The sequence below is a fragment of the Cibotium barometz genome, chromosome 7, assembly GCF_041138505.1.
Source record: "Cibotium barometz isolate CiBa-2024 chromosome 7, ASM4113850v1, whole genome shotgun sequence".
Lineage (NCBI taxonomy): Eukaryota > Viridiplantae > Streptophyta > Polypodiopsida > Cyatheales > Cibotiaceae > Cibotium > Cibotium barometz.
Window position 1 is genome coordinate 46,030,279 of NC_141052.1, and position 70,427 is coordinate 46,100,705.

General features: G+C 39.4%; 1 protein-coding gene across 4 annotated transcripts; it reads left to right on the forward strand.

Annotated features, from left to right (window-relative positions):
* Window positions 1-55,120: 55,120 nt before the first annotated feature.
* Window positions 55,121-60,680, forward strand: LOC147637082 (uncharacterized). 4 transcript variants are annotated; one of them, XM_086800700.1, is made up of 9 exons: window positions 55,121-56,064; window positions 56,364-56,733; window positions 57,466-57,894; window positions 58,018-58,073; window positions 58,359-58,442; window positions 58,574-58,667; window positions 58,847-58,918; window positions 59,043-59,153; window positions 59,501-60,680. In XM_086800700.1, exons 2-9 carry the CDS (start codon window positions 56,380-56,382, stop codon window positions 60,335-60,337), a joined length of 2,037 nt encoding a protein of 678 aa, XP_086656826.1. In that variant the 5' UTR covers window positions 55,121-56,064; window positions 56,364-56,379; the 3' UTR covers window positions 60,338-60,680. The 4 variants fall into 4 exon arrangements, with proteins under 4 accessions (XP_086656826.1, XP_086656828.1, XP_086656827.1 ...); XM_086800702.1 differs by having other exon boundaries at window positions 55,128-56,064; window positions 57,469-57,894; XM_086800701.1 differs by having other exon boundaries at window positions 55,317-56,098.
* The last annotated feature ends 9,747 nt before the right edge of the window (window positions 60,681-70,427 follow it).

Sequence of the window (70,427 nt, forward strand, 5' to 3'; positions counted from 1 at the left end):
ATGTAAAAGATTAGATGTGAAGGTATATGGGGTTATATAAATGGGAATGTGAAAATGGATGTATGTATGTGGATGTGTGGATATGGAGATGGGAGTGTGGATGTATGAACATGAAAATGGATATATGCATGAAGATGTATATGCATAGATGTAAATGTGGATGTAGATGTGGATGTATAGATGTGAATGGAAATGTGGATGTGGATGTATGTGAATGTGGATGTATAGATGTGGATGTATAGATGTGAATGTGGAATGTGGATGTGGATGTATGTATGTATGTGGATGTAGATGTGGACGTATAGATGTGAATGGGAATGGGGATGTGGATGTATGTGAATGTGAATGTAGATGTGGATGTATGTGAATGTGAATGTAGATGTGAATGTGGAATGTGGATGTATAGATGTGGATGTATGGGAATGTGGATGTGGATGTATGTGAATGTGAATGTAGATGTGGATGTATAGATGTGAATGTGGAATGTGGATGTGGATGTATGTATGTATGTGGATGTAGATGTGGATATATGGATGTGTATGTATGAATGTGGATATGGGATGTGGATGTATAAATGAGGATGTGAAAATGGAGATAAGCATGTAGATGTGGATGTATGGATGTGAATGTGGATGTGGATGTGGATGTATGGATGTGGATATGGATGTGAATATATGATATGTGATGTGAAGGAATCTGAAGTGAAGAGATGGAAAAGGAGGTGATTGGATGAGTACACATATACATGGAATGTGGAATAAGTAATGTGGATTAATGAGGGATAATGTGGAAAAATGAGAGTTAATATAGAAACTGTATTTGTAAACTGTTTGTAAATGCTGTTTGTAAATGGCTGTTTTATGTCAAGAATGCTGGGGAAGCATTTTGACCGTCTTGTGATTAAGGTCGTGGAGACCTAACTGATAAAGTTGCAACTGCTGACGGAGAGTCAATGGAGGACGTCTCGCGTAGCAAGGTCGACCGAGGTCTTGACCAGCCTCGGTTCGATTAAAATGGTGAGCTTCCGGTACGGTGGATGAGGGACCAAGGAAGCGGCCTATGAGTGAAGCGCTAGGTCACCTGCGAAGGATCCTAGAGGGTGCTGACCATACGGTGCTCGGGCTCTGGGTCGCCTAGGATACCCACGCGTGCGTCGAGGAAGATATTGGAACAAGGAGTAAGAGTTGTTTTGTGAAACCGGGCATGGATCTGGTTGACTGACCTTGCTGGTCCTCAACGGATGAGTCCATGGCTCTTTTATGGATCTGTTGGTTGATCTTGCTGATCTTCAACGAGAGTCCATCTTGATAAGTGATTATATTGCCGAGTATTATGGGCTAGGAACTATGGAAACGGCCTCTGTGTGGTGGACAGGTGGTGAGCGTTCTAGTTGCCAATGATGCCATAGATACTCTGATGAAGGAATGATGGGAAATTATGAATCAACTGGATAAATTGGGAGATTGTGATCAGTGGTACTATGGTTTCATTAAAGGATTGTTTTAAAGTTAGCTGATGCTAAGAAAAAGGCAATTTTCATATTGGGTGTGTAAGTGGTGTGGCTAGTTTTATGTTTGCATGAAATTCCGGCTAGGGGGCCTTGGAACTCTTTTCCTTGGTACCCGGGACAAAACCTAACCAAATTCCAAATTGGATCCCATCACTACAGTGGTTGGGCGGTTGGCTAACCCATGGGATCGGATGGGGTTAGGCTGGACTGATGGATCCATAAATCGAGACTCAACTTTGTTTTTACGATAGATAAAGTAAATCCCGGATAGAAATTGTTCTATGGATAGGAATCAACGGCTGTGCCTCTTGATGGGGAAAAAAGCGTTGATCCCAATGATTCAAGTGCAAGTTTCTACCTTGATTTGACCAAGTACCGTTAAAGGTGCAGTCAGATCAGTTGATCCGTAATGATCTTGACTACGTTAGAGTAAAGAGTTATCCTGGTGGAATCGCCCATGCTTTTCGAGTAAAGGAAGTTTTTCCAGTTTCGGTTTTGGACAAACCGACGGATTAGTCTCTTGTCCGGATATCCGTGGGCGAGGCCCCGAGTGTGAGACCCCTACCCACGCATGATGTGCTACTTCCGCTGCTAGTACCCCGAATCCGTTGATCGGTGGGGAACAGGGATCTTATAGTTGGTATCAGAGCCGCTTTTGAAAGCTAATAAAGATAATTAAATTCTTATCTGAAATTGGTAATAAGAATTCAGAAACAGCATTTTCATAATGTATTTTCATCCCGTAAGCTTCTTTAATAAAGAAATTTTAATCAAAGAAATTGTTTTTATAGATGGAAGTTCCACATTTATCTGGTATTCCCGACCTCACCCAGTCTCAAGATATGATTGCATTTGCCTTCGAGCATCTCATCTCTTCCGCTTCAACTCAAACAAGCCGAGTAAGACTTGCACGCCATTTCAAGGATTTATATTTTCCTACCCCAGTGGAGAGAATACAACATAAGTGGGTTGCAGGGCAATATGTCCACGCTCATTGCAACCGCTGTACAATGCTGTGGCAGAATCTCTCATTGACTATGATCCTGTTAAAGCTGAAAATGGTGCGTGGTGTCATTCTATATCATTCGACACCTCGAAATTTCAGACTTTCATGTCAAATTTATAGACTCCTTAGTCGATTTATCCCTAAGGAGAAAATAATAACTTCCTTCGCAGTTAGAGAACTTATGTAACAGGGCATGACTATGGCCCAGTACCGTCGTCTTATACGTCTCTCGAAGAGATTTTGAATTTTGGAGCCGAACCACTCTATGTAATTATTGCAACTTGTATATAAATATACAAATGTTTTTTTTTACGGACGATCGGATAAAGAAAAATCTATTTATCAGACTTAAGTCATAGATCTCCAATAAGATCAACTGAGGAGCAAATTATGTCAAAAGTTTATCAAGACGCACAAAAAGGTTGTAATTGTTTGATATAATTCATACAAATTGTTAATTCAAATTGAAATTCGTAAATTAGTAATTGGGTCTTCAATTGGAAGTACCGCAATTGTATGGAACCCTGACTTGCTTGTTTTGCTACAATTTTCCATTTTGCATGTCAACCTACTTCTTATAACAATCTGCTTGCACATGTCCAGGCAGGGTATAACTGCAGCTCTTTACCGATAGTATATACGAGTAAATCTAAGACTTGAAATTATAAGCGTTAATGCTATCCAGATGATGATTTCGAATGTGGTTGATATGATTTTTAATTCTGTTTGAGAATTGATGAATTGAATTGGATTCTGATTGAAAAATGACGATTTTCGAAATTTAGTTGAAATGTAATAAGCTGAGCGAAACCACAATGAGGATGAATGGGACGAGTCCCAGTGATGATATTCATAACTGGAATGATAATAATGATTTCAGCAAATCACTATGAGATTAGTGGATTGTGCTGTCAGATTGCTACTGTTAACACTTGAGACGGTAGATTAAGTTAAGGGATGACAAATTGAGAACTTGCTTAACTAAAATTCCTGTGGAGGAATGTTCAGAAGGAAAATTTTCAGACTAATGGACCATTATCGTGTTAAAGATATGAATGATATGATCTAAATGAATTGTTATTTAATGATGAGTTCTATATAAGGGATAATTATCCCCGTATTCTGTTGGGTTGACCAGAATATAAGGAACCCCAGAATAAATTGGATCTTAAGAAAAAGAGTTGTCCTCTACCTTGCGAGATGAGGACATCTCACACTTTTCAAGTGGGGTAGAATGTAAGATTCTCCCCCAGCCTTAGAGGTATACAGGAGTAAGAATCTCCCTTTCTGATCTTATAATTATTCTCTCTCTAAAATAAAAGAAAGATTCTGTTTAAAAAAGGAAGAACCTTTTTCCTGAATACTTCTCAAGAGTCCCACCTGTTTTAAGATTCAGAACAATGAGTTCAGAAGTGAGAATCGATGTTTTGGATATCAAGGTTTTGGTCTTCATTCGAGTACAGCCCAAAAGAAGTTCTTTATCTCTTGGGAAGAAGTTATCTCCCAGATATTGTGGACCAAAGAAAGTAGGTGATTTAGCTTACGAACTTCTTTTATCTCCTCAGCTCAAAGTTAGAATGCCTTCTATAGAAAAATGTGCCAAACCCAAATCATGGAAAGACGGTAAAACTTCAGTGGCAAGTTACCGTTGGCTTCTAAGTTACGCTAGCTCCTTCCTTTATATAAGTCGTAACTTTTACTTGTCGTTCACAGTAATCTTACTTCCATCGATCTCCTTTCTTTCTTAATCTCCTTCATGGCTTGGCAACAAGAATTAGTTTTATCCATGATGATTTCTCACCTTCAAGACGCAAGGGAGTCTGTGAAGAAAGATTTTATAGAGCAGTATGAGCGCTCACTTTTCCCTCACTTGGGAACTTCTGTAGCGCAGACAAAATGGCGGACCTATCAAGACATAACTAGGGTAACACCCTGGGGTCAGCAGCACTTTCGTAACAATGTCCGCTTGGCCATGGTTATTGAAGCTTTGGGTTTGGGTCCCCGATACTACTGCGTCATGAGATCAAGGCATCCTGGGTTTTCTGAGCGGGTCTTCTTACTGGCGTGTTTTCTTCCTCATGAGAAGATATGCCTTTACCCCGTTTTTGGCTTGCCTCTCAGAGGTCCTTTTCTTAGAACACCTCATACCACTGAGATAGGCGCAGCAATAACCCACAGAATCATTCCCATAGATGAGTTGCCTTATACTTGTGCAGCTTGTGAGGACTGCTTTTGTGACCATATGATGGACGGGCTTATGGAAGTGTAAAGAGTTCCTCTATCTTTACTATATAAGTTTCGAGAATGAATAAAGTTTAAATCTTGTTCGTATTTTGAATCTTGCTCTCTTTAAGACTTATCTTGGTGGTTAATCTTGATTAAAATTTTTCTCTAAGTCTCATATTCGTGCATCTTGCGAAATTATCCCAGTTTGCGAGATGAGGACATCTCGCATTTTTTTAAGTGGGGTAGAATGTAAGATTCCTCCCCCACCCCCTTTTTGATGTCTAGTATCTTTCCCTGTAATCAATCCCTCTTCAGAAATATAAAGACCTTGTTTCTATCTGTTTTAGCCTAGAGAGAGAAAAATATTCTAGAGAGAGAATATTCAGATTTTGAATATTTTTGGATAGAAAAATATCTCTTCTAATTCAGATGAGTTCCCCTGAAACAGAAATTCAAAAAGAATTTTCCAATGTGCAATTGGAATTAATTGAAAATAGCTATAAAGAACCTTAGCCTAAGGGTCTAGATTTTCAGAAATCTTTAGACTATGGTCCAATTAAGGTTCCTATGGACCAATAGCATCAATCCATGTGTAGGGAGGAGATAAATCCAACTTGTAAAAAGAAAATACCCAAAAATGAGTAAATGCTCACATGAGGTGAAGAGTTGAAAATGTACAAGGTTTATTAGTAAAAAAACTATGAGCAATATTAAAAGTATGACATATGTAAGGAAGAGGAGTTCTTTAAAGGAGGTGCATATTTCACATAAGATGAAGAGTTGAAAATGTACAAGGTTTATTAGTAAAAAATTATGAGCAATATTAAAAGTATGACATATGTAAGGAAGAGGAGTTCTTTAAAGGAGGTGCATATTTCACATAAGATGAAGAGTTGAAAATGTACAAGGTTTATTAATAAAAAAATTATGAGCAATATTAAAAGTATGACATATGTAAGGAAGGGGAGTTCTTGAACGGAGGTGCATATTTCACATAAGATGAAGAGTTGAAAATATACAAGGTTTATTAGTAAAAAACTATGAGCAATATTAAAAATATGACATATGTAAGGAAAGGGAGTTCTTTAAAGGAGGTGCATATTTCACATGCTTGAATGAGTTTTAAACTCATAAAAATTGAGATATTTCATCTCTCCTCTCTCCTCATTCAAGTCTAGTTCCAAAAAGTTAGCTTAACTGACCTAAAAATGGTCAAATATTGACCAAACTGATTTAGAAAATTCTAGAATCAGTTTGTTTGGTTAGGAGCTCAATTTTTCCTATAAATAGAAGCCTCACCCTTGTTGAAAAAGATATAGTGTTTATGCATCGTTACTCTACTCCACCTAAGCCAAGAACTGTGAATTCATTTAATAATTCACTAGTTTTTGGAGCTTCCCTCTTTCTTCAATCCCCATTAGTGGCTCCATCAACATACTTAACCAATTGATTGGTTGGGGGCCTCTACCGTGAACAAAGAATCAAGCAAGTTGTAAGGTAATTAGTGAATATTCATCTTTCTATAATTTCTCAATGTTTCTCTCTTCTCAACCCCTCTCAAGCTTGAGAAGTTTAATTGGTATGGTTTTTTTTAAATGCTATTGAAGTTTGAATAGTAGTGAAGAGTTACATAATTTAATAAATGCTATTGAAGTTAATTTTCATTTATGTTTAAATTCCAATGATTCTTATGTAAATTCTCTCTCTCACTCAAGAAATGGTCATACTCATGACCCATTCTCAATCCAAATCAAGCTTTTCATAAAGCTTTTCCTTAACCCAAGATAAAGCTATGCTTGAGGCCAAATTAATGGCTTTTTCTTATGCTTTTAGTTTATGTATATTGATGATTCAATCCATTATGGATTAAGGATCCAATTAGAGAATCATTTTAATTATTTCCTTAATGATAAGCTTTATCCCTTAGAAAAATTGAGATTTATCAGTCATAGCAGCGGAGCTATGGCAAAATTTTTATAAAAATTATGCATAAAAAATTTTCATTCAAAGCATAAAAAGAGGACTTCCTACCATATTCTAGGAATCATCATCCTAGATTAATTGAAAGAATTTCATTATAATCATGGAGAAATTGAATTTTAATATTATGCATAAAAAAAAAATTTATATCAAAAGTGTTACTTTTATCATTTTTAATTTTCATGCATAGAAGTATGCATAAAGGAAAATTTTTATATCAAAAGTGTTACTTTTATCATTTTTAATTTTCATGCATAGAAGTATGCATAAAGGAAAAATTTTTATATCAAAAGTGTTACTTTTATCATATTGGATTTCATGCATATAGGTATGCATAAAAGATATTCTTTTTATACTAAAAGTATGATTTTCCTCATAAATGGATTTTATGCTTAACTTAGATGCATAAGAGAAATTCTTTTATTCTAAAAGTATAATTCCCTACCAAATTGAAATCATGCATAAGAAGATGCATAAAAGATTGATTTTAATTTCGAAAGTGTTAGTCTCCTTAAATGGAATTTATGTATAAATAAATGTGTAGAGAAATCTTATATCAAATAAAAGAATTCTCTTTTTTTTTTAAAAAAAAAGATATGAAATGTGATAAGAGGTGATAAGAGGTGTATGAGATGTGATAAGAATTGATAAGATGCGTATGGAAAGTGATAGGATGTGATAAGAGGTGTGTTAAGAGGTGATAAGATGCTTATGAAATAAGTTAGGATGTGATAAGATGAATTAAGATGTGTATGGGGGGATGAGGTAAGAAGTGTATGTGATAGGATAAGATGTATATGGGTTGTGATAGGGCGAGAATGGATGTGATGTAAAAGATTAGATGTGAAGGTATATGGGGTTATATAAATGGGAATGTGAAAATGGATGTATGTATGTGGATGTGTGGATATGGAGATGGGAGTGTGGATGTCTGAACATGAAAATGGATATATGCATGAAGATGTATATGCATAGATGTAAATGTGGATGTAGATATGGATGTATAGATGTGAATGGATGTGGATGTATAGATGTGAATGGAAATGTGGATGTGGATGTATGTGAATGTGGATGTAGATGTGGATGTATAGATGTGAATGTGGAATGTGGATGTGGATGTATGTATGTATGTGGATGTAGATGTGGACGTATAGATGTGAATGGGAATGGGGATGTGGATGTATGTGAATGTGAATGTAGATGTGGATGTATGTGAATGTGAATGTAGATGTGAATGTGGAATGTGGATGTATAGATGTGGATGTATGGGAATGTGGATGTGGATGTATGTGAATGTGAATGTAGATGTGGATGTATAGATGTGAATGTGGAATGTGGATGTGGATGTATGTATGTATGTGGATGTAGATGTGGATATATGGATGTGTATGTATGAATGTGGATATGGGATGTGGATGTATAAATGAGGATGTGAAAATGGAGATAAGCATGTAGATGTGGATGTATGGATGTGAATGTGGATGTGGATGTGGATGTATGGATGTGGATATGGATGTGAATATATGATATGTGATGTGAAGGAATCTGAAGTGAAGAGATGGAAAAGGAGGTGATTGGATGAGTACACATATACATGGAATGTGGAATAAGTAATGTGGATTAATGAGGGATAATGTGGAAAAATGAGAGTTAATATAGAAACTGTATTTGTAAACTGTTTGTAAATGCTGTTTGTAAATGGCTGTTTTATGTCAAGAATGCTGGGGAAGCATTTTGACTGTCTTGTGATTAAGGTCGTGGAGACCTAACTGATAAAGTTGCAACTGCTGACGGAGAGTCAATGGAGGACGTCTCGCGTAGCAAGGTCGACCGAGGTCTTGACCAGCCTCGGTTCGATTAAAATGGTGAGCTTCCGGTACGGTGGATGAGGGACCAAGGAAGCGGCCTATGAGTGAAGCGCTAGGTCACCTGCGAAGGATCCTAGAGGGTGCTGACCATACGGTGCTCGGGCTCTGGGTCGCCTAGGATACCCACGCGTGCGTCGAGGAAGATATTGGAACAAGGAGTAAGAGTTGTTTTGTGAAACCGGGCATGGATCTGGTTGACTGACCTTGCTGGTCCTCAACGGATGAGTCCATGGCTCTTTTATATGGATCTGTTGGTTGATCTTGCTGATCTTCAACGAGAGTCCATCTTGATAAGTGATTATATTGCCGAGTATTATGGGCTAGGAACTATGGAAACGGCCTCTGTGTGGTGGACAGGTGGTGAGCGTTCTAGTTGCCAATGATGCCATAGATACTCTGATGAAGGAATGATGGGAAATTATGAATCAACTGGATAAATTGGGAGATTGTGATCAGTGGTACTATGGTTTCATTAAAGGATTGTTTTAAAGTTAGCTGATGCTAAGAAAAAGGCAATTTTCATATTGGGTGTGTAAGTGGTGTGGCTAGTTTTATGTTTGCATGAAATTCCGGCTAGGGGGCCTTGGAACTCTTTTCCTTGGTACCCGGGACAAAACCTAACCAAATTCCAAATTGGATCCCATCACTACAGTGGTTGGGCGGTTGGCTAACCCATGGGATCGGATGGGGTTAGGCTGGACTGATGGATCCATAAATCGAGACTCAACTTTGTTTTTACGATAGATAAAGTAAATCCCGGATAGAAATTGTTCTATGGATAGGAATCAACGGCTGTGCCTCTTGATGGGGAAAAAAGCGTTGATCCCAATGATTCAAGTGCAAGTTTCTACCTTGATTTGACCAAGTACCGTTAAAGGTGCAGTCAGATCAGTTGATCCGTAATGATCTTGACTACGTTAGAGTAAAGAGTTATCCTGGTGGAATCGCCCATGCTTTCCGAGTAAAGGAAGTTTTTCCAGTTTCGGTTTTGGACAAACTGACGGATTAGTCTCTTGTCCGGATATCCGTGGGCGAGGCCCCGAGTGTGAGACCCCTACCCACGCATGATGTGCTACTTCCGCTGCTAGTACCCCGAATCCGTTGATCGGTGGGGAACAGGGATCTTATAGTTGGTATCAGAGCCGCTTTTGAAAGCTAATAAAGATAATTAAATTCTTATCTGAAATTGGTAATAAGAATTCAGAAACAGCATTTTCATAATGTATTTTCATCCCGTAAGCTTCTTTAATAAAGAAATTTTAATCAAAGAAATTGTTTTTATAGATGGAAGTTCCACATTTATCTGGTATTCCCGACCTCACCCAGTCTCAAGATATGATTGCATTTGCCTTCGAGCATCTCATCTCTTCCGCTTCAACTCAAACAAGCCGAGTAAGACTTGCATGCCATTTCAAGGATTTATATTTTCCTACCCCAGTGGAGAGAATACAACATAAGTGGGTTGCAGGGCAATATGTCCACGCTCATTGCAACCGCTGTACAATGCTGTGGTAGAATCTCTCATTGACTATGATCCTGTTAAAGCTGAAAATGGTGCGTGGTGTCATTCTATATCATTCGACACCTCGAAATTTCAGACTTTCATGTCAAATTTATAGACTCCTTAGTCGATTTATCCCTAAGGAGAAAATAATAACTTCCTTCGCAGTTAGAGAACTTATGTAACAGGGCATGACTATGGCCCAGTACCGTCGTCTTATACGTCTCTCGAAGAGATTTTGAATTTTGGAGCCGAACCACTCTATGTAATTATTGCAACTTGTATATAAATATACAAATGTTTTTTTTAACGGACGATCGGATAAAGAAAAATCTATTTATCAGACTTAAGTCATAGATCTCCAATAAGATCAACTGAGGAGCAAATTATGTCAAAAGTTTATCAAGACGCACAAAAAGGTTGTAATTGTTTGATATAATTCATACAAATTGTTAATTCAAATTGAAATTCGTAAATTAGTAATTGGGTCTTCAATTGGAAGTACCGCAATTGTATGGAACCCTGACTTGCTTGAGACCTAGACATGATGGTATTTACCTTATAGTTTCGAGTATCATGACTATCCGTATATACCGAGGGTATAACTGCAGCTCTTTACCGATAGTATATACGAGTAAATCTAAGACTTGAAATTATAAGCGTTAATGCTATCCAGATGATGATTTCGAATGTGGTTGATATGATTTTTAATTCTGTTTGAGAATTGATGAATTGAATTGGATTCTGATTGAAAAATGACGATTTTCGAAATTTAGTTGAAATGTAATAAGCTGAGCGAAACCACAATGAGGATGAATGGGACGAGTCCCAGTGATGATATTCATAACTGGAATGATAATAATGATTTCAACAAATCACTATGAGATTAGTGGATTGTGCTGTCAGATTGCTACTGTTAACACTTGAGACGGTAGATTAAGTTAAGGGATGACAAATTGAGAACTTGCTTAACTAAAATTCCTGTGGAGGAATGTTCAGAAGGAAAATTTTCAGACTAATGGACCATTATCGTGTTAAAGATATGAATGATATGATCTGAATGAATTGTTATTTAATGATGAGTTCTATATAAGGGATAATTATCCCCGTATTCTGTTGGGTTGACCAGAATATAAGGAACCCCAGAATAAATTGGATCTTAAGAAAAAGAGTTGTCCTCTACCTTGCGAGATGAGGACATCTCGCACTTTTCAAGTGGGGTAGAATGTAAGATTCTCCCCCAGCCTTAGAGGTATACAGGAGTAAGAATCTCCCTTTCTGATCTTATAATTATTCTCTCTCTAAAATAAAAGAAAGATTCTGTTTAAAAAAGGAAGAACCTTTTTCCTGAATACTTCTCAAGAGTCCCACCTGTTTTAAGATTCAGAACAATGAGTTCAGAAGTGAGAATCGATGTTTTGGATATCAAGGTTTTGGTCTTCATTCGAGTATGGCCCAGAAGAAGTTCTTTATCTCTTGGGAAGAAGTTATCTCCCAGATATTGTGGACCAAAGAAAGTAGGTGATTTAGCTTACGAACTTCTTTTATCTCCTCATCTCAAAGTTAGAATGCCTTCTATAGAAAAATGTGCCAAACCCAAATCATGGAAAGACGGTAAAACTTCAGTGGCAAGTTACCGTTGGCTTCTAAGTTACGCTAGCTCCTTCCTTTATATAAGTCGTAACTTTTACTTGTCGTTCACAGTAATCTTACTTCCATCGATCTCCTTTCTTTCTTAATCTCCTTCATGGCTTGGCAACAAGAATTAGTTTTATCCATGATGATTTCTCACCTTCAAGACGCAAGGGAGTCTGTGAAGAAAGATTTTATAGAGCAGTATGAGCGCTCACTTTTCCCTCACTTGGGAACTTCTGTAGCGCAGACAAAATGGCGGACCTATCAAGACATAACTAGGGTAACACCCTGGGGTCAGTAGCACTTTCGTAACAATGTCCGCTTGGCCATGGTTATTGAAGCTTTGGGTTTGGGTCCCCGATACTACTGCGTCATGAGATCAAGGCATCCTGGGTTTTCTGAGCGGGTCTTCTTACTAGCGTGTTTTCTTCCTCATGAGAAGATATGCCTTTACCCCGTTTTTGGCTTGCCTCTCAGAGGTCCTTTTCTTAGAACACCTCATACCACTGAGATAGGCGCAGCAATAACCCACAGAATCATTCCCATAGATGAGTTACCTTATACTTGTGCAGCTTGTGAGGACTGCTTTTGTGACCATATGATGGACGGGCTTATGGAAGTGTAAAGAGTTCCTCTATCTTTACTGTATAAGTTCCGAGAATGAATAAAGTTTAAATCTTGTTCGTATTTTGAATCTTGCTCTCTTTAAGACTTATCTTGGTGGTTAATCTTGATTAAAATTTTTCTCTAAGTCTCATATTCGTGCATCTTGCGAAATTATCCCAGTTTGCGAGATGAGGACATCTCGCATTTTTTTAAGTGGGGTAGAATGTAAGATTCCTCCCCCACCCCCTTTTTGATGTCTAGTATCTTTCCCTGTAATCAATCCCTCTTCAGAAATATAAAGACCTTGTTTCTATCTGTTTTAGCCTAGAGAGAGAAAAATATTCTAGAGAGAGAATATTCAGATTTTGAATATTTTTGGATAGAAAAATATCTCTTCTAATTCATATGAGTTCCCCTGAAACAGAAATTCAAAAAAAAATTTCCAATGTGTAATTGGAATTAATTGAAAATAGCTATAAAGAACCTTAGCCTAAGGGTCTAGATTTTCAGAAATCTTTAGACTATGGTCCAATTAAGGTTCCTATGGACCAATAGCATCAATCCATGTGTAGGGAGGAGATAAATCCAACTTGTAAAAAGAAAATACCCAAAAATGAGTAAATGCTCACATGAGGTGAAGAGTTGAAAATGTACAAGGTTTATTAGTAAAAAAACTATGAGCAATATTAAAAGTATGACATATGTAAGGAAGAGGAGTTCTTTAAAGGAGGTGCATATTTCACATAAGATGAAGAGTTGAAAATGTACAAGGTTTATTAGTAAAAAATTATGAGCAATATTAAAAGTATGACATATGTAAGGAAGAGGAGTTCTTTAAAGGAGGTGCATATTTCACATAAGATGAAGAGTTGAAAATGTACAAGGTTTATTAATAAAAAAATTATGAGCAATATTAAAAGTATGACATATGTAAGGAAGGGGAGTTCTTTAAAGGAGGTGCATATTTCACATAAGATGAAGAGTTGAAAATGTACAAGGTTTATTAGTAAAAAACTATGAGCAATATTAAAAATATGACATATGTAAGGAAGGGGAGTTCTTTAAAGGAGGTGCATATTTCACATGCTTGAATGAGTTTTAAACTCATAAAAATTGAGATATTTCATCTCTCCTCTCTCCTCATTCAAGTCTAGTTCCAAAAAGTTAGCTTAACTGACCTAAAAATGGTCAAATATTGACCAAACTGATTTAGAAAATTCTAGAATCAGTTTGTTTGGTTAGGAGCTCAATTTTTCCTATAAATAGAAGCCTCACCCTTGTTGAAAAAGATATAGTGTTTATGCATCGTTACTCTACTCCACCTAAGCCAAGAACTGTGAATTCATTTAATAATTCACTAGTTTTTGGAGCTTCCCTCTTTCTTCAATCCCCATTAGTGGCTCCATCAACATACTTAACCAATTGATTGGTTGGGGGCCTCTACCGTGAACAAAGAATCAAGCAAGTTGTAAGGTAATTAGTGAATATTCATCTTTCTATAATTTCTCAATGTTTCTCTCTTCTCAACCCCTCTCAAGCTTGAGAAGTTTAATTGGTATGGTTTTTTTTAAATGCTATTGAAGTTTGAATAGTAGTGAAGAGTTACATAATTTAATAAATGCTATTGAAGTTAATTTTCATTTATGTTTAAATTCTAATGATTCTTATGTAAATTCTCTCTCTCACTCAAGAAATGGTCATACTCATGACCCATTCTCAATCCAAATCAAGCTTTTCATAAAGCTTTTCCTTAACCCAAGATAAAGCTATGCTTGAGGCCAAATTAATGGCTTTTTCTTATGCTTTTAGTTTATGTATATTGATGATTCAATCCATTATGGATTAAGGATCCAATTAGAGAATCATTTTAATTATTTCCTTAATGATAAGCTTTATTCCTTAGAAAAATTGAGATTTATCAGTCATAGCAGCGGAGCTATGGCAAAATTTTTATAAAAATTATGCATAAAAAATTTTCATTCAAAGCATAAAAAGAGGACTTCCTACCATATTCTAGGAATCATCATCCTAGATTAATTGAAAGAATTTCATTATAATCATGGAGAAATTGAATTTTAATATTATGCATAAAAAAAAAATTTATATCAAAAGTGTTACTTTTATCATTTTTAATTTTCATGCATAGAAGTATGCATAAAGGAAAATTTTTATATCAAAAGTGTTACTTTTATCATTTTTAATTTTCATGCATAGAAGTATGCATAAAGGAAAAATTTTTATATCAAAAGTGTTACTTTTATCATATTGGATTTCATGCATATAGGTATGCATAAAAGATATTCTTTTTATACTAAAAGTATGATTTTCCTCATAAATGGATTTTATGCTTAACTTAGATGCATAAGAGAAATTCTTTTATTCTAAAAGTATAATTCCCTACCAAATTGAAATCATGCATAAGAAGATGCATAAAAGATTGATTTTAATTTTGAAAGTGTTAGTCTCCTTAAATGGAATTTATGTATAAATAAATGTGTAGAGAAATCTTATATCAAATAAAAGAATTCTCTTTTTTTTTTTTAAAGATATGAAATGTGATAAGATGTGATAAGAGGTGTATGAGATGTGATAAGAATTGATAAGATGCGTATGGAAAGTGATAGGATGTGATAAGAGGTGTGTTAAGAGGTGATAAGATGCTTATGAAATAAGTTAGGATGTGATAAGATGAATTAAGATGTGTATGGGGGGATGAGGTAAGAAGTGTATGTGATAGGATAAGATGTATATGGGTTGTGATAGGGCGAGAATGGATGTGATGTAAAAGATTAGATGTGAAGGTATATGGGGTTATATAAATGGGAATGTGAAAATGGATGTATGTATGTGGATGTGTGGATATGGAGATGGGAGTGTGGATGTATGAACATGAAAATGGATATATGCATGAAGATGTATATGCATAGATGTAAATGTGGATGTAGATGTGGATGTATAGATGTGAATGGATGTGGATGTATAGATGTGAATGGAAATGTGGATGTGGATGTATGTGAATGTGGATGTAGATGTGGATGTATAGATGTGAATGTGGAATGTGGATGTGGATGTATGTATGTATGTGGATGTAGATGTGGACGTATAGATGTGAATGGGAATGGGGATGTGGATGTATGTGAATGTGAATGTAGATGTGGATGTATGTGAATGTGAATGTAGATGTGAATGTGGAATGTGGATGTATAGATGTGGATGTATGGGAATGTGGATGTGGATGTATGTGAATGTGAATGTAGATGTGGATGTATAGATGTGAATGTGGAATGTGGATGTGGATGTATGTATGTATGTGGATGTAGATGTGGATATATGGATGTGTATGTATGAATGTGGATATGGGATGTGGATGTATAAATGAGGATGTGAAAATGGAGATAAGCATGTAGATGTGGATGTATGGATGTGAATGTGGATGTGGATGTGGATGTATGGATGTGGATATGGATGTGAATATATGATATGTGATGTGAAGGAATCTGAAGTGAAGAGATGGAAAAGGAGGTGATTGGATGAGTACACATATACATGGAATGTGGAATAAGTAATGTGGATTAATGAGGGATAATGTGGAAAAATGAGAGTTAATATAGAAACTGTATTTGTAAACTGTTTGTAAATGCTGTTTGTAAATGGCTGTTTTATGTCAAGAATGCTGGGGAAGCATTTTGACCGTCTTGTGATTAAGGTTGTGGAGACCTAACTGATAAAGTTGCAACTGCTGACGAAGAGTCAATGGAGGACGTCTCGCGTAGCAAGGTCGACCGAGGTCTTGACCAGCCTCGGTTCGATTAAAATGGTGAGCTTCCGGTACGGTGGATGAGGGACCAAGGAAGCAGCCTATGAGTGAAGCGCTAGGTCACCTGCGAAGGATCCTAGAGGGTGCTGACCATACGGTGCTCGGGCTCTGGGTCGCCTAGGATACCCACGCGTGCGTCGAGGAAGATATTGGAACAAGGAGTAAGAGTTGTTTTGTGAAACCGGGCATGGATCTGGTTGACTGACCTTGCTGGTCCTCAACGGATGAGTCCATGGCTCTTTTATATGGATCTGTTGGTTGATCTTGCTGATCTTCAACGAGAGTCCATCTTGATAAGTGATTATATTGCCGAGTATTATGGGCTAGGAACTATGGAAACGGCCTCTGTGTGGTGGACAGGTGGTGAGCGTTCTAGTTGCCAATGATGCCATAGATACTCTGATGAAGGAATGATGGGAAATTATGAATCAACTGGATAAATTGGGAGATTGTGATCAGTGGTACTATGGTTTCATTAAAGGATTGTTTTAAAGTTAGCTGATGCTAAGAAAAAGGCAATTTTCATATTGGGTGTGTAAGTGGTGTGGCTAGTTTTATGTTTGCATGAAATTCCGGCTAGGGGGCCTTGGAACTCTTTTCCTTGGTACCCGGGACAAAACCTAACCAAATTCCAAATTGGATCCCATCACTACAGTGGTTGGGCGGTTGGCTAACCCATGGGATCGGATGGGGTTAGGCTGGACTGATGGATCCATAAATCGAGACTCAACTTTGTTTTTACGATAGATAAAGTAAATCCCGGATAGAAATTGTTCTATGGATAGGAATCAACGGCTGTGCCTCTTGATGGGGAAAAAAGCGTTGATCCCAATGATCCAAGTGCAAGTTTCTACCTTGATTTGACCAAGTACCGTTAAAGGTGCAGTCAGATCAGTTGATCCGTAATGATCTTGACTACGTTAGAGTAAAGAGTTATCCTGGTGGAATCGCCCATGCTTTCCGAGTAAAGGAAGTTTTTCCAGTTTCGGTTTTGGACAAACCGACGGATTAGTCTCTTGTCCGGATATCCGTGGGCGAGGCCCCGAGTGTGAGACCCCTACCCACGCATGATGTGCTACTTCCGCTGCTAGTACCCCGAATCCGTTGATCGGTGGGGAACAGGGATCTTACAGACTGTAGACATTTATATGGTAGTGATGTGTGGACGTATGCTAATAATGGGCCGAGACACTTTTTCCCTCCTTAGGAGGTTTTCCCCCACAAAGCATGTGTATACACTCTTATGAGTGTGTATAAGTGACCTTAGCATGTCACTTCACTTGTACTTCGCTCATTCTCATCAATCTACTTTGAGTGGTGTGCTTCTCTCCTTGCTTATTGCATCTATGTGTGTGTGTGTGTGTGTGTGTGTGTGTGTGTGTTGCTGCCTTCCAACAATTAGTATCATAGTAATCCCCTTATTGTCTTCTCCTCGAGATGCTTTTCTAAATATCTCATATTGAGCTTTTCTCTAAGGTGGAGAAGATATAGCCTATAATGTGGGGTTATGTAAGTTAACAAAAGTTTGTGTTTTGGGGTGTTTCAGGTGCATTTCGGGGCTACTGTAAGGTTTCTACAAACATCCCAAGGGAGTGTCAATTCAAACTGTCTTTGTTTGATATTAGGTTTTTTGCACTGCATCATCATACATTTAGTGTACAAACAAGGTCGTCGTCATCATTAACATCGCATCTTCGAGCTCATCATCAAGAGCTTCGATCGTTGTCATTTTTTGCATTCTTGCTAGTAACATGTATACTCTACACTATGAATTCTTGCTAGTAACATTTATACACTCTACACTATGCATTCCTGCTGCTAACATGTATACACTCTACACTCTACTATTTTTCATACACTTTACAAGTTTCTTGTCGGTTACATTCAATGGGCATTGACAATACCTATCGATAGTTGGGACATTTGGATTTCATGTCAAAGACTTAAGCTGAAATGGCAGGCAGTAGTGATGTATTTGGGATGCTTTCCACTGGTTGATGAGACACCCATTGTGGTCCTATATATGATGTGTCATGTATTGGTCGCCAAAAGGGCTATGGAATATTGTTATTAATGTCAGTCTATCTCACCACAAGATAGTATAGGTACTTTGAATGGTGATACTAGTTCAGATATAACTGTGGTATCCACCTTCGCACCTCCTACAATGGAATAAGCTAGGTGGAATGGCAGGGCATAGGTGCATGCATTATGGCATTTTACATGAAAAAGAGCATTATTCCTCATATTTACTCATGTAAAACTACCAAGCAAGCTTGGAATACGCTTGTTGCACTTTACTAGGCATAACAGCCTACTTGCGTACAAGCAATTAGAGTCCAAGCATATGAATGACGAAGGCTTAATGGATGAGTTTCTCGCAAGGATTAAAGATCTCAAACATCTTGCATGTATTAATGAGGTCTATCCACAAAGTTCATTGGTGTCTATTTTTCTCACAACTTTACCCAATTCGTACCAAGGTTTTGCGTCCACACTTTGGCTTGAAGGATAAGCATAATTCCCTTACATTTTATGCAGTTCTCTTGTAATTATGACAAAACCATACTAGTATATGTGTGGAAGATCTGGCATTCATTGCCAGTCAAAAAGGTAAAGGTAAAGCCCCAAAGGCAAGAATCAGCCCAGTCTTCTAGAAAGGATGCCAAAAAGGGAGGGTGATAATGCTAAGAAGAAAGGCACTATCAGAAGCAAGGTCATTATATTAACAAATACAGAGGCCAAGGTGGAGGCTTATTTGGAAACATAAATCATGGGCAGTAATAACAACAAGAATCAAATGTACAGACAGGTGGAAGAGGCCACTCGAGATGCAGGGGGAGCCAGAGAAGCTGTGGTGGTTGTGGTAAAGAAATCATAGTACAAATAGCATAGAGTGCTATTACTATGCAAACCAGGGCACATGACAAAGGACTACTATAAAAAGCATAATGATGTCAAAAGTGAAAAGTTACAACAAGGTAACTGTGCATCATCAAGTAGATAGGGTGATGACATAAGTGAGCAATTGTTTGTGATTCAATATATGCTTAGTTCCACGACGATAGGAGATGTATCAAGATCTGGAGATATTGGTATGTGGATTCTGGTGCTTCTAACCACATGACCAGTCATGGGGTGAGTGGTTTAGAGATGCAAAAAATGGAAAAACAAGGTTATGTAGAAAGAGGTAATGATAATGCGCATCCCGTTACGCATGTTGGTAAAGTGCCATTTGTCTATGCAGGATGGAAAAATGGCAGATGTACTTCATATTCCAAATATTACAAAGAGCCTGGTTTATGTTGGTGACTAGGTTCTACAAAAGTGAGGTTCAATCCTCAAATGGTGTCTTGAGGAAGACTTAAAAAATTATTGCCACTTGGTTGCAAAGGGTAATAGAAATGGCAAGATGTTTACTTTGGTGGATGTGAACATGCCTAAGGTGAAGGCAGCCATGTTTGCACATGAGACAGGTGTCATTGGAGATATTGACATATGGCACAAGCGCATTGGTCGTGTGAATATACAAGCAAGCTGAAGTCTATGCAGACCCAAAATATTATTGCAGGTTTGCCTAAGTTCAAGGTTGATGGTTTTTAAAGTATGTGAAGCATGCCAACTTGGTAAGCACGCCAAACATTCTTTCCCACATAAAAAGCGTGTCATTTTGGATGTTATACATTCTGATGTATAGAATCAACCAAGACTGCAATAATTCCAGGTTAAAGGTATTATGTTACATTCATTGATGATCACACTAGGAAAGTGTGAGTTTATTTCTTAAAGGAGAAAAGTGAGGTGTTTGCTGACTTTAAAGTTTTAAAGCCTTGGTTGAGAAGGAAAAAGGAATGCAAATAAAATGCTTGAGATCAGATGGTGGGGGAGAGTATTTTTCCAATGAGTTCAATGATTTTTTGAGAAACCAAGGAATCAAGGGACAATTTACATGTAGGTACACTCCGCAATAACAGAATGGTGTTGTAGAAAGAAAAACTTGGCACATTGTAAAAGTGGCACATGCCTTAATGTCTGAAAAGAATATGCCACATTATTTTTGGACAGAAGCAGTAACAAAATGGTTGTATACATTATGAACAAGACCCTCACTATAGCTTTTCATAGTGTGATGCCTGAACAAAAGTTTATACTCATTAATAGAAGATGTACATCTAAAAAGTAATGATATTGCCCAGCAACAATCACAGGTGCTTATTGGACCTAGAGAGTCCTCAGTACTAGATCCAATGCCAATCCATGGGCAGGCAAGTTGAGGACAGATGTAGGTACATATGTATCATGCAAAGGGAAGAAAAAGGTAGATCAACCTTTTGTGCTTGATCTATCAGCAGGTTACTCATATGTGGATGGTGACTCTAGTGGCTCCGAGAATAGCCTTAATGAGGAGCTTAGGATTGAATCAGTTTCCTAGTACAATAAGAGCCAAGGCTTTTTTGAGGACATGTGGTAGTGATTCAGGTGTACGCAAGGTTACAAGGATTAGATACCCTATTGATGACAAGTTGAGATATAATGGATATGCATTCCATCATTATGCTTACATATGGTGAAAGAAATACAGGAATTGGAGCCCACTTGTTTTGAACAGGCACTTAGAAATAAAAAATTGGAAGATCCCATGAATGAGGAGATAGCAACATTAGACACAAATGCATGGGAGTTAGTGCCTTTGCTTAAGAAAAAGAAGGCAACTGGATGTAAGTGGGTGTATAAGGTCAAGCATAACTTAGATGGATAAGTGAGCACATATAAGGCAAGTTTGCCCCACCATGGGTTATGTGCAAAACTATGGCATTTACTATGAGAGGAGACATTCAGCTTGGTTACGAGACTGGCACCATAGTAAGAGCTATCATTATTATGGCTGCAGCAAAGGGTTTGTCTTTACATGAGATGGAAATATAGAATACTTTCTTACATGGTGATTTGCAAGAAGAAGTATACATGATATATCCATTGGGTTATGTAAGTGATGCACACCCAAACTTTGTATATAGGTTATGTAGAGCCTTGAAGCAGGCACATAGAGCATGGTCAAATAAGATCGGGGAGTATCTTATTACAATTAGATTTTAGATATCCAATGCAAAATTTTCACTTTATGTGAAAAAGATAGATAGAGGGACCATGCTATTAGTCATTTATGTGGATGACTTGATTATCACTGGTGATAGTGATGCTGGCATACATGATGTCAGGATGCTTTTGAAGTAAAAGTTTAAGATGAATGATTTGGGTTAGCTATGGTATTTCTTAGGTATAGAGGTGGTGAGATCACCTCATGGAATTTTGTTGTTATAAAGCAATATAGCTTGGACATGTCATCCAAGTATGGTATGATAGGTTGTAGGTCTATTTCAGTGCCATTGGAGCATAATATAAGGCTTTTTACATATACATGCGAGCTTTTGCAAGATCCCACTATGAACATGCGTATAGTGGGTAGCTTGATCTACATAACCATTACTAAGCCAGATTTGCGCTATGTTGTTGGAATTGTGAGTTAGTTTATGTAGGCCCCTAGAAAGCCACACTTGGATGTGGCTAGACGGATTCTTAGGCACATAAAGCACACACTTGGCTATGGACTTTTCTAGGAGATTGGCATAGAGATACAACTACATGGGTACATTAATGATGATTAAGCTGGTATTATCACAAATAGGACCTCTACTAGTATCTTTATGTTTTCTTTTGGGAGTGTTGATGGGAGTTGAAACAACACAAGAAACAATCGACAATTGCCTAGTAAAGTATAGCGGCAGAGTACAAGGGTGCTGCTATGACAGCTTGTCAAGTAGCTTGGTTTCAAAAGCTACTTAGTGATATGGGTGAGTCCATGATATGGCAGTTATCATTTATTGTGACAACATGAGTAGCATATAGTTAAACAGTAACCCACTATATCATGCTAGAAAGAAGTGCATTAGGGTACATTATCACTTTGTTAAAGAGAAAGTTCTAGCAGGTGATGTAGATTTGGTATATGTCAGCACAGAGGAATAAGTGGCTGACATCTTCACAAAGGCACTTGTATAGAGAAGCTCCACAAGTTTAGGAGCTTCTTGGAGTACAATGTTTGGAGTTGTGCTCGAGGGGGAGTATTCAGATATTAAGATCAACTAGTGCTACAGACATTGATAACTTGCTTGGGTGATAGTTTTTGTACTTATGTCACTGGCATGGTTGGAGTGTTTAGAGTTGAGCTCAAGGGGGAGTATTTAGATATCGAGCTCAACTAGTGTTGCAAACATTAATAGCCCGCCTGGGTGATAGCTTTGTACTTATCAATGGCACGGTTAGTGAGATTATGGTTGACATATTGCCAAGGATGACAGGTTGTATGACATCCACTTTAGAGTACTAGAGTTATGACATAGTTATAGTGCCAGCTCATATAGATGGGTTCACACTATGTACCGCCCTTTGTAAGCTATGGTAGGAGAGTACTTTCCCCCCTTATAGTATGTACTCTTGTCTCTTTATGGTAGGAGAGTACTTTTCCTTATAGTATGTGCCCTTATCTCTATAGTTTATGGTTATAGAGAAGAGAAGAAGATAGAAGAAAATTCAACCATCCCTTTCTCTGTTTGTGTCTTGCTCTCTCCTCTTATGTGTGTGTTTTGTTTGTAAGGAACTCAAGCTCTCTCTCTCTCTCTCTCTCTCTCTCTCTCTCTCTCTCTCTCTATGTGTGTGTGTGTGTGTGTGTGTGTTTTGCTTGCAAGGAACTCAAGCTCTCTCTCTCTCTCTCTCTCTCTCTCTCTCTATGTGTGTGTGTGTGTGTGTGTGTGTGTGTTTTGCTTGCAAGGAACTCAAGATCTCTCTCTCCCCCTTACATTCTCTTTACAATCCCCCACCTCCATCTTCATTGACATTAAACAAAGTGCATTAGCCTTTGTCTATAGGCCAATCGTTTCCTTGAAGAGACCATGGAAGGACCGACAGGCTACTACATCACCAAATTCAAGAAACAGAAGGCTCAGCCTCCACAAGTGAGGAAGTATGGTCCCAAGAACAATGGGTATAGCATTGTGACTTGCTCACTGCTCATATGTTGCATGATAGAACTGTAGAGCTCGCTCTGGAAATAGGTCCAAGATACCATTGAACGGGTGCAGGCTCTTAAGGAATACATGGTAGCACAGCCGATGCCATGCGCACAGAGAGGTAATCTGGGTTTAAAGGTAGCCGAAGAACAGGAGGCAAGCCTTCAAACCTTGGAGGGCAATAATAGGCTGATTAGCAAGATGATAGTCTGCGCACCACCAAAGAGAATGAGGAGATCAAGGCCAAATTAGAACAAGCAAAAGAACAACTTTAGTAGGAAGTGGCGACCAACAGAGAAAAGGAGTTGTAGCACACATAACAGGTGAGAGATGCATATGCTACCTTTCAAGCTACCGAAGAGGGGTTCATAGGACAAATCGATGAGCTTAAAGAAACAATTGTGGTCTTAGAACAAAAGGTGGTAAGCCTCCAGATAGAGCGTGAATAGTTGAAGACAAAGGAGATAGATCAAATGCTAGACAGTCGATTAACAAGTACTTGAACATGTACACCAGCAACCAGTAGCAAAATCTTGGCAGAGGAGTGGCTAATGTAGGTTGGTGAGGCGAATGCTCAAGCCACCACTTCCAGGATGGCACAAGAGGAAACTGCATGAACATATGAAGAGCTGGCTACTTCTCGAGAGGTGCGTGAGATAGCCGTCTTCAAACTCCTTACAAACAAAGATTCTAGGATTCAAGAAATGGAATAACAACTCGCCCTCTAGCAACTCTCTTAAAGGACTAATCAACCTGATGATTTATGGCAACTCATTGAACACCCTTCGGAGAGAGAGGTTCGTTGCTAGTAACTCCTCAGGCCCCTCCTCAGACTCTAACCTTGTTTTTATCTACACTAACCCTCACTCTTCTTCAATACAAAATTAACCTCACTGATGACCTCAATTTAGGAGACCTCACACTAATTCATCAAAACATGGATGACCTCAATTTAGGAGACCTCACACTAATTCATCAAAACATGGAAAGGGATACAGACCCAACCTTGGTAATGGGAATCCTTCGAGGGGATATAATCCTTACTAACCCAACTGATATTTTCTTCTTCCTCTTACATCCCATAGTGCTAAACCTTCATAGTTGGTGTCGGGTGCTGCAACAAATAGACATCCTGGATGGTAGTGTCGATAAACTCAACTTGTTTCTCCCAAATGACATACCATTAACACCGGCCAACTATGAAGTTGTTGCATGTAGCTACCAATGGGTGATTAGCAAACGGCCAGATTGAAGTTTATAATACCCATAAACATCTAAATATCTATGAATCCACACCATATCATCCGTTTGTTATTATAAAACGCTATAGAAATATCCATAAGCATTTGGAGGCTATGCTCACTAACGTGGTTTATAATTTTGATAAGCAACGTATTGAATATCCTAATATAACCACAATAGATATACTTGACCTCCAAGAATTTATGAAAACTAACAAGCCCACCCAACTGTCCCCAAGTTCAAGAGAGGGTCAAGAAGAAACACCAAGATTCTCCACTTCTTTTACTTATCTAGTGCTTACTTCCATTGCCAGTAAATTACTAAATCCCTTTCCTAGTGTAGCTTCTACAAACAAAACTGAGGTCGATTGTACTTTCTCTCGCTTCTCTTCTATCCTTATTGATTATCCCACTAACCCTCCTGCCCCCGAGGAGATGCCAGCACCAACTCTATCTCCACCAAGGCCGCTCGATGAGGTACGTGATCTTCACCCTCAGGATGAAATACAAGCTTTTACTGATATAAATGTCATGGAGTCTTTGTCAAACTGTAGAGTATGAGGGCTTCATCCGAGTAGGCAATCCCTTTTTGAAACCAAAACTCATGTTCAAAGTACTAATGCAAACCACACCATTTGAGCCTACCAGAAGAATGCTGCCAGATGCATACTCTAAGATGGAGTCACGAAGGCAGTCCTATATACCATACCCTCTCTGAGCCCCAATGCCAGAGTTAGAAGAGCTACTACCAATGGGAGGAGAGGGGACCTTGTGGGAGAATGTGGCTCATCACACCAAGCTAGCTAATCCACACTTGGTCGATCTTCTAGAGATTCAAATTATAACATTCATGATTAACTATTGTTTTTGCAGATGGCACAAACAACACCCAGTACATACAAGAGGAGGTTATATAGCAATCGAAACATATGATACCAACCCTTGACTCGAGAATTTTGGCATGCCTGATTGGCGCAAGGAGTTCTCGACAGTGTCGGAATATAGTTTTCAGTACCAGTGCTCCCTGCCAACACAATGAGTGGAGCCATTATACATGCCAATCAAAGACGGCTCACTCCACTCCAATTCCACAAAGCAAAGCAAAGAAACTCTCATGTCTGTTACACCTTCGCTCACTTCTTGCCATCCATATTCCAAGATATCATAAGTCAACGATAGCAATTGCTCACATGGATATGAGCATGGCGTAGAATTCTAGATCTAGATATAGTAGTCGCTATAAGATTTATGAAATTGATCGTATTTCTTATTAACAAAAAGAAAGGTATGATGGATTCAAAGCAGAGCAGCTTTGCTTCGACATGAATAGAGGCCCAATTGAATAAGGCATGATGCTTTATTATCATCGCCTCAGATGTCTTCCAGGTTACATGCATGTCACGTTCGAAGATATGGTAAACACACGTCCCATTAGCATTCACAGAAGAACCCTTAAAAAGCTTCAATCTTACCATAACTTTTATAGACATGAGTTCGACGACCAAGTCTTTTGACCTTGGTAAGAGATTCTGAGGATAGAACCTACATCAAGTAGGGGGGATGTTAATCCCATTTTAGATTAATAAAGATGCTCTTCTAATTGAGGACATTAATAAGTGTTATGTAAAGGCACTATAAAAGTTATACATTTTACCCAAGGACTTAATTAAGTAAGTTTTGGGTGTCCAAGTGTGAATAAGGACCAGAAGTATAAAAGGAAATTTCTCATAATGAAAGAACACAATCCCCCATTGTGATATGAGAGATCTTGCTTTGTCTTGTGTGTGTGTGTGTGTGTGTGTGTGTGTGTGTGTGTGAGAGAGAGAGAGAGAGAGAGAGAGAGAGAGAGAGAGAGAGAGAGTGTGTACTCTAGTGCATGTTCCTCTTCTATGCATGTGCATTGGAGAATGAGAGGAAGATTACCTTGCATTGTGGTGTGAGTGACTCTATGGTGACAGCATGGAGGTGGAGATTGGAGGAGTGGAGCTTCCCAAAGCAAGCTTAGAGAGCCTCAAGGGACGTGAGCTTGAAGCATACTAGACCTTTTAACCGACAAGGCAATCAAAGCAAAAGCCTGAGCATCACGAGAATCCCATCTTCTTTGTTGAGCAATAATTTGAGAAAATTCTTATTGTAGCATTATATGGTAGTGATGTGTGTGAACACACTTAGGACCGCCATGGGAATCTTCCCTCACTAGGAGGTTTTTTTCCCCTTGCATATATACACCCTCTCATCTACTCATTCTGGGTTGTGTACTTACCTTTTTTATCTGGTGTAAGATTCTTCCCTAGCCTCTCAAAATGTCCAGCATCTTCTCCTGTAATCAATACCCTCTTCAGAATAATAAAAGATCGCGGTAGCCCATAACAGCAACACCAATAGCTCAAGTGTTGAGATGATGAATATATCTAGAAAGAGTGCCAAAAGCTTAACCACTCCCAATAATTACTTCAGGCCTTATATAAGAAGAATTCCAAGCTAGAAGCCAAGTTCAAGAAAGCAAAAAGAAAAATCCATTGACTTTAGAATGAGCTCAGGATTAAAACTTTGTCTCCCATCTCCCATCAGGCCAATCTTGAATGCGCGAAGATGGCCAATCCTATTCTTGAACTGAGCATCATTCCACATAGGCTTGTTAAATAATTTCTTCTTAGAACTTTGTGCCTCTATTGGGCAGCACCGAGGATCACCCTACTTACAGAGTGTGAAGATGTGAGAGGTGGCCTCTGAAGAATGAAGCTTGGACTTATTGGTGGTGATTATCTTTTGCCTTCATCTAAATAATTCTGTTTAGATCGTCATCAAAGCTCCTTCCCCGGAGCACACGGGTGGGCGAATAACCATCAATTTGTAATCATAGTTTGCCAGTAGTAATATTGTTTGCTCTCCACCTTGTTATGTAATTTAGTATTTTTTATTGTGTAGATCCTAATTTTGTTATTATATTTTCTTTCAAATCCAAAAATATAATCACATAGCTCACCAATGATTGTTGAAATATACAAGTGAATAGGGTGTGTGTGGGAACAAGCCCTTGGTTAGAGGCTGTAAAAGAGAATCTGTAAATGTGAGAAAACATGTGAAAAGGTGAGAAGAATCTATTGGGAGAGAATAAAGGGTAGCATGAGAAGATTTAGGAAGTGTGGAGATATTATGGGAAAAGTGAAGAGGTGGAGAGAATCAAGCAAAAGAGGTGGAGTGAATCAAGGAGAAATTAGTGGGATTAGATGCTTGGATGTAAACTCTATAAATTGAGGCATTTACCTAATGAGAACTTGCTGATTTTGATTATCCATGCCTACATTAAGCTATTAGTTAATTTCTCACTAATAACATCTTAATTATCATCTAATCTCTTTGTTAATGATGTTGATTCTAGCATTTGATCCACCATAGCTCATCACATTGCTGTAATTTTAACATGGTATCAGAGCCTAGCCTAGAATCCATCAATTTGTGAGCCCATTATCTTGCTAATCACCTGGCTAATTTGCATGTGACTTTGGTAAAACAGAGATTAAGCATTCAATGTTTGGTCAAATCATGTGTTTCTTGGCTTAATCCTCTACTAGACTAATTGCTATTGATGGCCTTGAAAGGATTTGAGCTCATTTGAACTCTAAGGCCTCAGATCTGTATTTTGGTGCAATTGAGGGTTCAAATTAACCATTAGGTATCTGATACAGATCCCTATAACTTCATATTGCGATTCGGAGACGGTTTGATACTCCAACCATTCCGTACAAATTGGTTACCCTTGATTTAATGTAATTTCTGGTGATTTTATACTGATAAATCTATTATAATCATCTCGTAAACACCAGATTGAGTTGTAAAAGGGTAGACACTGCCCTTGAATCTTGAAATTAGATCAAGAGGTAAGACCCCCTTCACATCATCATGAGTACAGCATAAGAGATAGCCAAATTTAATGGAGACCAATTTTACACATGGCAGACAAAAACCATGTATCTGCTTATGAGGAAAAATCTGTGGGTGGGGGCTAGTTGGGGGCTAGTTGAGGGAAGAGATGAATGCCCAGAGGTGAGAGGGGAAAATGAGTGGAAGAGTAGGAATGAAAAAGCATTGGGACTTATTGGACTCAGTTTAAATGATGAAATTATTCATCACATCGTAGGGATACAATGGGCAAAAGATGCATGGGATGAACTCAATAAATTATTTGGCACACAAGCTAAAAATTCAAAGATAAATGTGTTAATGCAATTCTACAAATTGGATATGAAGGAAAGTGAACCTTTAATCACACACGAACAAATATAAAAGTATTAAGCAACAACTGGCAGCTATTGGCAAAAAGGTAGAAGATGATGAGGCACTAGCAGTGCTTCTGAAGAGTGTGGACAAAGGTGAATATAAAAATATTGTAGCAACACTGAAGAATGTACCTGAATTGAAGCTACACGAGATAGAAGGAGCTCTACTAGAGTAAGAGAGCAGAGGCAAAGAGAAGAAATGGCTCGACTCAACAGCAGGAGAAGAAAAAGCATTCTTCACCCGAGGAGGATTCTCTCGAGGACGAGGACGAGGAAGAGGCAGAGTAAGAGGAAGGACCTTCACTTGCCACAATTGTGGAAAGCCAAGACACATGGCAAGAGACTGCTACAGCAAACCCAGTGGAGAAGGAACGACATCGGCAAACTTCATGGAGGCTCGTAAGGAAGAGGAGTCGGATCATCTTTTCTGAGAGAGAGAGAGAGAGAGAGAGAGAGAGAGAGAGAGAGAGAAACCCCACAACCCAATATAACCTGCCCCAACAGAGTAAAAACCACCTCTGAGCCACCGATGATGTAGGCCATGTGGTAGATGTATGTGTGAGCACTTTAGTCAAGGTCGCGGGCACTTGTAGTAGCCTTGGACACATAGAGAGGGAGAGAGTGTCAAGGACTATGAGTTTAGGGACTTGAGGCACTGGTCGCGGACTATAAGTAAGAGGGAAACTTGGTATAGGGTCCAGGTGTGCTAGGAGTATTCACTTGAAGGGAGGTGTTGAAATATACAAGTGAATAGGGTGTGTGCGGGAACAAGCCCTTGGTTAGAGGCTGTAAAAGAGAATCTGTAAATGTGAAAGGACCTGTGAAAAGGTGAGAAGAATCTACTGGGAGAGAATAAAGCGTAGCATGAGAATATTTAGGAAGTGTGGAGATATTCTGGGAAAAGTGAAGAGATGGAGAGAATCAAGCAAAAGAGGTGGAGTGAATCAAGGAGAAATCAGTGGGATTAGATGCTTGGATGTAAACTCTATAAATTGAGGCATTGGCCTAATGAGAATCTGCTGGTTTTTTATTATCCATGCCTACATTAAGCTATTAGTTAATTTCTCACTAATCACATCTTAATCATCTAATCTCTTTGTTAATTTCTCACTAATCACATCTTAATCATCTAATCTCTTTGTTAATGATGTTGATTCTAGCATTTGATCCACCATAGCTCATCACATTGCTGTAATTTTAACAATGATAAATTTTGACTTTCCTGAGAAGTAAAAGAGGTGGAGTTTCAATTTGAGTAGCTCAAGGACACAAACAAATAACAAGGAAAACAACTATAATAATCCACCAACTGCATCTCCACCCTTGAATAAAAAATGAAGTTGTTGAATCAGTATATTAGTACAGTAGGGCAATGCATTAGAGAAACTTAATAAATCCTTCAACCAACCAGGAAAAAATGAAGAAGGTGTTGCATTAGCATACCAATACAGTAAAGGAATACATTAGAGCAACTTACTAAATCCTTCAACTAGGAAAGAATAGAATTCTAGACAACCAGAGGAGGGAACTTAATCCAGCACAACCAAGGAAAACCTTGAAGAGACCTTAAAGTGGAGAAGGTTAGATATGAGAGCCCAATTACATACAAACTTATACAAGTAGGACAAAGTACCAACTACCATCCAAGGGAAATACTCCTACTCGTCTAAAGAGTCTATAGCCAACATCAAGCTAATCATACCATAAACATCTACTTATTTGACACGATCCATGTGGTGTACCCCGATGAAGATGAAGAAGATGCCCTACAGTTCTTTAAAAGTGTAAAGCCAAATGACCATGAAGATAAGGAAAGAGATGGAGCTAGTCTATCAAAGGATACTTAGACATTGATAGAGAAGGAGCTAACTATCTATCAAAGGATACTTCAATATCAATAGAGAAAGCATGATCCATCAAGAGTTCCCTCCATAATAACCCTCTACATGAACAGCATAAACATAAACTTTATCCATAGCATCGAGCACCATCTACATCTCTCAACATCTTAAACCTCATACAAACCCCTTAAATTCCTTGGAGTGTTATGAGACTAATAAGAAACACTAAGGTAGGACTAGGAAAGATTATTTATATATAAAAGGTTGCACATAAATAAGGGTCAGGGAATTTTAAATAGGAAATACCTAAGCAATGGTTAAATAGGAAATACCTAAGCAATGGTTAATAGACATTAAAGTTAAAGTAAAAGGGAAGTAGATGGTGCACAATGGGAAGCCCAAGGGACATAGAAGTAGGCGCCCCCTTCTAGGGGTAGTTAAAGAGGCATTGGACAAGGAAAAGGAAATGTCTTGTCCAATGAAAGGTAGTTGAAGAGGCATTGGACAAGGAAACGGAAATATCTTGCCAATGAAATCAAGGGGCTGAAGTTGGAAGGTCATGCACCACTTAGGCCTATATAACCATGAGTTTAGGGATATGGTTGGGTGGAGAATCAAAGTACTACTCTTATAAGTCCTTGAGCTTATAATGCAAGGAGAATTATATTAGTATCAGAGCCAAGTTCTTTCTCTTCCATGTTTCCATTGAGCTACTCATTGCTAACTCCAATCTCCACTCCTTAATCTCTTTTCTATTCATTTCCAGAAGCTAATCTCTATATTTCTCAAATCTTCTCCATACAAAGCACCTCTTGCCTAATAAATTGGGCATACCTCTTGCCTAATAAATTGGACATACCTCTTGCTTAATAAATTGGGCATACTTTGGAGTTCTACATGGAGAATAAGTAGAGTATAAGACAACCTTGAAGGATCTCTTAAGCAAATATCAACAAGGAGGAATCAACGGAATTGCTCTTCACATCATTAGGGAAAATTACCCAACCAAGTAAGATCATTGTGTTACATTTTTATTTGGCTTTGTAAGAAATTATCCATTTTACTTAGTGTTAGAGTAAATGGCTTCTCAAGGTGGGAAGGATCAAATTGGTGAGAAGGGGGAAAACCCAATGTCCACTTTCTGCATGGAAAAGGATATTACAAAACCAAATGAAATAGATATGCAAGATTTAGACCTTAATGATTATAAGGATATAGAAATGAAGAAAATGAAAGAAAAAAAATCTAATATAGAAAATAAACTTGAGAAAATGATGGCTCTTCTTAGCTCCTTAATGGGAGTGGAAGGATTGGGAGTAAAAGAAATATCTAAAAATATTGTGGTGAGGGAAGTGAAAAAACTCTAGAAAAAAGGTTGAATGAAACCATGATTAAAGAAGGTCCCAAAACTAGGGACCAAGGTATGGTATTCAAAGATTTAAAGGCACCCACTTTTAATGGATAAGAGAAGGAGAGAAATAAAGATGTGGTCCATATTTTTCTACAAAAATAGCAAGATTTGCATCTTTTAAGAAATGTGCTTGATCATGGATTTCATAGTGGGACTACCCCAAACAAGTAGAGAGCATGATTTGGGTAGTAGTGGATAGGTTAACCAAGTTGGTACAATTTATACCAAACTAAAAAAGAAGTAAAAACACCAGAATTGGCTAGAATGTTTATCCATCATCTATATAGATTGTATGTATTGCCATTAGATATAGGAAGCGACCAAGATACAAAGTTTACGAGCCATTTCTGGAAAGAAGTGTTCAAAAAGTTGGACACCAAACTTAGTATGAGTACGTCTAAACATCCACAAAGTGCAATGGATAGACAAAAAGGGTTAAACAAGTCCTAGAAGATATGCTTCAAGCATATGTTAATCATAAGCAAAACAATTGGAATGAGTACCTTCCATTATTAGAATTTGCTTATAATAGTGCTAAACATTCTGCTACTATCGGTTTTAGTCCATTCATGTTAATGTATGGATTTTAATCTAGAGCACCCATAGCAATTGGGTTACAAAAATAAAAATTGCAGAGTGTAAAAGACTTTCTCAAAGGCATGCAAGACATGCTAAACATTGCAAGAATCAACATTAAAAAAGTGCAGGATTATTCTATTAGTTATGAGAAAGGTAAAAGAAGACCAATTAATTTTGAGGAAGGTGATTTAGTTTATGTAAAGGTTTCTGAAAAGTTAGAAACTTTAAAAAGTGGAAAAGTTCCAAAGTTAAGTCCAAGGTATTGTGGTCCTTATACAATACTTAAAAAAATTACAAATGTAGCTTACAAGGTAGCTTTACCTCCTGAAGGATCCAAAGTACATCCTATGTTTTGTGTTAGTAGACTGAAACGCAAGATGGGACACAATGATAACATCATTGGAAAATAAGTAATAGTTGATTTTATAGAACCACCTATTCTTCCACATGAGCCTGAAAAGATTCTCGAATATTGAGAAAAGAAAACTAGACATTCTGTGTTTAAAGAATGTTTAGTAAAGATAGACCAGAAGAAGAATCGACTTAAGAAAGAGTGGCTACACTAAAGAAAAGGTTTCTTGAGTTTGTTTTCGAGGATGAAAAAATTTCTTTCAAGGGGGAAGAAATGTTATGAGACTCACAAGAAACACTAAGGTAAGACTAGGAAATATTATTTATATGTAAAAGGTTGCATATAAATAAGGTTTAGGGGATAGAAAATGGGAAATGCCTAAGCAATGTTAAGAGGCATTAAAGTTAAAGTAAAAAGGGAAGTAGATGGTGCACAATGAAAGCCCAAGGGGCACAAAAGTAGGTGCCCCTTCTAGCCAATGTCTAGCCAATCGAAGAGGCATTGGACAAGGAAAAGGCAATGTCTAACCAATGAAAGGTCAAGGGGCTGAAGTTGGAAGGTCATGCACTACTTAGGCCTATACCATGAGTTTAAGGACTATTTGGGATATGGTTGGGTGGAGAATCAAAGTACTAGTCTTACAAGTCCTCAAGCTTATAATGCAAGGAGCATTACATGGAGTGTTTTGATATTTATTTGTTCATGATAATGCCTCATAATCTTTTCAAGGCAATTGATGCACACACATAGACTACAAATCGAACCCACAAACTTGCTTTCCCATAGCCAAGCAACCTTGCACATTAACATGCTTCTTTGCTAATGTAAAGAGCCATGAGATCTACAAATCTCATTCCATATAGCAACCCTTGACAAGTTTGAGTGTTCTGCTAATTCTCACCAAAAACCTTGAGGCAAAACCGCAAAACCAACCTTATCTTTGAGACACCATTGTCTCATTGGTAGCTTCTTTGTTGATGATATAGACTCCAAAGGTCTTCATATTGTTGAAATCTCCATTTTCAGGTTTGTAGGCAGCTTCATGATCTCTCTAATCACCATCATAATCTCTCTCCAAATGCAATACTAATGATGATGAGTGTGCTTAATTTTTTCATAATAAAAGATTCAAAATCATACAATATGCTTAATCAAATGAACTCTCACAAAGGTTATTATGATTAGATATCCACCATAATCAAGAGCCCATCCTAGCTTTGATACCATGTTAAAAATCCTAATATGGGATTGATTATGGTGTGTGCAAAATAGATTAAGCATAAACTATGGTGGGTTAAACCACACTAAGAAATCCATGAGAGAGAGAGAGAGAGAGAGAGAGAGAGAGAGAGAGAGTAGCACACTCAACAATACTCTATTGCATATGTTGTATCTATACAATGAAAGGCTTTTAATATAGATAGCCATTGACCCAATCTCCTTTACACATCATCATGAAAAGGTTCTAATATATATAGCCATTGACCCAATCTCCTTTACACATCATCATGAAAAGGTTCTAATATATATAGCCATTGACCCACATTCTTTTATGTGGCTCTCACCATTTACACAATATCTTACGTGGCAGTCTTATCTTTCCATAATATCTTGCACCTCTAGGGTGCGATCACATACTCAACCAAATAACCCATGCTTCAGTTTACATTGCACATTTCAACAACTACCCAACCACAAATCACATAGGAGTTCAACCTCAGTGGCGCATGCCCTATCTCCTCTCAGTAATCACCAAAATGTGGTGTGAGAGTACATGACCGCACAAAAGGAAGGTGTGGGAAACAAATTTTCAAGATGAGCCGTACTCCATAGAGATGCTTGTAGTCGCTTGACCAATCCGGGCAATCACAGCATGCCGATTGGATGCTCACATGGTACCAAAGGTGTGAACTTGTTGAGGTACTCAAGATCTTAAAGAGAATTGCTGACTCATCTCAATGATCTGAAGAGTGGATGAGTCACCTTCATACCTCCGAAGTATACCCTCTCCACCTACTAGTCTAGCTATTGGTGACTTGTTGTTATCATAAATGTTGTATCGTCCAAAATCAACTGTAGTAGTAAACTCGAACAAATCATATGCAAGGGAAAGAAACTCAGGTACTTAGATAAGCCCAGACACCGTGTGCTCCCCATCCATGTGCTTGTTCTTGAATCACCCACAAGATCATGTAGAAAGTCCAGGGTTGACCTATTGATCCATGCATCCAAGAGCGTATACTTAACATAAAGCCAAAGTCTCTCAACCAGTTTTGTTGTGTCCACATTGCCATGTGGAAAAAGACGACCGAATTTCGGCCACATGCGTCGCCAAATGCATGTCTTGTTGCACCACTCATTGTTGATGTAACACACAATGTGGTTGTGCATTGAATACTCTAGCATGATTTGCTCATACATATACTCAAACTCTACCTCGGTGGCATCGTGTATAAGTTTTGACATTGATGTGTACACATTATCACACATATCCTTCGGGACCTACGAATAGAACGTCGTCTTAGTTTGCATACATATTCATTTGCCCTGATTTAAATCAATGTAAACCCAGTCTGAATGTACTTGTGGGGAAGAAAATGCTCCACCCATGCCTTTTTGGTGTGAAACTAGTAAACAAGCACCTTGCACACAATCTGAAAACGAACCCCATTCCCATTTGCGACCTAAAAATAAGGATAATTCTCGATAACATGCATTATTGCTAGTACCTCTGTGCGACACTTGTCGCGACACTTGTCAATGATGACCAGCGCTATAGGGCAAACTTCATTTATTCTCTCAAACACCAACGTCAGTGTGGTCTATAAGGCAATGTTCTCCTGTCTTGTACCCGCATCATGAGTGCAAACATGAACCATATAGGTATGCCAATCCCATGTTGATTTGGTAGAGCTGCGGCATATAAAGGCATCCCAAACACATTTGTCTTGAATGTAGAATCTATGGCCCAATAACTATTCCTTGAGAAGCACATGGACATGTCCAACATCCAATCATCTTGGATAACAAGGATGAAGGGTCTATCCATCTCACACGAAGTTTGCGGGTTGTATGGTTGGCAGTACAACACCTTGTTTTGTGCCCTCAATTGTAAATCTTCCATGTACATGGAGGCTCTATCCCTTGAGAAGTGAAGGGACATGTCCAACATCCAATCATCTTGGATATAACAAGGATTAAAGGTCTATCCTTCTCATCCGAAGTTTGTGGGTTGTATGTTTGGCAGTACAACACCTTGTTTTGTGCCCTCAATTGTAGAGCCTCCATGTACATGGAGGTCCAACTGTCACCTGCAAGCCGGCCTACAAGATGTGGTTGATGTTCAAAATTAGCTATACACATTCAAGACGTGCAACACAAGGTAGCATAATCTAGCCATACATTACCTTTGATGCTCAATGTGTATGACATCATTTGGAATCATGAAGAATCTATATGTAGCTCAATCTATCGGGGATGACCTCTCAATGTGAAATGCCTCCTTTAACAGACTCATCTTTACAACATGACGACATGTCTCCACATCAAACAAGTCCTCCATGCAACGCTTGATAACCCGCGGGTGCACCAACAAGTGGTACAAGTTGCTGCGTGATCCTGGCACATGTCCCTCATGGCCTCCCTGCACTATGATGGCCACAGCCTCCATGCCAAGTGGCGGATAGTGGACCACAACCTTAAAGGGCATCTGCGGTTCTTTGATGTGTGCAATCTTCGGTGGTCACCTCCCTTTCTCGCCACCCCACCTCCACGATGGCATATATATTCCACGACCATCTTTGACTCGGACATCGAGGAACGCTTGCTTGATCTTTGTGTAACAAGCTTGACCTTGTGCTGGATAATTATATTCTCCAGCTCCCCATCAACATCAGCCATGTTCATGAAATGTTGCTCAATAGCATTTACACTTGGGTCACTCTCGACTCCGTCGAGATGTAAACCAGGGCAATGGTCTTTTTACACATCAGGGCAACAACTCTGATGTAAACTCGGGCAATGACTCTTCTGTATGCACCGATCAACTCCGTGACATATGGCAGACGGATGCCGTGTTTCTTCACATTAGTGCACCATGTTGACTTGATCTTGGCAATTGTTTCTTTAAGTCCAAGGTGTGCAAGTGAGTGACATGCCATGATAATGCCCTTCTAGTTTTCTACGCATGCAATCCTCAAACTACCCCTCAATGCAAGATACCTCGAATCACCTTCACTAACCACAATGCATAGATAATCTTTCATTCTCACCCACCTCTTCAAATCCAAGAGGTCCCGTGTATCATGGTTTTTGAGCATGTCCAAAGTCACTGAGAACTCATCCTCAATGCATGCTATCATCAAGGTGTAGGTTGCCCTGTCAAATGAAAAGAAACTTGGAGACGTAAAGGCGAATGGGTTAATTTCCTGAATGGATTGCAATTCCGACAAAAAGCCATTGCTATCAAAAAGATCCACCATCTCCATGTTATCACTAGAGGCATCTTTGTCCTCACCAAACTCACTAAAGGAGTCGTGCAAAAAGAGAAAAAACAGTTATCAGCTGTTGGGCGTTGATTAAGGAGGCGAAAATCAATATCTATTGAATCTCCAATACTTTCCAATAACAAATTATCTTTTATGGCTTCTTCGCCCTATAGTCTCATTCAAATCCCAGTCATAGTAGCCTGCTACATTTTTTGCCTTGTCTTGGTTGCTCATCATGAGCAAGCCTATCCACCCGCTTGATTGATCGAGATGCTTGCAGATAGGTGAGTGTATACCCTTCTTTCTCTCATTCCCCTCGTCATACGAACTTGCCATGTGACCTTGCTAGGATGTGCAAATCCTTGCGTAGTCTCGCTAGCGCCCGGGTCTACGTTTGGGCACCTATATGTAGGCAAAAATGTGTTTTTCGTTTCGGGTTGGCAACTCCTGCAGCCTCTAAGAGGAGAGACATTAATTCGCCCACCCTCACATGGGCTTTGAAATTAGTGGCCATGAATATAGGTTCCATTTCAAATTATGCACTGGCGCCAGGACCCACTGCCATTAGCACGATAGGCCCAGCCCCATTTTTTTGCCGTCGTTCCGCTTTTTCTCACCATGCCCGGGTTTACAGAAAATGTAAACCCAAGCCACACGCCACGTGCAGGCTTGTGATCTCGCCATTAAAGGCTGATAGTCCTCATCGTCCATGGTTTCTTCTCGGTATGCGGGTTGGTTTGTGGGTTTGCCCCGTGCATTCCGATGTGGACAGTGGTCTACGTTCTTTGGTTCCGGTCGTGGGCTCTTTCTTCTTGGCTTCACCGAGAATCGTGCTCGGTTGGCCTCTTTGCACTTGGGAGCTTTCACCGGCTTGTTCTTGAGCCTGGGTTGTGGCTCGTCCCCGGCGTCCTTGTTCGGGTTGCCGAATATTTGGTTGTGGCTTTTCTTCTTATAGGCGTCCTTGTTTTTCCTCACCCGTTGGCGAACTGGGGCGGAGCGCCAACTGCACACACTGTCAACGGTGGCGTGAGGCATCAGTGAGCGGAAGATGGAGACAGTTTTGCAGAGGCGGACACGGGCGGGAGCGACAGGGGCAGATGGTCACGCGGGTGGAGCAAGCGGGCGGAGCAAGGCTCTGCGTGGTCGGAGGGGTAGGGCACGCCGCACGAGGCTTCGCGCCTGCAAGGCACGCCTGCTTATGCGGCCGCGGCCACGGCCACGGCCACGGCCACCGCCTTTTAAAAAAAAAACTTTTTAAAATTTTAGTTTTTTTTGAAAAATAAGAAAAAGGGGGTTTATAATAATAGAAAAAATAATAAAATTTGGGGGAGCGGGAAGGGTGTCAACCAAAAGGTAGGGGGCAAGTATTTCAAAAAAGTGAGGAGCAGTGGGATAAAGGTGTTGCTTGAGAGTCCCGAGGTCATGGGTTTAAGCCCAGTGGGATAAAGGTGTTGCTTGAGAGTCCCGAGGTCATGGGTTTAAGCCCTCACTGTACAAGCGGTGGCATGCATGGGTGTGTGTTGTGTTGTACTTTCTAATTTCGGCCAATTCCAAAAAAGAAAAAAAAAGTGAGGGGACAAGTATTTCGAAAAAGTGAGAGGGGGAGGTTTTTTGTAAAGGTAGAGGGTAAATAAAGGTAGAGAAAGAGGGGGGTTTCAAAAAGTGGGGGGCTTTGTGCACGTGCATGTGCATGCAGCAAAGAGGGGGTATATGTAGATGCATGTGCATATGTTGTCGCGTGTGTACATGTGGGTGCAATTGTGTGTGTAGACAGTGTGCATGTGTGGGTTTTGTTTTTTTAATTTTTGCACCTGTGTATGTTTATGTGTGCATAAATAAAAGTGCATGTATGTGCATTCATGTGTGCATAAGTAAAAGTGTGTGCACGTGTGTGCAAGTGTGAGTGCACGTATGTTATAAAAATATAGCATAGCAGAAAGATAGATAGCAAAATAAAGTGCAATAGGCAATGCAATAGATAGAGAATTTAAAATTATGAGACAGGTACAATGTGATGGTACTATCTACCCATGCTCTCTCAAGTAGAGCTTAGATGGCGATCTAGGTAGACTCTAGATGGGTGAAGTGCTAAGTGTAGAGGGTATGGATATCACAAGCATTGGATATGATAGCTTGTGGGTGGATAACTATGTCCATATATAGTGCTGTAGGTGGTGTGGTTAGAGGCATATACAACGCAGGCAATTATATGACATAGTGGCTACTTGTACAGAGATCTGTATGCTTGGGAGCCTATGGTCTCGAGGCATGCCATCTGTTTTTTATTGTCATCCTCTCGTATCTTCTGAATTATATGACATAGTGGCTACTTGTAGGTGGTGTGGTTAGAGGCATATACAACGCAGGCAATTATATGACATAGTGGCTACTTGTACAGAGATCTGTATGCTTGGGAGCCTACGGTCTCGAGGCATGCCATCTGTTTTTTATTGTCATCCTCTCGTATCTTCTGAATTTGATAAAGCATGTTCTAGGAGGTCCGGAGTAGCGTTTCGACTTGCTACCATTGAAATATCCTTCCATTTCAGCCCCATCCAAGGTCTCTATCGTTACTACACCTTACGTGAGATTTACATCTAGAGAAGATTAGGGTGTGTAGAAATGGATTAGAATCAACATCTTAGCATGCTAAAAATGCAAGAAAGAGATCAACTCTAATGATAATACTAATGACAAAAATAAAGTATAATGACAAGGTAAGAGATTTAGCTAAAAAGCTCATGTGTTTAATCCATTAGATAGAGTGCCTTCTTATAGGCTTGACATTAGCCATTAATCATGGCCCATAACCTTGATTAAGTATTCTCTAATCTTTCTTAGATTTGAGCACCATCTCCCTTGAAGTGACTGAAAGAAATCAAGGTGGGAAGAGATTTGAGCCATTCATAATATGAGAAATAACTTCATTGCTTCATTCATAGTATGAGTACTGCATGGGCTTTATCCTTTGGATCCAGTCCTGAATGACATCACTGATGATGTAGATGAGCTAGATGCTTCTCCTAAATATGCTCCATGACCCCTTTGATGTAGGGATGCTCCTTGACATGTGGAGTGATGATACATACTCTGATTTGACCTTAGGATAACACTACATCCTATGCACATTTGTTTGATGGCTAAGGGACAAGTTGGGCTTATATTTCTAACACCCCCCTTAAGCCAAACTTGACACTCTAGTAAAAGTTTTGAGCCTAACAACATCCCCCCTTGATACATTAGAGCCTCAACCATACAATAACAAGGTTTGAGTACTCTTTACAAACAACAAGGGAAGAAAACAACTAAGGCTTTTTTTGACCATTCAAGAGTGGACAATGACAACCTTTTTACAAAGCATAGGAATCATCATCATCTCCAGGTCCAACAATACTGGAGACTTCTACTACAAAGTGATTTTCTTCAACAGTGTTGACCTTCTCTTTCTTCTTGTCCCTGAGGTAGCATCTTTGTGATGGATGATTTGTCCTTCCACTATGCACACAAGGGTTGTTAGTGAAGCAATCCTTTGTTTGGTGATTAGTTCTCCCATAGGTTGCACATTTCTTGTTGTTGTTGATGGTGGAGATCGCATAGGCGCCTTCTTGGAAGTCTTTGATTTGTTTTTTCTCTTCTTCTTGCAAAGAGTTTATCACACTTTCCAAAGAAGGAATAGGATCCTTCTCTTTAAGCACAGTGACAAGTTGATCAAATTTTGAAGGCATAGTCTTCAATAAGATGGCAACAGCATCTTCATTAGGTATAGGGGATTGGACATACACAAGTTGAGTCATAAGACTCTTTAACCTATTGATGAGTGAAGCCACTCCTTCATTTGCTTCTATTGTGAGCCCATAGAGTTGCATTTTAAGTTCATTCATAGTGTGAGTACTACATGGGCTTTATATAGCCTTTGGATCCAGTCCTGGATGACATCACTGATGATGTAGATGAGCTAGATGCTTCCCCTAAATATGCTCTACGACCCCTTTAATGTAGGGATGTCTTTTGACATGTGGAGTGATGATACATACTCTGATTTGACCTTAGGATAACACTTCATCCTATGCACATGTGTTTGATGGTGGCTAAGGAACAAGTTGGGCTTATATTTCTAATAGTAACCACTCATTCAGCATCCTTTCCCACTTCTTCTACTTTTGGCCTCCACATGGGCTACCCATTCCACCTTTACCCTGTAAACCATAGTCTATGACCTATGCAACTCATACAAATGTTTAAGGGTAACATACCACTCCCCATATCACTTGATATTTCAACATTCCCCCTCAAGTGATGAACTACTACCACCATACATACAGTAGACCTATAGTTCTAGTGATTTACTAGAGTGGTCTATCATTGGTGCCTCATAGGCTAGAATGTTGGTTTAGAGCTTGTAGTTCTATACAAGGGTAGGAATATAATGAGTGGGTTTTAAACAAGGTGAGAGGGGTGCTATCTTTCATCAACTAGAAGAATCTTTCTGATGATTTGCCTCCTTCTTGGGAAGTGCCTAGTCCCCCCACCTTCCTTCTCATAAGCCATGACAACCTCAGCTTCAATGACCCAAGCGACAACGCCCCATGTAATAGTACGGGCAAAGGTCTTGTCCATTGTGAAGATGCGGAGAATCCACTACCAAACTTGCCGAGCCTTTGGGCAATCCCAAACACAATGTCGTAAAGCCACACCTTGGACATGTTGTTGGTCTACCGCCAATGGCCAACCACGTGCCAACTGCTAAAATCTACCTCTTGTAATCACAAAAAGAGGGTGATCTTCCAAGGTGGAAAACTGTCCTAGAGCCTCTTCCAAAAATCTGAGAGAAAACGCGATGAGAGGTTCTGAGACTACCAGTGTCCTAATGTTGTTACCAAAGTGCCCTCGACCTCTGGCATCTGGATCTTGCGACCTAGTCATGTAGTGTATACAAAAAGGGGTATCAAGAGTCTCCTCCATGTCTATAGAATCATGCCAAGTCCACTCCTCGGGTCCCACTAGAGGCGCGTGATGGGTCGGCTCTCCCAGATCCATAAGCGCCAGTGTCTCTCCCTGGCCACCTTGCCAAGTTATGCCTTCTTGTAGATAATGAACTAAAAACACTTGATTCTTGATGATTTTGGAGCTCAGCAAAAGAGGGGAAAAATTACTTACTAGATAATTAAGAAAACTAATCATTTTACTAATCTAGACTATGCATAACTACTCAAAGAATAATGGGTGGCTCTGATACCAACTTGAGATTTGCATCTAGAGAAGATTAAAGTGTGTCGAAATGGATTAGAACCAACATCTTAGTGTACAAGCAATGCAAGAAAGAGATCAACACTAATGACAACAGTAATAACAAAAATGAAGCATAATGATAAGGTAAGAGGTTTAGCTAAAAAGCTCATATATTTAATCCATTAGATAGAGTGTCCTTTTATAGGCTTGAGTACCCATTAGCCATTAATCATGTCCCATAAGCTTCATTAAGCATGCCATAATCTTTCCTAAATTTGAGCACCATCTCCCTTAAAGTGAGCACCCATTTGGCATCCTTTCCCATTTCTTCTAGGAGCCTACTTTTGGCCTCTATACATGTGCTGGCCATTCAACATTTGGGCTCCCTTTGACCCTTAAAGCTTGATTAAGCATCCCATAATCTTTTCTAGATTTGAGCACCATCTCCCTTAAAGTGAGCACCCATTTGGCATCCTTTCCCACTTCTTCAAGGAGCTTACTTTTGGCCTCTACATTTGCTGGCCATTCAAACTTTGGGCTCTCTTTGACCATTTGAGCTATACTCTATGACGTATGCAACTCATACAAATGTTTGAGGATCACACCCCCTTGCTCTAAATGTTACCCACATCACTTGCTATTTTAACAACCTTGAGGAGCAATTTTAGTGACTCAATAGGGACCTTGGCTTTTGAACTTGAGTTTTTGTTTGGCGTTCTTGACACCATACATAGAAGATACCTTGCTCCCCCTTGCTCCAAACATTACCCAACATCACTTTCTATTTCAACAACTTGAGGAGCAACTTCACTCAGTAGGTACCTTGGCTTCTACACTTTTTTATTTGGTGTTCTTGATACTATACATAGTAGGGACCTTGGAATCTATAGTTGAGTTTTTGTTTGGTGTTCTTGACATTGTACATGTGCCACCATGTCTTGACGTTGTACATAAGTACCATGTTCTTGACATTGTACATGATAAGTATCATGTCACTTATAATTGTTCTTGAGTTGGTCATTAAACCACTGCCTTGGGTGCCCTAGTTTTTTCAACCATTAATCTGTACATAGATCAAAATCTTTGCTTGGTTAGTTTCTCCAAGGAAACTAACCTCTATGAGAGGGTTTCCCTTAAGGTTATGTTTAGCAACAATTTTAATGCTTAGAACTAAATGTTTCATTAGCATGATTGTAAAAAGCCCGAATACAAGCTCAAAAGGTGTGGTGCTATTGACAACCACCTGTGTACCAGTACGGTAGAGGCCATAGAGTGAAGTGTAACTTATGCTCCCGAGAATCGCTTCTTCTTGATGCCTCTACCAACTTGGTGAGGATAGTGCACAACTTCTTTTTTATGCTTTCGCCTTAGTTGTTCACGTATGGGTAGTAAGGTGTCAACTTTTTGTGTACTACAAGGAATTCTTTGAGCAAGAATGAAACCAATCATAAATAGATAAATGAGAAATAAGTCATCTAGTCTCTCACGGGAAGTTGTATATAATGTGGGGATACTTGGCTCTAGAAATGTAGTCTTGTAGTATCTCTCCCTCCACTTGCTTGAGGTTAAAGATCTATACTATTAGGGCTCCAACTAACTCCACTGGGTAAGAATCCCATAATGAATATATGTCTCAAGACCTTGTAGCTGGCCTTTTCAAGTGGATTTAGAGAGCTAAACCACTGGTCTACTTTGCCTTTAAGGCAAAGTCTAAACGAGATTATAGATATGTGCAAGGGGGCTCCATATTTAGCTCCAAGGGGTGAGAATCCCATAATGAATGTGTGTCTCAAGATCTTGCAGAGTTGACCTTTTCAAATGGGTTTAGAGACCTAAACCACCCTGCTTTGCCTTCAAGGCAAAGTTCGAATGAGAAAAGCTTGGTGGGATCATCAATCATTCCCATGGCCTCACAAATTTGGTCAAACTTTTCTAGATGTTGAATGGGATCTCGATCAAATTTGGTCACCATCCTTCCCATGGCCTCACAAATTTGATCAATTTTTTCTTGTTGAATGAGGTTCCATAAAATTTGGTCATCATCCTTGATATGCGGATTGGCTTTGTTTTGCACAACTTTGAGCCTCTAGGTGTATGTCACAACCCCCCTTCCCATTTCAATTGCCATCCTAAGCATGTCTTCTGCATATTCACTTGATTGTGGAACATAAGGAAGTGTGGTTGCACAAAACCTTGTATTTTAGGGTTTGGAATTTTTTGCCCCATGGGGTTGGGCTATGTGGTTTCTTAATGGCACTAGTCCTATGCGAACCTTGCTTTGAGGTTGTAGCATTACTGTGGCTAAGGATACATTGTGAATGCCCTTGTGGATCCTTTGGGTTCAAGATAGTCCCAAACATTGCCTCTTTACCCTTCCCCATTTTCCCAATTCCTTGTCCGAATAGAGAGGAGCTAGAACTTGGTTTCGTGGGGTGAAGAAACTTTTATAATGGGTGCCCATAGAAAGTGAGACTCCTTTTTGCTTTGTGTGTGATTGTTGGGTGTTTTGTGGAATGTTTCCCAAATGGTATAACAAAAGAGACATGTCCCAATTTTTGTAATTGGGGTTCTTGTTTAGCTTGGGATAAACCTAGCTCAGGATTGACATCAAATGTTTGAAACATTATGGCATCCGACATTGTTTGTCCACTTCCTAAGTGAGTAAACCTTGAGGTTCCTTTCCTTCTCCCACTCCTCACAGTGGAGCTTCACCCAAAGATAGAGTGATTGAATACCCTTTTCATGAACTTTATGACAATATTTGTAGACAATTGGGGAATGTGGGGCTCTGAAGACTGACGACTCTTGTTTCTAGGGATTTTGCTATTCCTTCACTCACGTATGTGTTTAGTTGGCTCACCTTGCCCCAAAACTCCTCACTTGAGGTAGATTTGAAGGAGTCTTACCTTCTTAGCAGGGGAGCACTTTGTTGAGTGCTAGGTTGTTTATTGGGACCAAGGCTGGGTGGGCTTGAGGAAGTGTTTGATGCACTTTAATTGGCTATATTGTCGATTCCAAAACTTAGTCCAAATAAGGTTTACATCATCAAAGGTTTCACTCTTTTAAAATGGTCTTAAGTGCTTCCCAAAGAAGGTTTGAAATTGATTTCAGACACACCTATTCTGCTTAAGCTACATAAAATACGTTTTGTTTTTAGTTTGAGTTTTTGGTTTTTGAACCCTTTTTTGCTAGGCTCACATCTCTAGGTTCATGCTTGTAGAGACTTATGTCTCTAAGCTTAAGTATAGGCTGACGTATATAGAATCATATCAATAGGCTCACATTTATAGGCTCACGTCTATAGGTTCATTTATTTTTTGTTGATTTTTCATGCTTCTAAGCTACTAATTTCAATAACGCATGAATAAAAATAAACTATTCCCCACTTTAAATCATAGTTTTTCCTTCCAAGATATGAAAATAGAATGTAAAAAACTTTAAAACCAAAAAAAACAACAAACTAAACATATCCAAAGTTCTAGAACCATATGCCTTTTGGAGTGTGACCTCTAATCGACACCAGGCAAGATTGGGTAATCCCAATAGCTAGGAATGGATGGAAGAATGGAGCTAAAACCTAAGCTAGTCCCATCGGTGACACTAAATATATTCAAGTCAAGAGCTTACCTTGGTGTCATGGCTTGTCCGTCCGTCCTTTTGTGGTTGATTGGGAACGCCTAATTACCACTATGTTCGTAGCATGGCACTTGGGTGATTCCGAATATTCCATGTGTAGGACATATGAAATTAGGGATGGCTGGAACTAAGTGTTAGAATTAATGCTTATGTGCTGTTGTGTAACTTCATGTGTTGCTAATGTGAATGTGTTTGAATGAACAACTTGTGTAGGTTGGTGAGATGGATTGGCTTTGTGTTCATAAGTCGGAATGGGTGGGACGTGATGGCAGCGATATGGCATGAGTAATTATCGGGAAGGTTTTTCTCATTTTTGGTAATTGGTCGTGGTATTTACTACAAGATTTTGTATCATAGCTAGCCACCCACTTTTGTTATATTTAGCCGTAGTATTTACTACGAGATTTTGTATCATAGTTGGCCACCCACTTTTGTTATATTTGGGCATGGACCTTTTGGTTAAAGCAACTCCTACTTTTGTAAAAGGACAAGCCCATGCGTAAGCGTGTATCTATTTTTGGCATGTGGGATATTTTTATGAATAAAGCATAAATACCCAAGAAGTGGGAGGATGTTTACACTTCTTGGGGGGGCCAACACTGTACAAGGTGATGTCTACTCTATTTTCTTGTTTTTGTTTCAATTTATGCTCATCTTGTTCAATTTAATTCCAATTTTATGGTTTAGTCTTTGTGTATTTGTGAATTTTGTTTTATTCTTCAATAAGTATTTCAAGATCTCATGTGAGTGGTATCATACCTTAGGGGTACTTTGATTTGGAGAATAGGGAGAAGCTCACTAAAATCCAAAGGGTAGAGTAGTGAAAGACTCAAAAACCCATGGAAAAAAGCATGGGAATTTTCTGAGCCCTTGGATGGAAAGTGAGATCAAGGGCTATGGTTGAATATTAACTTCTAATTAAAACCATCTCTGTAAAGCCACCACCACCTTTCTTCTTTCCAAAACCACGTTCAAGAATCTTAATCCTCTCTCTAATCCATCTGTATGGATGGAATCAGAAAGTTGAGGAGATCAAAGCCCTATTTTTAGATTTGCTAAGCTCCTAACCCATAATCAATGTTGGAAAATTTACCCATAAATCAATTAGGAGAAATCACTTTTCTTTTTCTCTGTAGGCCATTAATCTTTAGCCTGCTGATACAAACTAGCATCAAAAGAGTCTCCTGCAAACTAAGTCGAGTACCTATCTTCGTAGGTGTAGCCACAGGTTCACAGTCTTCAAGATTAAACCTCTTTAATAGCTTATGTATATATTTAGATTGCAACATAACAATGCCATCATTACGCTGCATAAACTGAATCCCCAAATAGTAATGCAAAGGCCCCAAATCTGACATCTCAAAAAATCAGCCTTAAAGGTTGAAATCTGATCTATATCGGGTCCCGTGAGAGGAGCATTTCATCAACGTATAGAATGATAACCAAAAATGTGTCCTTACTCCTCTTCACATAGAGGGTACTCTCTGTTGGACTATTGCAAAAATCATTTGCAACCAAGTATGCATGAATCTTCTCATACCATGCTCTAGGAGCCTGCTTAAGGCCGTAAAGAGCCTTTTTTAACCTGCATACTTTAGACTCTTCTCCTTTCACTGCAAAACCAGGAGGCTGCGATACATACACCTCCTCATGTAAATCACCATTCAAGAATGTCTTAATGTCTAACTGATATACATTCCACCCATGATGTGCTGCCAAAGCAATGAGACACCTGATGGTAGTCATAGGAGATGTGGGTGCAAAGGTCTCATCATAATCAATGCCCTTTTTTTGGGCATATCCCTTTGCAACAAGTCTGGCCTTGTAGCGATCAATGCTACCATCTGCTTTGTGCTTTAACTTGTAAACCCACTTAGTACCAATGGCCTTCTTGCCATGAGGTAGATCTATCAAATACCAGGCATCATTCTTGAGTATAGAGTCATACTCATCCTTCATAGCATGCATCCAATGATCATCATCTTGTGCTTCCTCAAAGGAAACAGGTTCCTCCTCATTACATAAAGTAGAAATGAGAATAATCTGCATGATGAGAACCTGCATGAGTTCTGCTAGGTAAAGGAGCTGCCAACTTGCTATCACTCAATGTCACAAGCCATTTTGGCATATGCCTAGATTCTTCTATGGCTGCTCTCTCCTCATCCACTACATCCTCAATAATTGCCTCATCAAAAGGCTGATTTTGCACCTACAAAGGCTGAATTTCAGCACTTGGTTGAGCATTCAATTGCTCTATATATGTTTGCCCTCCATTAAACAAAGGTAGGAGCGAATCAAACATGTCCTGTGAGCATACATTCTATTGTTTTTTTACGTGAAAGCATGGGCTGAACTAAGTTTTTGCCAAAAACAACATCTCTACTTACCAAAATCCACTTTGAGGCCAGATGATAGTCTATATCCCTTACTTTCTGAATTGTATCCCACAAATATGCATTTATTATCATGCTTACTACGTTGTTGCTCAGGCACAAGAGCATAAGCAAGACAACCAAAAACACGCAAATGTGCCATAGAGGGCTTCATGCCATGCCAAGCTTCATAAGGAGTTTTAGACTGCAAGGCCAAGCTTGGTAAGGCATTTGTTCAACACATAGTTTGCGCACATAGTTGCCTCTAACCAAAAACCATGAGGTAAATCTTGGGCTTCACCATACATCGTGCCATCTCCATGAGAGACCTATTCCTCCTCTCAGGCAGCCACACCATTTTTGCTGAGGTGTGTATGGCACTGTACATTGATGCCTTATGCCTTTTTCAGCCATATATACATGAAATTTCTTGGACATATACTCTCCTCCTCGATTTGAACGAAGGGTGCCAACTTTAAATTCACATGCATTTTCAACCATGGATACAAAGTGCCTAAAGCACATAAAAACCTCTTGACTTCTGCTTTAATGGATACACCCAGCTATATCTGGAGTAATCATCAATAAAAGTGACAAAGTAGAGATATCCCCCAATAGATGGTGTCCTAGATGCATCAGCAAGCCATGCCTGGTTCTTTCTTTTTCTCCTTCTTTAGCCTTTTCTTGCACTCATTTATGTAGTGCCCTGGTTTCCTGCAGTAGTGACACTTACCCTTCTTTTTAGGCTTATCACCTTCTTTCTCTGCATCCTTACCTGAGGATTCTGATTTTGGCTTATAGCCACCATGTGAAGAAGCTTTACCTTTGCCTTTCTGACTGGCAACAAAAGCTTGGTCACCAACTCGCATAACAAATCTGTTTTGCCTAGACTGCTCTTCTTGTAAGAGTATTGAAACCAGCTCATCAAATGTAAGGGCATTTGGATTTTCCTTCATGAGTCTAAGGGTAGAGGCAAAACTCTGATAAGAATCTGGCAATGCACTATGATACAAAATCTCGTAGTAAATACTACAGCCAATTACCAAAAATGAGAAAAGCCTTCCCGGTAATTACTCATGCCATATCATCACCATCACGTCCCAGTTATTCCGGCTTATGAGCACAAAGCTTGTTAATCTCACCAACCTACATAGGTTCTCCACTCAAACACATTCACATTAGCAACACATGTTAAAGTTACACGACAGCACATAAGCATTAAATCCAACACTTCGTTCCAGCCATCCCTAATTTCATATGTCCTACACATGGAATATTTGGAATCACCCAAGTGCCATGCTATGAACATAGTGGTAATTAGGCATCCCCAATTAACACAAAAGGACGGATGGACAAGTCGTGTGACATCCCTCTTGCTCAAGATAGCAACAATCCTCAGTTGCATCGTATCAACTGGCCCGTGTTGCTTCTCACCCTCGCGCTTAGGCTAGAGTAAGTGCATAATTGGTGGAAACTTACTTGTTACCCACATGGAGCTAAGCTCCAAGATGTTTCTTTTGTTTGGGGTCACTCACTCTCCTCATTCACTTCACACAATTGTGTCACTCACCACGGGTTGCTCTGTCACATGAGACGATTCACTCTCTCACACAAAAATACAAGGGAATGAAAGGCAAAACACATATAAGACTACTGCTCTCTCTGTGCACATGACTTTGGTAAGAGCTATCTCAACTATGTGTAAGAGTATCTACAATAAGTGTGACTCTATGCATGACTTTAGCAAGAGCTATCTCAACTATGTGTAAGAGTATCTACAATAAGTGTCTAAGTGTCACCTATATACCTTGCCATGTATTCACATTAGGCTCAATAATGTTTTTTTGGGAGGACCTCTCATGGAATCTATAGCCAGAGGTTATAACCCTTCATCCTTTTGAAGCAAGATCTATAGCCAAATGTTGGCTTCTCTAAGGTTCTTATAGAGAATATATATATACATACATACATACATATATATATACTCACAATGCAGTGGGTGCTAGCCGATTAATTATGGTTATGCTTAGTAGACAAGAAAGATATTTATTTAGGGGAAACAAAGGCTAGGTTATAATTCAAAGTGGAAAGGCCTTGATATTGCTTATGTGTTTAATGTTCTAAGTGAAGTTGGTGTATGTATATGATGTAAAATGCTTATTAATGTCACCTTGGCTATTAAGTTATCAATGTTTGCATGTATGTATCTCATATGTATAAATACATACATGTATGTCTGTATTTATCAATGTTTACATGTAGTATGTATAAATGCATACGTGCATCTGTGTCACAATCACGCACACACACACATGTGTACATATGGCACGTGCGTGTGTCACACACACACACACACACATGTTTGTATTATATGTATGGATACATTCATACACATATAATTTATTATGGACAATTAGATTATTCTTTCGTAAAATTAATGGTAGCTTATTTTGATTCCGTACACAATCTTTACGAGTTGTCTATATTAAAATAATGAAGAGATAATCTTTATAATTGTTTCAAAAATCCCAATACTTAATTATCATGATCAAATCTAAACTAAACAGTTATAAAAAAATCAACAATTGAATTGGATAAGCTAGTAGATTAACATAATGGACAATACTAGATGTTTTTATTTTCATCATCACAATGGCTCCTTATATATTAAGATATTGATAAACTTGCAATTGAAGAAAGCCTATAAGAATGATGATTTGAGATGATGTTGATTCATTTTCACTTATAATTTAATGAACTTACAAAGGTGTATCCATTATAGGTATACAATTTTATATCACCAGCTAATTGTCATTATTATCTTTATGGTGGGTTTCTTAGTACACTAGCTAAGTGTCATTACTATCTTTATGGTGGGTTTCTTAGTATATAGCCTTAAAATGGCTTAGTTCCCAATCATGTTTTTGAATCTTGACATGGTAGGTCAATGATAATGAAAGTGAGCTTATCAACATAACTATAGTAATTTAGATATGAAAACTTACTTCCACAAGTGTGGGATTTAAGAACGGTGCCAAAAGAATGAAGGGAAAAAAAATCATAGCCATAAATTTCACTATGAAGTATGGGAATCAAATTTTTTATTTCACACAATGAAGTACGGGCATCAATTTTTTTATTTCACAATGAGGTATGGGCATCAAAACTTCTGACACAAGATTGATTTGTACATGTCATTAGGTTGGAGGTAGATATAAAAAGAATATGTACAATATCTTACTAAAGACCTTGATGTTGTTTAGGTGTTCTTTGAGTAAAAAATAAACTTTATTATGAAGGATTTCTACTCTTAAACTTACAAGTACTTAGCAAAGTGCAAGAAGAAACTATTAGAATGGAAAATTGTGGTCCACAGAGGATGCGATGCAAAAATTAGATGGAGTAAGGAGGAGATTATTGAATCATGGATAAATCACATCTTACGCATAAAACTTTTATTTTTCAAAACAAAGTCATAACCATTTCGTAGTACTTGCTTATATTAAATTTTAAAGCATAATCATACTTGATAAGATGGCATATCATCATTGTTTAGTAAGATATAGCCACATAAAAGTGATTGCATTAGAGGCACCTACTCACCAAGTGTCTTACTTAAGCATGATGCACTATTAAACCCATGATTTATTGAGATTCTCAAGCACTTCTATAATGTATAACAAACATGCTTGATAAGATGGCATATCATCATTGTTTAGTAAGATATAGCCACATAAAAGTGATTGCATTAGAGGCACCTACTCACCAAGTATCTTACTTAAGCATGATGCACTATTAAACCCATGATTTATTGAGATTCTCAAGCACTTCTATAATGTATAACAAACACATGGTATGCAGCTACTAGACTACACAAGAACTGATTTTTTCACAATGGAGAATTCAAAAATCAAAAGCGTGAATTTTTTTTGGAAGTAGATACATACAAAATGTGGATTAGGTTTTAAGAACATTGTTAAGTTGTACATGAGAAGTCAAGATCAATATGACATTTTACATGATTCTTTGGATTGGATGTGGACCATAGACCCATGATAATCTAAAATAGTGGGGAAAGAAACAAAGGATGATAGAGGGACATGGTCATGAAACGTTGGTGCAATCATGCTCAATGTGCTCAAGCTAGATCAGAAAGTTGAATGATGATGAAGAAGTGGTCCTTCACAATACATGCCAAGAGACATTACTTAAGTAGAAGAGCTATGTTTGATGTGAAGCATCAACTCACACGCTAAGGAAAAAAGTAAGGGGCTATTTTTATCCTCTCGGCTATTTTATAGGGTCTTACAAAAGTGGTGGGCTACTTTGTTAGGGAATTTTTGTACCAAAAAAGTTAAATCACTAATTTTATGTGGATTATAAAGACAAATCTACCAAGTATACACTACATGTCAACACATAAGATAGAGGTTTTAAAAGATTTATCTAAGGTTTTATACATAGAAAAAAATATTTGCTAACCATTTATTTGTATACCATGATAATAGACTCTTATTTTTTACCCTCCATGAGCCTCTCTCACTAATACAAGGCTATGTGTTTCATGAACTATATATTTTTTAATGGGAACATCTCTTGTGTCTCATGAACTATGTATTTTTTAATGGGAACATCTCTTGTGTTTGGGGATGAAGCTTAAGCATGATGGGGACATCTCTTGTGTTTAAGGATGAAGCTTAAGCATGATTGACAAAGGGCAAGGTAGGAAATGTTGGGAAAAGTTTCCAAAATTTTTAGGTAATTTGAAACAATTGAACTTATCCATTTGAAATTTGTGCTAGTGGTGGTGAAATGGTGAAAATTGTGCTAGTGGTGGTGAAATGGTGAACTTTTCAAAATAGTGAGATGAGGAGGCAAAGTGGGCGGTTCTGATATAGTTGTGGGATTATTCTAAAAACTTTATAAAAAATATTCCAGGTTCTATTTTATAAAAGAAAAACTTTGAGTTCCTCTCCCAATAAATAGTAATATTATGATCCACGAGCAATTTCTTCACTCATGTTGTAAAGCGCACCCTGCTTTCATCAACTTTCTTTTGCTTGGGAAACTCTTAAAATAGCCTCTTTCTTGTGAAACCCTTACAAAGGTCCTCACCTTCATGCTCATCATACTTTTCTTGCCTTTATGAAACTCACCTTTACTTGATGAAGTCTCATGAAAAACCTGCCCATCATCATCATTACAACAAACTTTTGAAGTTGCTACTTTGAAAGGGTTCAAGGTGTTGGTCCCAATTATGTTACTTGTGGAGTTATTGAGAAGTTCATCATCTTGTACAACCCTCTCAAGGAGGTCCTAGAAAAACCGACCTTTTCACCAACTAAAATTTAAAAATCATGCCTAAATTTTGTTCTTATCTTAAGTAAAACTAATAAGAATTTAACATTTTTATTTGTAAAATCGACCAATCATAGGACTTTGTTTAAGGAAAATGGGGCACACTCCAACCATGTCCTATTTCTCATTGGCTAGAAAAAAAGTTTTTTTCTTAAGCAGCTGGCTGGTCTTCATGAACAATAAAGGCTAGCTCTCGAGCTTGTATGAGCCATTATTGTGCAATCTTGTCTTGTATTTACCACAAATTTTTTTTTTGGTTGGCACAAAATTTAAAGCTCATTGATAAATAAGAGAATATGTTTAGCATTGAAGACCCAAGGACAATCTAAAAAGATCGTAGGTATTCGACCTTACCTAAACATCGTATGGGATCGAAAAATCTTGCAAGGGGATGTTTTTATGGAGCATCCCCTCTATCATTGGTGATCTCATAACTTGTCCACAAGACATCCAAGTGTGGAAAGAGGCTTACTTGTGGAACTCTCAACTTCATCAATTTGTCACAATGCTACATCATGACTTTTAAGGGGCATGCTCACGCTATCCCATTAGTGCGCGCATTTCCTTTGAAAATCCATTCCCATGGGCAGTTGATGTTTGGTTTTGCTAGCTCTTGGGTTGTTTTCTAGTGAACAAGCATTACAGTGAGGTGGTTGAAGAAAGGGGCAGTGCATCTCATTTTGGAGGGTGAGTAGGTTCAATGTGAGTGCATCAATTTTTCATATACTGAAGCATTGCATTGCATTTTGGAGGCGAGGATAGTGGATGTGTTAAAATCAAATTGTCATCTATTGTGCCCTCATACGAAATCCATTTTAGGGACTACTTTGGAGACAAATGCTCCCCAAATCGAAGAAGGTAGGGTTGGAAACTTGGATCCCCCCACCCAGGATGATTGAGTGAGATCTCCTCCCCTTTCAAGGGGGGGTGCCATGGACTTATGTGGCAAAAGCTTTTCAAATGTGTGAATTTATCTTGATCAATTGTGGCCTAACATGGTCCCACATCATTGATTAACTAGGATAATAATGGATTTGGAACCTTAGGAACTAGCTATCCTTTTGACCCATGACATTGACTTCATGTTGATCATATATGTTGCATCTTCAGATGCATAAATATAATACCTTCACATTTACTGCCACTCTCACCTGCATTTTCCACATTACGAACCCACCTCCCCCATCGCCATAGCTCAGGAGCTCCCCACCTTCTCTGCCCCACACTCAACATTGAGTCACTGCAAATTCTATGGCGGAAGGGGTCCCCCCATGACTGGGTTGCTACTACACCTCCATCACGCTCGCCAAAATAGGAGCATTGCTCGCTTACCATTCCAGCTACCCCCCGCTCTGTCAAGCTATATACTAACTACAAATATTCTGCTTGCATTCCACCTCCTTTCACGCTGCCTCGATCTGTCTCTACTCGCAATCGAGGAGAATCTTCCAAGCTTTTATGGTCCCCCCATCTCTTTGCCTCTCTCTGTGTATGTGTGTGTGTGTGTGTTGCGACTCGCAGGCCGGCCTCATTTGCATCCTTTCCAAGCAAATCGAAGGTCAACACGGGGGTTCTACTCGCATCCAAATGCCCATCGAATCGAATATGCTGAAGCAGGAGCCCCTCGGATCTGCAGCAGATTAACGCCTTCTAGGGCCTCGACGCTTACACACCTGCAAACCTTAGCTCGTTAGGGTTCTGAATTCCCGGCTGCTCACAACAGGCAACCCTAGCTCGGTAGGGTTTGGAAGCTCACACAACAGCAGAACACCCTAGCTTGTAGTTAGGGTTTTGGTTCTTGTAGAACAGCAGCTATCCCTATCTCAGAACCGCAGAAAACTCTCTCGTCGGGCTTTCGGGGCTTGCAGAACGGCAGCAAACCCTAGCTCGTTAGCCTGCATAGTTCGTTAGGGTTTTGAAGCTTGGAACACCCTAATTTTGGACCTCCAGGGTTTGGAGTCTCGCAGAACAACAGCCGCCGAACCCTCCCCCTTATGTTTTGTAAGCTCTAGCCCTTTTCACAGAAAACAAACGTGTTTGTGCGTCAGCCCTGAGGCTACAGGTGCGATCAATTCTTCCTCTCTTCGGATATAGAGGTAGCGGTAGCGAGAGCCTACTTTTGCCTTCATTTGAATGATTCATGCCCTCATTTGCATGTACATTCATGTGCATCTGAGTTGCATACCTTCCCTTCTTGCAGATCAAAAGAATGAAGCTGTATAGATCCAGTTAGTCTTCATGCATTCCTGTTAGAAACCTTTTGTGCTCCCACGAGGTGTTAGAAGTCTGATCAACCTCAATCACTTTATAGCTTAGACTATCTTGAAGCTTACACATTGTCTACTTTGTGTATATATGCAGAGTCTTGTTTTAACCCATGGATGACACACAACCCCCAGATGATCAGAACGAAGCCTTGTTGGCTGCAACGACTCTAGGCTTTTCTCAAGAAAATATGGAAGCTGAGATTCCTAGTGCTCAAGATGGCAGAGGTTGTTCTGATGGGTTTGATTGCACACTGAGAGAGGACGACTCACATGTAGATGCCGACATTAAAGAGGTAGACTGCCATAGTGTCATAGAATCCAGCAAGAAGGAAGAGGTCGAGTGTGATTCATCATCAAAAGTTGAAAACGAGTCATGTGAACCAGATGAGGAGCTTCTCAAGGAGAAGAAGCCTAAGGACAATGGAGCTCTGTGCACTCTACGCATCAAGGGTCCTGATGTGAAGGTAACAACCACAATAACCTTCCTGATAGTGCTATTACATTGCACATGGCAGCTATGCTGAAGCATATCAGGTTTAAGTTATGGAACTTGTTTAATTAAGTTTCTCATTTATGGATCTTGTTCATCTGCATGTATTACTTACAGAACGTTTGTTTTTCTATAGACTATGATGGAAGTCTGTCATATGCAGATTAATGCATTGCAACGTTTTTGCTGTATTGGGCTATGTAGAAAAAAAGTAGATCGGTAGGAGTGGTCTCGGTGTTGCTCTGGTTTAAGGCTTGGTCTGCCCTTTAGATTGTTTCTCCTAGAGAGAGAGAGAGAGTCATTTGAGTGTGTACGTTTTAAAAGAATGGTGCGCACTAGACAGAGCCCTAGAAGGTGTAGGGATAGATGAGAGCATTCTACTGGAGAGCTGCAGAGTTTGATTTTTTTTTTCTGGCCTGGCTGTATGGCATGTCTGTTGAAGATGCAGCAAACTGGTTTTTGCTTGTTGTTTTCTTCTCAATCAGCTGCATTAAAACATCTAAGGGAGCTAGCTCCCGTCATTGTACTGAAACTAGTTGGGTGGCTTCTTGCTGTATGGTCCAGGGCCCTTGGTTAATCTAGGGTCCTCGGTTAATCCAGTGTTTGTCCTTCATGTTCAATCTTGTGGTAAACTTTAGGTATGGAACCCTATTTTGTGTGAGCACATGAACTTTACTTTGACTGGTGTTTGTATCTCTTCATGCAGCAGGGGCAAATAAAGAAAGACCTAAAATCGGATACTAAGGCACGGAAATCTGATTCAATAGTCGTAAAGAAGAGTGGGTTTTCTGGCACCCAAGCTGTCAAAGCTAGACTTTCTACATCATCCTCTCTTTCCAGAGCTTCCTTCAAATCAAGCGGTTCAGCTGAAGCACACACACTCTCTCATATCAAAGGAATTCCAACAGAGCATGGAAATGCAGAGGGAGTTACTGCATCAAACCATGCAATTCGCAGGTCTCTTAGTGGCAGCTCCTCACGCTCCAACTTCACTGTTCCTCAGCCTTTTGCTCTTGCTACTGATAAAAGGGCATCCATTGGAGGGCGACCAATTGTTGGGGAAGCACCTGTACAGTCTCGGCAGTCTCATCGCTTCAGTGGCACTGTTGCGAATGCAGCTGTCAAGGATGTTCAGGTATAGTGTATGGTTTTATTATCCTGTTTTGTCCTAATTTTGCAATTAGTAGTATTGCTCTGCTTGGCTACTGTCATGTATGTTTGACATCTTTTGGAGATGTTGAATGTGTGTTTGCAACAGGTCTTCAAAAAGATGGGGCCGAGATCTATCAAGTCCTTGCATGAAGAGAGCATAAAGTGAGCTTCTTCATTCCTGTGTCATCTTATTGGCTTTTTGAAAAACTACATCGGGTCAAATGTTTTATTACTTGCCACTGGCTGTAGCCTTAAAGGTTGAAAGATCTCCGTGGCCTTGTTAGTTTAGTTGAAGTATTATTCATGTGAAGTTGGTGATGGTCAGGTTTGTTGAACAGTTCTTGTTTTTTGGTGTCTATCAAGACGTTATTCTGAATATCTTGTTCTTGTGATTGCATCGGTTTCAGTGGCCTTTACATTTCAGTGATTTGTTTGTGTTTTTCAAAGGTCTTTGGAGGATCTGAGTGTCGAAACCGAGGACCCTGCAGAACTGAAAGTTGATGATGACGATGTGCAGTCTATATCTTCCCTGTATCCTTTGAGAAACTGGTTGTGGCCCTTGCAGCCATGCTTCTGTCTCTAGAAAATATTTCAGATAAGGATAGCCTTGCAGGACAAATGATATAGTTGGTCAAATTTTATGATAGCTTAACTCTGCTCAGGGCATCGAGGGCTACGAGGGCAAAGAGTGCTGCCAATTCAAATGCAAGTGGTTTTAGCTTTAAATGTGATGAACGTGCTGAGAAGAGGAAACAGGTAGGCTTTTTTCCTTAAGCAGTCTCATTTTCTTATGTTTTTGAGCCACTCTATATAGAACTCCAGAAGCTCACAGTACTTGAGGTTCCCGGTCTCAACATGGTCATTGACTGGAAAAATACATTAGCCAGGATAGCACGGAGGGGTTATTAAGCTGACCTGACTTCTGCCGATTGTAGTTCTACACGAAGCTGGAGGAAATACACATTGCCAAGGAAGAGGAGAAGAATCAAATTCAAGCAAAGACAAAGGTATCCTGAAACCTATCTCGCGTTGCAATAATGGGCTCTCTTTTTTTTCCAATTGACACCTTTCTATGATAAGGTTTGAAGTGACATGCTTTTTCAATATGGCTGTGCTTGTGATGTTTTACAGGAAGAGATGGAAGCGGAGATCAAACAGCTAAGGAAAAGCTTGACATTCAAGGCCACACCCATGCCTACATTCTACAGGGAAGGGGCACCTCCAAAAGCAGAGCTGAAAAAAGTGCGTTGTGTTTTGGAACATATTGATTGTTGGAGGCAGGCTTGTTTATTGAGTTGTGTAGCCCATTGTGATTTGATTGTTCTTTCTGATTTGCATTCAAGCGCAAGATTCTAAGGGGCTTTTCACGCGTGAAATGCGGAAAACAGGGATTTAACCCCGTCTCACATGGGCTGGGGATTTCCCCGGTTCAACTCCGCGGGGGTGACGTCTGTGAAGACCCTATGTCTAGACAGATTCTTCCAGTTTGAATAATTCAAGCAATTGCTACCCACACACCCACCCGACCTCCTTGTTCCTAATTTATGATACTTTATGGTACAAGCTGAGTAATATTTGGCATGTTGCAGATTCCTACAACTCGTGCCAAGTCACCAAAGCTTGGCAGACGGAGTAGTTCTATTGGTATATACTGTGAAGGTTCAAATGGGAGTTTGCCAAGCTCAGCTGGTGAAAATGCTGAGAAGGCTTTGGGCATAAACAGCCTGGAGAATCCAAAGAAAGCTGTAAGAAGATCTTTATCCAGATCAACATCTGAGAAGTTGCTGAAGGTCACAGCCTCTGATAGCAATGAAGTAGAAAATGATGGTGCAAAAGCAGCTGAGATAGCTGCAGTACCTGTCCATGAGGCTGTAGGCATCAAAGTGAGAGAGACATTTGAAGAAATGATCTCAGCACCTATCCATCCTAGTGATGAAGATGGTGTTGTCGAACAAACTCATGAAAGTGTGAAGGAGCTAGATGAGAGCATGGCATGTTTGAATCAGAGTACTGTGGAGGGCGAGCATGTAGCTCCTGCTCAAATGGCTGTACTTTTGGAGTCTGAATCTGAAGAAGCACCTGCATCTGCAAACGGTGCCACTAAGGATTATACTGCCCAGGATGATGCAGCTAAGGAGGACAATCTAAACAGCAGAAAAACTGCAGAGAAGAATGATTCTGCCAGGCTTAAATCTGGGCTTGTCAATGGAACCAATCCAAGGAATGGAAGATCTCTTCAGCAAGCACCAAAAGAAGAGAATCATGACACCAAGGCAAACAAAACTGTGAAAAGAGAACGGCTCAAGGCTTCTACACCAACATTTCGGCTCAAGAAGGGAAATTTGACTAATCAAGTATCAAAGCACAGTGTGAAGGGTGATCATGACATGCCACAAGTGGTTACGGGCGTAGCAGTACATTCTTGATCTCCAGTGGAGGCAAATCTTGATATCAGGCAAAGCTTATTTTACTGAGGAAAAACAGCCTGCTTTGCATCTTAGACATCTTCAGAGTGATCTGGTTGTAGTTTTTAATATGCTAGCTCTGCACAAGTGTTGACATGACATTTCTGGTTGTGAATCTCTTAGAAGGTGCAGCCAAAGCTAATTCGCATGGTCCAAGCAAAAAATCTATCATCTGTTGAATAGCTTGTAACCATTCCACCTGTGGCTGCTTTGACTAGTTTGGTTTACAGCTTGGGTAAAACTTGTATCCGATGCGATGTGACTTCTGCATCAGAAATAAAGAGCATGATATCACTTGTGAAAATAGCGGCCAAGGAGGGATTCCATTGTCGTGTACTGAAGAAGAGTTTTCATTCTGGTGCTCGGGCTTTCAAGAATTGTAGTGCTTCTTTTCTCCCGTCTTATTTATATGTCATGGTGACAACTTGTAGAAAGCTTGTTGCCTTTTGAAGGGGTTCAACATAAGGCCTTGATGTGCTCAGTGAATTAGGTCAGGTTCCTCGAACCTGGTGGTACTAACCTATCAAGTCCAGAGTTAATTTCTGTTTGGAATGGATTTGGCATTTGGCTACTAAAAAAACATTACATCTGACTCTAGGTTATGGAGCTGTCTACACTCTCTTGACATTATCAAGGAGCATGTCCTCAAGTAGTACTGATATTTATTTATCCTATCAGATAAAAAACCAACCAAACCAACATTGACTTCAGTTCCTTGGTGTAGGGAGTGACTGGGTAAACTTCGCCATGGTTTAATTTTGTGTAGCACCCTGTTTTGTCCCCTAAGTAGACGTGAGGGAGGCCTTCCATTTACTTTCCAAAAAGGTTTTAGAATCGAAGTTATGGTCAGTTTTATAATTTGGAATGCAATGATTTAGCTGTGGCAGCAAGGTGCCATGCAACTAAGGCAATAATGTGGGCTGTAAAGAGTGAGAGGAGTGCCTCTGTTGTTAGCTTGTTTCTTTGAGGGGGCACCCAGCCCAATTATACGTGTGTGTGTGTGTGAATTAATAGAAAATACACAAAATTCAACATCTCAAGTACTCTTCTCATGCGTGAGAAATCTCAAGGCACACGTTTTGAGATCCTACACAGGCTCTTTAATAGTCTATACACTGCAGGCAATTGCCCCTCCATACATTATTTGGCAAAAAAAATGTCATTAATTTGGTGGTTTTGTCGAACTTCAAGGGGCTCGAGCATATGGATGAGTTCTCAATTCTAATTGGGTTATCCTAGAGCTTGAAAATCGGCTCACAATTTGAGCGCAGGAGTGGCAATTTCTTTGGCATTCAAAGAAGAGAGTATTTACTTGATTTTCTTCGTTCAATCATTAAAGCTTATTTGGAGCGAACTAGGTATGAATTGTGCGATTTGAACAAGCAAACAAGGTGTGGTGTTGGCAAGTTCGATAAATTGATGAATGAAGTGCTAGTTAAGGGTTGATTAGTGGCCGAATTCTTAGCGAAAGTAGAGTAAGAGTTCAGTGAATAAGTATCCTAATTTTTACCAAAATTATTATTGAGTTTGATCAATATTTTACAACCAATAAGCCAATCATCTAATTGCTAAGCTAGTTTGATTAATATTTTACAACCAATAAGCCAATCATCTAATTGCTAACGGGCTTAATTATTCTTAATTTATACTAATTATGAGCGTTATATATATGTGTGTGTACACATATATGGGTGTCATATGAATACATTTCTGTATGTGTGTAACATAGCCACATTATTGTGTACTTTTTAATACTATATCAAATTTTTTGTATGTTTGCATGGTCTAACGCTGTGCAAAGAATTATAGTAAGCATAGGTATAGATTTAGGAATAATTTGATGATCACTTTAGGCCAAGGGTCGACCTATAATGACTAGGCTATACAATCAAGTTGCCTTTGAGTAACTTTTGAAAATTTTGGGGAGAAAATGCAATGAATTTTTTAAAAATAAAATAAAATTTGTGTGTGTGGTTTTTAAACTAAGAACTTCCGTGCCATTCGATCAAGAGATGAATCACTTATTACACAATATATTGATCAAAAAGAGAAACAATTGGTCAAGAAGGTGCAAGATGCCATCATAATGAAATTATATTTCAAAGTTAAGTACACCACAAGTAACTTCATTTTCTAGCCAAAGGTAATTTTTAATTTTAGCTAATTTTCTAGCCCAAAGTATTTTCAACTTTAGCTAAAGGTCTTTATCATACTGTACTATTCAAAGAAGAAAATGTGAAGCCTTGCACATAAAGTAGTCAATTACTCAAATCATCCAAAATCCCATTGACAAGGAATTTGACTTTTCTATCATATTCAGATTTTGTGAGTAGTGCATATTCAGATTTTGTGAGTAGTGCATATCTTGATTTTGTGAGTGCATATCTTGATTTTGTGAAGCATATTCAGATTTTGTGAGTAGTGCATATCTTGATTTTGTGAGTGCATATCTTGATTTTGTGAAGCATATTCAGATTTTGTGAGTAGTGCACATTTCATTAATGCCCACTTTCATGGGCATTAATGAAACATAACATAAGGTATCAATGAAATATAACACAACGTATCAGTGAAGGAGAAAAAGGCAAACAACATTTTATTAATCCACTAGAAGTTTTATTTACATCACATTATCCAGCGGATGTTTCACGAGAACTAAAGAGCAACATTCAGACAAACGCCTCATCACTGAGGTCATGTCGCGGTGGCACTGATATAAAATCATCTCCCTCGCTGAGAAACTCTCTTCAGATGAGTTTATGTATGGCTCTGCAGGATCCACATCAGGTGGACTACTATCCTCCACAAGGATGGGATTATTGCAACCACCACTTGGCACACCATCCTCTTGACTTTGTAAGAAGGCCTCTGGATCTCCTTCTTTTGCATCATGGCATGGCCTCGGAAGGAAGTACCTGGCGGACTCACCTTCGATGTAGTGATCTCTGAAGAATACCTTTCTTATATCGGAGATGTCATCAAGCTCAGGAGTCTTCAAACACTTCCACACTGCACGAGCCCTGCTAGAATCCATACCATTGCTAGCCTTAGGAATGATCCACTGGGCGCTGGGAAAATATTTGCCACTTCTCATCATCTTCAGAAGAGGCACACTAGTGTGACTGTCCATTTGTTTAGTATGTAATTTTCCATGAATGATCATCTTCAGAAGAGTCACACTGGTGTGACTGTCCATTTGTTTAGTATGTAATTTTCCATGTAGACAAAAGCCCTTTCAAAAATATTCATGAGTGTGAGACAAACTCGATTTTTCAGGTCACCCTGCCCAAACTGTGCATATAGTGTTCGCCCTCTGGAGATCTCATCAGCAGACACGTGTGCATGCAAACAAAAATGAGGTTTATGCAGATCTTTCAGACAATAGCTTACCATTCCCTCAAATGTATGCATCTTTATCTGGCGTAATGCACCGCACATAACAATACCCCCCGATGGTTTATTTACATTCCACATCAAGTACCGCCTCACAGTTTTACCAACTAATATTATAGATGTCGAAAGTATGCATGCAACCATCTGGAAATGAAGATGGTGCAGAGTTCCACCTCTCAAAGGGAGAACACAGCCTGAGTGCATTCATGATGCACAAACTCGATAAGAGAATCCCAGAGAGAGATGTTTACATCATCATTTCCAATCCCGATAGTGATTGACACCTCCAGCATCTTCAGATTGTTCCGGCAAGGAAACTGAGGACATGTTGCGGCCGGCTACGTCTGTTACATGCACAGGATGCGGACCCATAGTATCGGCACTCTTCTTCCTCTTTGTTGTGGCACATGAAGTTTCAGAACTGCCTCTTCGAGATTAACGAAACACAGGAACACGTAGAGAAACATTAAAAAAAAACATGCTACCCACATATAACGTACACAAAGGTATATGAGACTAGTGAAACAAAGGAACAAATAGAAGAATGTACACAAAGGAACATACATATATGAGGTTAAGGGACAGATTATACCGGAGGATCGAGCTTTGCGTTTCACGGCTTTTAAATTTTCTAGGCCGCTAGGACCTTGAGGAGGGGTTAGAATTCGAGGAGCCACATTCTCGTTGTTGGAGTCCGACGGCCGATCCGTAGGAGGAGGTTCGCCAGGAAGCCCAGAAGACGATGAGGCCTTGGTTCTTCTATGGCTCCGCTTAGGCATGCCGACAAACAACTGCCATGCAAAGCACAGAGCAATCTGCATATAATGCAAACTGCGACAAACAACTGCCATACAAAATGCCAGAACCGGAGCACAACCAAACAAAACACAGCATGGCAGAAACTCCACGCACATGGCCACGGCATTGAACAAGATGATGTGCCCAGAAGGTCCAAGCAGATAGCGAATTAGCAAACGCCGATGGGAGAAAGTGTTGATATGTGTAGCTCATGTGCCGAATTAGCAATCGCGGATGGAACAAGCCCTGACACGCGTAACTCATGCGCGCGGATGGAACAACTACTGCATGCAACCAAATCCAACTCGAATATTTCGTATTAATCGAATATTCCGTATTAATCGACCAACAAAAAAAAAACATCGTGGGCACATATTAGCATGTTTGTTTGTAATAAAAGAATTAAGGATCAATTTTGCAAGAACATGGAGTTTTAGTCAAGCTAATGCTAATATTATAACCCATATAATATATATTTTTTCCTTTATGAAAAAAGGTGTAAAAGGGTATGTTTCATGTTAACCCAACAGCACCAATGGGTACATGAATGATTTGTGGACTAATATGCCCATGATAGCATTGAGAAGTATAAGAAACCATGTATGAATGAACTTGAGAACTTGGAAGGTGTACAAAATGTTTTAAGGTTTGTGAAGCCTGATACTAGAGAAAGAAAACCCTACAAACAATGAATGGAGAGTCTAAAAGAAAGAGAACCTCACAATGAATGAATGAAGACACTAAGGAGTTCATTGGCTTGCAAACTTATAACAGGATGAATTGAAGGACTATGAAGTATAAACCCACAAGAAGTGCATGATTAGAGTGATATGGAGTCATCATCCAAAGCACCACGAGCAACATAGCCAAGAGAGAAAGGTGGGGAAGTTCTTAGGTTTCGAGTCTAAGGACCTTTTGGTGAGAGCCCTGATTAATTTTTTGGGAGGCTTGATTTTTTGCTTCCTTAGGAGTTGTTTAATAGCTAGAGACTTGAATCTCTTGTGGACAATGTAGTAGCGCCGCCTCTTGGTGATGATCAAGGTCCTTGCACTACCTTTGGTCCTAGCAAAAAGCAAGAAGCTATGGGTGGTGGAGCTTTGGGATCTAAGACTCTGCCTCACCCCTCTCACTTCATCATCATCACTAGAATGGCTACCACCACCACCACCATCAATAGAATGGCCACCACCACCACCACCACCACTAGAATGGCTACCACCACCACCATCACTACAATGGCCACCACCACCACCACCACCACCACCACCATCACTACAATGGCCACCACCACCACCCCTTAGATTTGATAGCCTTCTCCCCTTGTGGTGTGATTTGAATATGAAAGAAGTTCCCTCTCTTTGCCTTGCCTTGCCACCACCTCCCGCCCTCTCATTCCTCCTCCTATTCATCTTGCACATAGCAGCGCCCACCACCTTCCGGTGCTCCTCCACTGCCAAAAACCTCTCATTGTTCAAAGACAGTCGCTCCATATGAAACAGCTGCTTCAAAGTGCCATCGCTCCTCATCATCAAGCTCAAAAGAGATGGAATCCCTTCACCTTCCATCTCTTCATCTTCATCTTCCTCCACAGTTCTGGCTCTTGTGGTGGCTGTGGCCTCCTCCTCGGAGCTGTCTTCCTCAAATCTCATGTTTTGCAAATGGAGCGCAAACCTCAGTAAGGCAAGCGCGAAGAAGGCGACTGAGATTGCCCAATTTGATGACTACAAGGAAATGCTCAAAGAGGACGGCAAGCAGCGGAGACGAAAGAGTCATGGCGAGCCCCCTATAATTAATACAACACAGTGATAATATAAAATGCCTTTCTTTCATGTTTTGGCCGGCCTTCCACCTCCACATGTCACATTCCAGGGAGCCAACAAATGGTGGGCGGCCCAAATTCCGTTTCGTAGCGGTCCTAATTATCATTTAGTGTGTTTGAGACACCCCCTTGCAACCCCATGCTCAATTGGTAGCATCCCTTCCTTTCACCATCCCCCTTAATAATACCATCAAGTAGGTGTGGCAACACTACTTGGGTGGACCCGTTCTCCTCCCATATATAGATTCAATTCTAGCCCACCCCTCCCCCTCACTCCACAAAGGGGTGAATGAATAGGGTGTGTGCTGTGTTGTACTCCTTTATATATAAAAAAGGACCATTAAGTGATCAAAGGGTATTGTTCATCATCAATTGGAGTACCAAGATACACGGGACCATCCCACGTACCTGCACCTCCCAAAGACGAGCCTAGATACGTAGCCCCGATAGTTCCAAAACCAACACTTTAGTCTACAGAACTTAGAGCACGAGCTCGTGTTCCTATGACTAAGCGAGAAGAGTGCTAGATGTCGTTCCCATGGTGGTCAAACCGCCAAGAGGAATGAGAGATGAATACGATCATGGCTATCCGAGGATTAGAGCCTCACTTATCTCTAAGCTAGTGTCCAAGTTTGAGGGATCAGAGGTTCCCTACAGCGACCTTGTCGCATTTAGACAAATTTGCATGGCCCAAAGGGGGTAATCGATTCTAGAACCTAAGATATATGCCTTCTAATTAAACTTAGAAGGTAATGCATTGTTGTGTTTTCAAATGCTAGAAGAATCACAAAAAGGCACCATGGAGAATTTCAAGCTAGCATTTACCACGGGCTTCTCCAAGATTGGTGTCAAGTATAACTCAGTTACACAATTGTACCAATTACAGCAGGTTGAGCATGAGTCCATGAGAGAGCATGAGTCCATGAGAGACTGTATCAAAATCACCTTAAGAACTTAAACAACAAATGTCCTAATGAGAGGAAAAATCAAGCCAAACGAGGTTGATTTCATCGTTTTTAGAGGGATTAAGAAGCAAACAATTGCATGATGCATTGTATGCTCGAAGACACATAACGCTAGTGGAGTGTTGCCTAGATGCAATAGATTTTGACGATAACTTTACATGCATCTCTTCCACAGAAAACAGAAGACTAGACTCTTTGGTCAAAACAAAGCCTAGTGTCAAAAGTCAAGACACTAGGAAAACAGAAGATCCCAAATACACATAAGACATTGCTAAGGCTATGATCAAAGGGCTAGAAGAAGCATGAGAGCCTCTCTTTTGGAGATAGGCCATTTGCATTTGACTTGGTGCACTATTTGCAGAAGCAACCACACGGTGCATGAGTGCCTAAGCTTGAGAGCAAGGAGGAACTAGTGGTCCGGGTATTATTGAAGATATGGAAATCATGAATCATACTACCATGCACAACGAATGGCTAGAATGACAGGAGTGCCTGCATTACCGGGCAACTCCTTAGCCATTAGCTTTACCAACCCCCCTATAGTTTCACCAAATGCTACTCAAGTAGCAATGAACCCTACCTAGGTTGGCAAGTACAGAACATCGGTGTTTCGCCTCCGATGTAACCACCACCACAGCCAATGCCGCTAGGAATCATGCTGATGAGGCTAGTTGATACAGAACACATTTTAGATGAACCCCCTAGCACGTCGGAATTTTACGTTAACTATCGAGACTCGATCCCTAGAAGCCCACCCAGAAGTCAATATCATTCGAGACAACTAGGACTAACGATGTGCGACACATAACAATTGACCACGAGACATGAATGGCATGAGGAGAGGCCCTCTTGGTTGTTTTAGATGTCAAGGCCCCCCACAGAGTGACAAAATTCCCCATAAAGGTAAATCCATAAGCAATAACAACAAACCTACCACCCTTGGATAGATGGGGCATTAGGTGCGTCATAAATCACTTGATTGGTGAGACTGCTTGCATAAGACTATAACATCAAATCCATCTACCATCACAGCCTAGCCACCACCAGTAAGCCTTGGGATAGTTAGTGTCATAAGCCAACCTTCTTTAGAGGAAGAACATGAAGTACAATGAGGATTGTGAGACTAGGGTGCAAGCCCACTAGAAGCATAATCAAGCTAGTCCACAAGCGCTAGAAACTTCTATGAGTGCAAATCCATCTACCATCACACCCCAGCCCCACCACCAGTAAGCCTTGGGAAAGTCAGTGTCATAAGCTAACCATGAAGTACAATGAGCATTGTGACTATGGCACGCAAGCCCAACAGAAGCATAATCAAGCTAGTCTACAGGTGCCAGAAACTTCTATGATTGTTAAAAACAAGAAACAAGGCAAGAACTGTAACAAGGGAAAAGCTACATTGCTCTCCTCAAAGTCAAAAAAAGTACCTAATCAATCATGGACCTAAAAAAATCCTGGTGGTAAACGATACAAGATACAAGGACCCAAAAAAACATCTAGGGGAAGTCCCATCAATGGATGAAAGAGAAGCTTAAACCTAGTGGGGAGACAGACCAAGCTGAAATAGATAACCCACGAACATTCAAGGATGTTCCAATTAGTGCGGTTTTGGAATTACTAAGAGGGTGATGATATGAATGCCACCATTCTAATTAAATTGGGAGGAGTGACCAACCATTCCTTGATGGGGAAGCAGGAGCGAGCATTGTGACAAGAGACATATGGTAAAGATGCAAAAGCAATCCCCTTAAAAGAGAAAAAATAGTCCTGAAGTGTGAACACCTTTTATGGTTTCATATTTAGGCATCTATATTTGTGTAAGACTAAGGCCTCATACCTTTGTACATACCAAATAGTATTTTATACTTTTGGTAGGCCCAAGACTTTATATTAATGCTTGCTATATTTTTGTAGAGCTTACAAAAGTATGTACAAAGGTATAAGGCCTTAGCCTTATAAAAATATAGATGCCTAAATATGAAACCATGAAAGGTGTTCACATGTCTTCCAAAATATCTCATAGTGGTCCAACACATATTCCACCCATGATTAGCACCTAAGCCGCCACTCATTCTTTGCTTACATCCAAAATAACAATAGTTAGTGCACACGGAGAAGAAGAAAAAGTCAACAATCGCAGATGTCAACATGATTGATGGCGAAGAAGATGCAGAGGACGATGACCTCTCTTGACAAAGAGGGTAATTCCAAAAATGAAGATCGTTCAGATGATCCAAGTATGCCTAAACCTATTGAAAAGCAAGTCTCACCTCATATGCTTTTAAAAACTAAAGGACAAATTAAGGGCAAGGAAGTAAATATATTGGTGATTGTAGTACATATAAATTTATTTTCGAAAAGCTTGTGCATGCTCTTAAAGTGAATGCTACTCCTTCAAAGTATAAAATCAAAACTGCTTTTCAAGAAACAAAGTATAATTGCACAAAGGATAAAGTCTTGGGCCTACCAAAAGTATAAAATATTATTTGGTATGTACAAAGATATGAGACCTTAGCCTTAAAAAAATTTAGATCCCTAAATATAAAACCATAAAAAGTGTTCACATCAAGCTAACGAACAAAAATTTAGGGACCCCTATGGGAATTGTAAAGGATGTGGAGGTAACATCATGTGGCCTGACCTATGAGCATACATTTGTGGTTATCGACTTTAGAAGGCTAACCAACTATACGGAGTAGTTCTTGGACAACTATTCATGCACCAATTGTCGATGATTTATGATTGGGATTATGAGATCATCTATCAAGCAATAAATACCATTAAGGTGAACCTAAAAGACCATAAGGAGTCCCCAGAATGCCTATTCGACGATGACTTGGGGTTTTATACGATAGCTCGCTCAAACTTAATACACATGCACCACTTCAATGGACAAAGTGGCAAGAGATGCGAGTCAAAAGATGGAGCTTTCATAACTTCACTACTAGACCCTAAGGAGGAAAGCTAGATGCTCTTGCTAGCAATGATGGATGTATGTTCTACACCCATGTTCTACACCCATGGGAAAACAATTTTGTGATGAAAATAGTAGAGACATAATTCCAACCATGTGAAC

Bases quoted from the DNA above. Each gene is read 5' to 3' on its own strand.
- LOC147637082 (XM_086800700.1), top strand. From the start codon at position 56,380: ATGGATGACACACAACCCCCAGATGATCAGAACGAAGCCTTGTTGGCT. The intron at 58,074-58,358 runs GTGAGCTTCTTC...TGTTTTTCAAAG, and splicing joins TTGCATGAAGAGAGCATAAA to GTCTTTGGAGGATCTGAGTG. The intron at 58,919-59,042 runs GTATCCTGAAAC...GATGTTTTACAG, and splicing joins AAATTCAAGCAAAGACAAAG to GAAGAGATGGAAGCGGAGAT.